This window comes from Macadamia integrifolia, chromosome 5 (genome assembly GCF_013358625.1).
Source record: "Macadamia integrifolia cultivar HAES 741 chromosome 5, SCU_Mint_v3, whole genome shotgun sequence".
In the NCBI taxonomy this organism is placed as follows: Eukaryota; Viridiplantae; Streptophyta; class Magnoliopsida; order Proteales; family Proteaceae; genus Macadamia; species Macadamia integrifolia.
The window spans coordinates 27369759-27441847 of NC_056561.1; the positions used below are offsets into that span (position 1 = coordinate 27369759).

Genomic DNA, 72089 nt, shown 5'->3' on the forward strand with positions numbered 1-72089 from the left:
AAATGTCAAGATTTATTGATCCAGAAAACTTCATTAGCTTAAAAAAAAGGTTGATAAGGATTCCACTTCTTTGATTTTAATTAATGTATACTTATTGGGCTAAAAAGACTTAAAAAGATGAAGTTGGTCAAATAGCGATTGTTTAAAAGTTGGAAGATGACCAAAAACTTCAATGTTCTATTTCTTTTAATAAGAGTTTGAGCCATTGAGTTTATTAATTAAAACTACCATCTGGAAAAACATCACAATGTTTAGAAAATGAAACCCTTATTTTCCTCTTCTTCTTCTATTTTCATTTTCCTCATGTTCTATTGAACCCTTACCCTATGATTCTTCATCTCCTTATTTCACAGTAATGAGAGGACACATGTGCACTACTGCACTCAGCACCAACAACTACCCTAAGCAACCGACCACATTTTGTTATCTACTTGTTATTGGTTTTACTTAGAAATTTTGATGATGGTAAGTATCTGATCCACATCCCATATATCTGCTTATGAATATCATATATTAAAAACTAGTGTTCAAAAAGTGATGTTTTTCTTTATACTATTAGATATTAGAAGGAGTTGTACCTTGGAATATTAGAAGAATGATGTGCCTTTCCATTTTGAATTTTTTTTTATGGCAATAGTGGGAATTATAAATCGGAATATTATAATAATTTGTCTCTTTCTTTTGTCAATTTATATATTGTGTTTTCTGAAATCATACATTTGAATTTTGTAATGGTTTGTACTTTTATGAATCAGCATACTGTGACTATTAAAATCATTAATTTGCATATTGTAGTGATGTCAACCTATGAATCAGTATCTTTTATTATTTTGGAATCCTAAGTCTATATTGTCATGGTTTTGGAATCTTGGATCCATTTGGTTTGAACTTAGAAAAGCTCGATGGGGGTATATAACCAATGAGTATGTTTTGACACCCGAGACATCGATTATAGGAGGAAAACATAGACCCCTCTCATAAAATTTTAAATTTTGATTCCTTTCAAGAGCCGAAATATCATAATGAAGAAAAAAAACTCTTCAAATTCTGATAAATAAATAACTAAAGACATACTATAACAATTAACTAACTCAATCACATAACTACCAAGTATCCTAATGTACTAACATGGGATACGAAAATAGTTCGTCCTAAAGTTTACCTCTCTCTCTCTCACACACATAGTGGATTACTAGGTGGATTAGAACTCCATTTTTGTCAGACCCCAAACTCTTTAAGTACAACATTAGTGTTTTCTTAATTTTTACAAGCATATTCAACAAATTCTATATTTTTCATATTTGTTCAACCTCAAAGGAAGTCACACCGAAGATTTGTAAGATCCAATGCGTGGAAGCATCAAGCCAGACCATGGTTTTAAAAATCGAATCGGATTCCATCAACCCTTAAGTCCGATTTTAATGGAGTCCGATTGATTCTGAAACGATTCAATTTTGACTTCAAGCCCTGGTTCCAAGTTTTTAAACCTTGATACAGGCTAAGATCAAGAATCCTCACTTGTATTACAAGTGAACTTGTGATTTCCCTCCACCACTGACTTGAAACCATATCCATTAAGAGCAACACCACCACCCTCAACTCCCTCAAAAGAAATGAGTCTATTTTCATGATCAACAAGAATAGAATGGTATGGGGGATATAAGAGAGAATTGAGAAGAGGGAGATTGCAACCAACAATTTATCCATAGTCACCAACTCTTCATTAAAAATGAAAATAGAAATACACTACCAGATAATTATCCAATATCCATCTATCAGAGCAAAAAGAAAATCCATTGCATGCACTCAACTAACAAAAAATAAATTCCAACACTTCCTTTGATTTTATTTATGCTGCTAAATGGAATCCCAATAACAGGATTCATTCCCTGCTCTCTCATGCATATATATATATATATATATATATATTCAATATTCAATATTCAGAATTCCTTACAGCAGAGAACCAAATAAACCCTTGGAAGCTTCTCAAACTCACTACCATTCACACCTAGCTACTCCAATAACCAAATGATAAACCAAGTTTGCTCAAGATCTAAAAGATCTGCCAGGTTCCTGTAGAAGTTGAAAAATTGAAAAACAAAGTCATATTATGCATACAGCAAGCCTAATTACTGATTCACAGAAAATAATCTGTAACTACCATGATAAAGCATTGAAAAGCAGGCTTCATCCAAAATACTAATTATCACTTGTCAATCAAATACGGAGTAGCTGGCCCTGACATACAGATGCCAAGTGATAAGATGTTATGAAACAAGAAAGCATAGGTTAAACATTTGATAAATAAATTATTTGCCTCCTATTTAGAGAAGGTAATCCAAATCAAGAAAGCATATAAAGACCCAACTGCCTCAGTTGAAATAATTTCTTTCCCCTTGGTAGAAGCTGAGATGAAGTTTAGCAAATTAACTGCTATTTAGCTTGTACAAGAAACAAGGTTAGACAGACATTGGATGTAACAACTGTATACTCTAGTTTGTATTTAAGAATATAATATGCAGTGTATGCCAAGGGAACCACTGCTTTAATCTTCTTTGTGTCATTTAATAACCAGCAAAATGCTCAATGACGTGTGCACTATATGTTTACAGAGAGTGATTCATTTTCGGAGATCAATTTTCTTCACTGAACAACTCTTTATGGTTTGTGAAAGTTGCAAGATATGTAATTTAAATTTGTAATTTGGGTCAAAGTGAAAGGTTTTAGTCTCAAGTTCAAAATTAGGGAGTGAGTCTTCAATTGGAATTGGTCACTTGATTAATTTTGTTTTTAATTTTTTGCAACTTTAACAATACTAGCCTTCATGCCAAAAGAAAAAATAATATTGCTTACTAGGATTTAGTAAGTGGGGAAAATTAAGTCTCAGAGCATTGTAGGATTATGAGGAGTGGTAGCATATATGAGGGCAGAAGGCAGAGTGCTACCAGTAGGCTGCAGCAACAACCCTACGTGATACAGAAATACAAGTGATATCTCATTGTTTGGGATCCATGGTCTACAAAAACTTCACTTGAGGAATGAACAGAAGTAAAGGTTGATAGGCGTAGTATGTACATCAGAGTGTCTCCTCCAGTAGATTCATGAGCTACTTGTTTTAGCTTCTGGGTTAGGTAGGCAAACTCTTTGATAGAGAATTACCTTCACCCTCCTACCAATAAAATCATGATAAAAAAAAAATTACAGGAACTATTGGTAAATTTACTTGAAATGCATTATTATACGAAATCAAACAAAACAATGTAATCATCAAAAGACTAAAAAAGAATGTGACATCACAAACCAGAAACCTAAAATCCATAGCTCACTCTCAAGGACGTTGTTACCAGTTGATATGTCAATCATACTTTCTTGAATAAAGACCACAGAGTTTGATATTGCATACTGATCTTATATATCATAACCAAGGAGCATATATAACAATATATCAACAGAGATAGACCACATTAGTACATTTGAAGCATCAGTTTCACAGAAAACAAAATCAGAAGGGAAAAAAAGGGTCTTCAGAGTTCATACCGAGGATAGAAAACCAACATGATGCACACACAGATAATATTGACCTGAAACACCCACATTAAGTCATAGAGGTATATACAAAGGGGAGGGGGAAGAAAAAAAGAAAGGCAATATCAAATGAACAGGAATATAATGTTGAATTGATTTGACTTCATATCTATAAGATCGATCAAATGGTAGAAATTTTACTTCTCAAGTTCATACAGTTTATGCTTTTGGTACATTGGTCAGGTATGAAGAGAATGCTCAAAGAAAATTCATACCTAAAAAATCTAATGGAACCCATCTGAAAAAGAAAGCATCAAATCACTCCCTCATGCTGTCGTTGACATCTTCGTCATCATCTAGATCAAGATCAGCAAGCAATTCCTCCAGAGGCACAGAAGGTATATCCTCCCCATCAGTCACCGATGCCATTTCTGAAGGTTGGTACTCCTTATTACGGTACAATGATATATTAAACCTCAACTCTGGGTTCTCCTCCAAATCTTTCAAGAACTCTTCATACTCTTTATTCATCTTATCCTCATCAATTTTACCTCTGGTGGAGGTGTCTACATCCATATTGAGGGAGTTAAGCTTCCAATGACGAGGCTTCCCACGCCGCTTTTGACGCTTCTCTTCATAGCTCTTCTTTATTAGAATAGCTTCTGGGAGAATAAGACCTTTATATTTGTCCAGTTGAATATCATTAGTGTTAGCCCCATAGAGGTCATAGCCAAGAGCATAATCCCCAGGGTTCAAGATATGGCCAAGGTGGGTTCTTATATTGAAAATCTTGTCATTTTTCCCAAAATCAGATACACGTGCCACTTGTGCATCAGCTAAAGCATATCTTGAGCCTCCAACATTGACTTCAGATGCCACAAGCTCCACATCCAATACTATATATTCCACAAACTGCCTACTTGAAAGTAGAGATGCAAAGGAGGCCCTCCAATACTGGTCTGCATCCATGAAACAATGCCTAAGAGTAAATGGATCCAGTAAAGCCAAGCTGTTGCTCACCTTTGCACACAAGACGAGTGGACCCAAATTTCCCAAACTAGTAGCTACTTTTGGTGGAAGACAGATCAGATCCTCCCTACAAATTGGGCAGATTTCAACGGAGAATGTGTATTTATAGTTGTAGTTGTTGCTCTTAGAATCATGGGAAACAAGTTGTTTATCGTTTCGGCTCCTGACAGGGGCAACTTTCCCCAAGAATTCTACGAATTTTACAGCATGGCTCCGATTAGCAAAAAAGAAGTCAATTCCCTGATCCATCTGTGTAATTTTTATGCAAGAAGCAGCAGCATCATGCCGAAGTATAACCTGCTCCAAATAGAAGAAAGTCCTCCTATGAGAAACATGCTGCCTGAGTTGGACAGCAGCTACCCACTGGTCAGGGTTGGCCTGAGCCCTTGAACACGACTCGCACATGTGGTCTTGCTGAACATACTCAACGACATAGGCTTGTTCAAGTATTGCCCCATTAAGGACCTCCTTCTGAACCCTCAGCCTCACCTTGATCCTTTTGGAGTGAGGTTCAGTCCAAACAAATTCTGCATGTACCAACCTAACCTTGTTCAAGTTCTTCAACCTCTTCACACAAAATGTTAAGAGTTCCTTAGACTCCAGCAGGGCCTTTATCCAAGTTCTTGGAGGCTGCAAGTACTTATCACACTCAGGGCAATGCATTATGATCACATGCTTCTGTAGATCCTCTGTAATGTCAACTTCAGAACGCAAACACTTCACACACATATTTGCAGCATTTGGTGACATCGGGATGCCACACTTGCAACAAAGAACACTTCCAATAGTTTGATGTACTCGAAACATACCTGCTTCTTCAGCCATGGCTGATGATCCAAAGATGGGTTTCACAAAATGAATTAGACTAAAAAGTAAATGAATCAATAAACCCGAGAATAATATACAATATGATCATTTTTATTTAGCTGCGCTGTGTTGTGCAACCAAAATGAATAATAAAATAGGACTAAAATGTCCTCCTCATATTAAATAGCTCTGCACCAGGAAGTTAGACATAGATCACATTCCTCCCACCATCCTAAGGCACTGCTTAAAGCGAGTTCACTACCTTTTTGCCAAGAAAAACAAATGTAGAAAATATAACACATCTATATGGGTGTCGTTTTTCAGGACTAAAATTATAAACAGAAACAAGAAATTTAATGCAAGTTGTCATAATAATTAAATTGGAAGAAAAAAGGCCGTGTGCCTTCTTTTTTTGGAGGAGGGGGTGGGGGTTGTTTTACCAAGTGAGAGACCAAAGATAAACATAACAGACAACTGATTGAACTTAGTCATCTATTAGCGAACCACAACAAAAACTAGCACAAAAAGGAAAATGAATTCAGATTTTTCCTGCGAAATAAAAAGTGCAAACAATTAAAAGAGAAAATCTCAGAAATTAACAAAAGCCCAGATTTTATAGTCTCATACAGAAAATAAGGAAACAGTAAACCTATGGACCCCCCCCCCCCCCACCAAAAAAAAAAAAGAGGCTTCAAGAGAATAGCATAAAAGCACAGATTGTCATTTTAAAATTTCAAAGCAAAAAATATATCCAAGAAAAAAATATCTTTGCTTCAATTATTAATACGAGAGAAATAAAAAACACAGACCAAAAAAAAAAACCACGATTCGGGGTGAAGGGGGTGATATATCAGAGTAGGTCATGATGGGCTTTCCAGACGGAATCAGAAAGGACTAATTCTGTATGAATTCAAAGGAAGGACATACTAGGTTTTCTGCCTTGTTGCGCTCTGAGCTCAGATATGTGCCTGTGTGTAGGAAGAAGAGAGAGAGAGAGAGAGAGACTTACTTGGGCGATTACTTGGTTGATTCAGTAGATTTCAAAAGCTTGAATTCTTCTATGCTTCTTCGATTGTAATTTTCGTACTCCTCGTATATCTCAGAGGCGGTGCTCTATTTGAGAGGTGAACTCTCTCCAGGTGTGAAATCGAGGAGAGGGTATGAAAAATGAACTAACAAGAAAAGGGAAAATTACCTGATTACCCAGGTTGGGTTTCTCATTAGTCATACTCGTTATCAAACTATCCGATTACTGTTCGGGTTTACAAAACTTAAGAAATAGAGTCCACGCAATAGGTATGTAAGATTTTGATCAAATAATTATATACATGAAAATTTAATTCCAAGTAGAAGGTTCACTTATTTGTTCAATTGATCCTCCGAAATAGAAGCAGAAATCAGCTAAATTAAGTAGAGCTGAATATAAATATATATATATATATATTTATATTTATATTCAAGGTCAAACCATTTATCCAAAACTTGTTCAGTGAAAAGATATTTCTTTTCCTGTTGAGTGGCAGCTGCAAAACGACTGCCCCCCAACCTCAAATTTCAAATACCAACATCTAGTCCATCTCGCAAGACTTAGATGGCCTAGTTACCCTTCGATTTAACCGACAAATACCACCAAGTGTTTACCAAAGTTCCCGAAGGTCATACTCTAGTGCCTCGACCTCCTCAAACTATTTTCCTAATAGTTCTCCCCCACGGACTCCTCCTCCTAACCTTTTCGGTTTAAACTCCGGACAAAACGTTATTCATAGTACCTACGAGACTTCGTTCTCTTTACCAAATATTTCCCAAACATACCAAAATCGTCCACAATCTCCGACCTTTTCAGAAGTAGCTCCGCCTCCTTTTGATCGTGCTGTCAGTATGCTTCAAATTAACAACGAATTCCAAATTGACAAACCTTTACTTAGAGTAGATTTTGAATCCCCTAAGAATAGCCAAAAACGAAACTAGTTTTTCTCAACGTTTGATTTAAACCAACAAGCACAAATCCGGACAAATTGGTATACTCTTATGACACAACTTAAAACAAATATTTTCTTCTTCACTTATTTTGATATTTATGCCCAGGATAACAACATGGACAACCCTTGGCATAACCAGATCTCCACTCAAACAGCCTCACACAAGACCTAGACCCTTAGCGCTGGTCCAACAACCTCGGCTATCCATCCCCGATTGGATAGTATCAAATATAAATTTAAAAAAATAGAAATCACTACTTCTCCCTTCAAAACTGTTGAACAAACCAACCCAGATAGAAAATTAATTGAACAATCAAATTTTACAAATTTAAGTCTTCAAACTTTAGGCGACCAACTCTCCTGAGTTGAGTGCCTTGTCCAACCAAAACCCTTGTCTTCAGTTGCATCAACTCCTCTTCCTCCTTTAATCCCTCCTTTCAAACCATGCATCATACCACCCAAACAACAAGGCCAAATTAATAAATCATTTTTACTCGATCAAATTAACCATCGTCTCGCGACTTTAGAAGCTCTCGACACATCTATTCCAAATCAATCAATTGCTGGATCTGCTAATCGACAGGTTAGCACTCTTACAAAATATTCTTTGAGTTACTCATCTAGCTCTGACTCGGAGACTCCCCAAGTTAATCAAACTGGATAAAGCTCAACCCAACACCCGGTCTTTCCAGACCTCCAAATCGAAGCTAGAGGAACTGCTCCTCAGGCTTCTTACAAAAGTGGCATCATTTATGAATGGAACATAGATGGTTTATCTGAACATAACCTTATGAATAAACTCTAAGAATTGACTATGGTTAGCAACGCTCACTGTATTAAAAATACGGCTAATAATGCTGTTGCTACTTTGCTCATTTCTGGTTTTACCGGTCAGCTTAAAGGTTGGTGGGATTATGTTCTCACAAATAATCAAAAAACTGAAATCTTAAATGCCATCCAAACTACCCCTGAAGGAACTCCCCTCCTTGACGCCGAAGGCGACCCTATTGAGGATGCTATTAATACCCTTATTTTCAGTATCGCAAATTATTTCTTAGGGAACCCTTCTCGTCTCAAAGACCGAACTGCTAAACAACTTTCGAACCTTAGGTGTAAGAAATTACATGATTTCAAATTGTACAAAGATACTTTCTTTACCAAAGTCCTAACCAGACCCGACGCCAACCTTCCCTGTTGGAAAGAAAAATTTCTCACAGGTCTTCCAACTCTTTTTCAGAAAAAATCAAACAACGCCTTCGCAAAGAAAATGACGGGATTATCCCATATGATCAAATGACCTATGGTCAAATAATTAATCTAATCCATGAAGAAGGATTAGCCTTGTGCACTGACATTAGGTTACGAAAATAAATTAACAAAAAAAATAAATTTTACAAACGAGAATTAGAAGGATTTTGCGAACAATTTGGTTTTGCTCTCCTTAGACCTCCAACAAAACACAAATTCTCTCGAAAATTCTCCAAAAAAATCTACAAATCAAAACATTATGCTTCTCACAAACCATTTACCATTCCTGAATTTTACCAAAAATCCCCTTCCAAACCAAAGCATAACAATTATAAAAAGCCTTTCAAAGCACCTAAAAATCCAAACCAAACTTCCCGAGGATGCTTTAAGTGTGGCAAACCTGGCCACATTGCCAAATACTGCCGTGTCTCTACAAGAATAAACTCTTTACAAATTTCTGAACAAGATAAGTCTCAAATTTTAGCCCTTTTTCCAAGACACCTCTTCTTCCTCATCTTCTTATGAACAAAATTACAATCTAAACCAAGTTAAAGCCTCTGAGCATTATGTCTCTAGCTCTACTGATAATGACAACTTCCAAGCTTGTGCTTGTGATTCTTGCATTATTGGTTTAAGTTGTGAAGATTGTGCTTCCAAATCTGTCCGTATGTTGCAAACATCTCCTCAAACAAATATTTTTGAATATATTGATAATTTAACAGACCCCCGAACCAAAAAAGGACTGTCTTGAACACCTTAAACAAAATATTAAGGCTCAAACCTCTATCCAACCTTATAATTTACAAACTATACTTCACTAATTCGACAAAATACAAACCCCTTCAGTTCCTGACCATTCCACCAGAATCAGAACTCTTGAAACTACTACTGCAACATTGCAGTATGAAATTAAAACCATTAAACATCAACTATCTCTCCTCTAATGCCTCCCAAATTGTTTGAGATTTAAAATGTAACCGCAAGAGTACGGATCAGTATAGCTACGGGTCGAACACAGGGAGAGCAGCCACTTTATTTTTTTATTTCTTTTAATAATACAAAAGTGAACCAATTAATGGTTGTGATATAATTCTAATTACTGTCCTAAACATATGTATCTAAAATAACATCCTAACCATTCGTCATCTAAGAATTTAAAGACACAAGCCATGCAATTAAAATTAAATAAATAAATAACTAAAAATAAACAACCCACGTAATTAAAAATAAAGGAAAAAATGCTAAAATAAAAATAAAATAAAAAAGGGGAGAAAGCTAGAGAGAGACTCACAAGTAGGTTTCTCTACTTAGCTCGAGGGATGCATCATAATATGAGCTTTCCTACTTGACCAGAGAATCACTCTTACAAGGGTTACTCTACTTGGCTTTAGAGAAAGGGAGACAATTAAAATAAAAATAATAAAATGATGGTTCTATGGCTAGGAGGGGCAAAACCAACACATACACCAGCCACGAACCTTGGGGGAAAGGGATAGCAATAATGTAACGACTGAAATTAAAATCCTAAATTAAGAAAGAAAGGGTAGTCAGAAGAGAGAATGAGAGGGGGGAGAGAAGACTACTGAATGAGCCTACTCACTTGAACTTCAACCCTCGAACTGAAAACTTGATCGATTTGAGATACTACCAGTACTAAAAACCAGATTTGGAATAAATCAAATCTGAAATTTCTAGTACTAGAGAAAACAAATCATGAAAAAAAAATTACTCCACGGCTCGTGATCTTGTCACCTAGATCTAAGCCTAGAGCTATAACTTAAAAAATTACAACTCAATTGCATAAATCATAAACATAAAAGGGCTGAATAAAAATAAAAGAGTGCTTGCATTAATTGAAATAAAAAAAAGCTATTACAAAAGTGATTAAAGAAAAGATAAAGAAGAACTAAAACTAAAGAGAGAGCAAGAGAAAGAGAGAGCAACTAAAAAAACTAGAAGAAGAATGAATTGTCTCCCCTCCTCTTACATGAGTTGTATTTATAGGGAATGGGGAGGTAGGGTAACAAATTTCTCTTTCCTAAAAGGGAGAAACCCACAATTGGTTGTGAGATCTTTTGAGACCAAAAGTGCTAAGGTGGAGGAGAGAAAAGAGAGAAATAAACTTTGAGAAATTTCCTATAATTTGTTTGCTTATTTTCTTTCCTTTTTTTTCTAATTTATTTCTCTTCTTTTTCTCCCTCCAAGGGACGATTTTCCTTCTTGCTTTGTGTGATTTGGACAATTTTTTGGTGATGATGTGAAGGAGAGAGAAGATTTGGATAATCTTTTGGTGATGTGGAGGAGAGAGAAGATTTGGATAATCTTTATTTCTCCCTTTTTTTTTTCTTCTCTTCTTGTGCAGGAACCCTTCCACGATTTTCCTTGCTTCTAATTTGATGTGAAAATCCCCTCCATGCCCTTAGTGCTTTAAGTGAGTGAAAAGCAGGAAATCTTCAACAAAATTCTCTAAAAAAAAACAACCATGAGATTCGAACTTGAGACCTCTTGGTGAGCAAGGAAATTTTGCACACCATAGCTCACCAACTACACTAGGTAGTTGTTGTTACCAAAAACGAATCTTCAATCACTTAAGGATGTGGTCCATCGATCCTTGTTGGCATTTGAAATATTCCTTGTACCTCTGGGACAACTGCAAATGGGTTGGTTCTGCATCTTGGTTTAGTTCTAATCCATCATTCTTTTTTTGGCCTGAAAAGAATAATCATTTGTACGGATGACCAAACGAATATGTACTTTTAATTGAACACGTCCATCTTGCTCAAAATTTTGTCCTCTTCGCAACGATGAAAAAAAATAGGACCTCTTTATGTGTAAAATTGAAGATATAGCGTCCGATAGTCCTTAAGGCCTTGAAAATATAAAACCTGCAAAAAAGAGAGTAAAACCCAAGGTAGCTCCATTCTAAATATGTAAAATGCATGTTTTACTATCCTAGATTTCACACATAAATGTGCTCATCAGAATTCCCCCACACTTAGACTTTGTTAGTCTTCGAGCAAAACAAAAAGAAAAAGAATAAAGACAAAAAACCTAACTCACTTTCGTAGGAATTACGGTTGCACTTAGCATGTGTAACAAGCTTTTAAACCCTTAGGTCACCCCTAGTGGACGAGTTGTGTCTCGTGGGTGTTTACAGTGAATATACACCCAAAATTCAGAATAAAAAAATCCCAACCTTAGCTAAAGGTAAGGGTCATATCGATCCGGAGCAAAGATAATTTCTCTCACAAGGGACCCCCACACTTGAACTTTTATTACCCTTTATCAATTTCAGACACTAGCATATTTCTTAATTTGGAACTCACCTCGTCTCTTCCAAAACATCCTTATCTTAAGGCAAAACCACTTGTGAAGAGATAGGGAACCAATGACTAAGGTGTTGGAGTGTTTTTGACCAAACATGTTACCAAGCATTAATGACATTTGCACATTTTTTTCTCTTTTTTTTGTTTTTTGGCTTAATAAACTCTATTCTACTCCACTACTTTTGGCCTGAATGACATGGTGGAGCAAACACTAGACACCCAAGTTACTATATAGCTTCGCTTTTTGCATATGCCCACAAAGACAGTGATGTTAGAATTTCTTCAAAAGTTTCCTCCCAAGGAATTTTGATCAAGACACCACGCTTCCTAAGGCGCAATGCCCTGTCTAGTTCCAAGGGAATCAACTCTTATTCTTCTTTATACCACATTTCACATTTTATTTAAAATTGTGCATTTGTCAACCCATGCTAAATTAAAAAGAAGGTCTCAACTCCAAATCAAAAGTACAAAGAACCCACAGACTTACATATGGTCCATCACCATAAAACAGGGGTCTCTTATTTTTCAAAAGAAAGTCCCATCTCAAGACACATACTTGTTTCTTTCTTCTTAATAGGGGTTTTATACGTTCAAAATGGGTACCTTAATCAAAACTTTTATTTTCATACATCAAGCATCCGAATGGTCTGATCATTAGCTAAAAGCCAAAGTAGGACTTCATCCTTAGCAAACTCAAAAATAAAAAGAAAAACAAACAAAACAAAGTGAAAGAAAAAAAAACAAAAACTGGTTTCCCTCCCCCACACTTAAGTCATGCAATGTCCTCAATGCATGGAAAAAATTAAAAGCAAAGACAATGCAAGGGGGTCATACCTGATTAAAAGTTAGTCATCAGTGTAAAGAGGTTCATGGAGATCCATGACCTCTTCACTACTAGTATTAGGAAACTCGAGGAACGGTTTCAAACGCTGATCATTAACCTTCGAAATTATCCCTGTTCCTGGATTCAAAATCTCCACAGCCCCATGGGGATATACATTATGGATAATAAATGGGCCATCTCATCAGGATCTAAGCTTACTAGGAAAAAGATGCAATCGAGAGTTGTACAATAAGACCTTATCACCAATTGTAAAAGATTTACGCAGAATGTGTTTATCATGGAAAGCTTTGGTCTTTTCCTTGTAAATCCTAGAACTTTCATAGGCTTCTTTCCTAAGTTCCTCCAACTCAGATAGTTGGAGCCTACAGTGAATTTCCGCATCAGAAAAATCAAAGTTGAGCTTCTTGATGGCCCAAAAGGCCTTATGCTCTAACTCAACTGGTAAGTGACAAGCTTTCCCATACACTAAACGGTAGGGTGACTGACCAAGGTCGGTTTTGAATGCAGTCTGATAGGCCCACAAGGCATCAATGAGCCTAAGGGACCAATCCTTACGGTTGGGATTAACAGTTTTTTCTAAGATTTGTTTGATCTGCCTATTAGATACCTCCACTTGGCCACTAGTTTGGGGGTGACAAGGGGTAGATAACTTATGGGTGATCCCATACTTTTTCATTAGGGTCTCAAAAGACCGATTACAAAAATGAGTACCCCTATCACTAATTATTGCATATGGTGCACCAAAGTGGGAAAAAATGTTCTCTTTGAGAAACTGGACCACCACTTTGTGGTCATTAGATTTACAAAGTATGACCTCTATCTATTTAGAAACATAATCAACGGCCAAAAGTATGTACAAATTTCTAAAGGAATTAGGGAATGCTCCCATAAAGTCGATGCCCCAAACATCAAAGATCTCAACTAGCAAAATAGGGTTGAGGGGCATCATGTTCCTCTTATTGATACGGCCAAAAGACTGGTAGGCGGGACAAGCTTTGCAAAAATCAAAAGCATCTCTAAAAAGAGTGGGCCAATAAAATCCGCATTGGAGAACCTTTGCAACAGTTTTCTTAGGTCCAAAGTGTCCACCACATGCATGATCATGACAAAAAGAGATAACAGAATGTTACTCATGATCAGGAACACATCGTCGGATAATTTGATCCGGACATATCTTAAACAAATAAGGATCATCCCAGAAAAAGTGCTTAACTTGGGAATGAAATCTATACTTATCTTGGGTGGACCAGTGATCCGGAGTCACACCTGAAATTAAGAAGTTGACAATGTCAGCAAACCATGGTTCACTGGACACTGCAAATAACTGTTCATCTGGAAAGTTCTCGTTGACTGGAGAATCGACAATTAAGGAATTGGGAAGCCGGGATAAATGGTCTGCAATTAGGTTTTCAACTCCTTTTTTATCCCTAATTTCTAAATCAAACTCTTGCAAAAGTAAAACCCACCAAATCAGACGGGATTTGGCATCCTTCTTCTGAACTAAGTATCTGAGAGTAGAATGATCAGTATACACCACCACATGTGAACCAACTAAGTAAGATCGAAACTTTTCTAATGCAAACACAACCACTAAAAATTCTTTTTCAGTGGTTGTATAATTGAGTTGTGCATCATTTAAGGTCCTACTAGCATAATAAATGACAGTGGGCAACTTATTAATCCTTTGACCCAAAACCGCTCCTATGGCAAAATCCGAAGCATCACACATCAATTCAAAAGGTTCAGTCTAAACAGGTGGTTGAACAATGGGTGCATTGGTCAACTCCTTCTTAAGTTGTTTGAAGGATTCTAGGCACTCTTTAGAAAACTCAAAAGTTTGATCTTTGGCAAGTAATGAAGTGAGAGGTTGGGCTAACTGACTAAAGTTCTTAATAAACCTTTTATAGAAACCTGCATGCCCTAAAAAAGACAGGACATCCTTGACAGATTGAGGAGGTGGTAAATTATCAATTAAATCCACTTTGGCTCTAATTCCCTCATTGGATATTACATGGCCTAAAACAATACCAGATTTAACCATAAAATAACATTTCTCCCAATTCAAAACCAAATTCTTAGATATGCACCTTTTTAAAACTTTGGAAAGATGGTGAAGACATTCAGAATAGGAATTCCCATGAATTGAAAAGTCATCCATAAATACTTCTAAGAATTTTTTGACCATGTCAGAAAAAATGCTCATCATGCATCGTTGGAACGTAGCAGGGGCATTGCAAAGCCCAAAGGGCATACGCCTGTAAGCAAATGTTCCATATGGGCATGTAAAAGTGGTCTTATGTTGGTCCTCTAAAGCAATTGAGATTTGGTTATAGCCAAAATATCCATCAAGAAAACAATAGTATTCATGTCCAGCTAACCTCTCTAACATCTGATCAATGAATGGCAATAGGAAGTGGTCCTTCCAGGTTGCCACATTAAGTTTCCTGTAGTCAATGCACACACTTCATCCTGTTTGGACACGGGTAGGGATCAACTCATTATTAGCATTAGGAACTACAGTCACACCAGACTTCTTAGGCACTACGTGAACTGGGCTTACCCATTGGCTGTCAGAAATAGGATAAATTATTCCATGATCCAAGCACTTTAGGATCTCTTTCTTAATGGCTTCCATCATCACTAGGTTGGCTCTTCTTTGGGATTCCGTGGATGGTTTGGAATCCTCCATAAGATGTATATGATGTTGCACAATGGAAGGGCTTATACCCTTGATATCAGCCATGGTCCAACCTAGGGCTTCCTTATTATCTTTTAACACTTTAAGTAACTCCTCTTCCTGGCTAGAAGTCAAATTTGAAGGAATTATTACAGGAAGAGTCTGGTCAGGCCCTAGGAAAGCATACCTCAAATTAGATGGCAACTCCTTAAGATCTAGCTTAGGGGGCTCAACTATGGAAGGTTTGGGAATGGAATTGGAAAGGGGTCCTAAGGGCTCCACAAGTGTGTGAAGACTCAAGACTTCAGAAAAGAAATTTTCACTATCATCATCCAACTCATCCATACACTCTTGGAATTCTGAATCAAAATCAATATCAAAGTTGGTAACTAAATCATTAGAAAAATACAGAAAATCCTCAAGCATATTGATCTCTTCTTCCATATGTGGTTGCTTACCAATCCTAAACATGTTGAACTCAACAGTTTGGTACTCTACCACTCCTAAGGGCATAAACAACATTATATTGGTTAGAGGGCCCTTGTTGGGTTTGACCTTGTACTATATTCAGTGGTGCATTAGTTGATGTTTGTGAACTAACAAGCTGATGATGCCTAGGGTTAGGCTCTGGTTGATTGGGTAAAGTTTCCTTCTCCCTCTCACGCATAATTGAGACAACTTGGGTAAGTTCTCTCGTAAGATTTTGATGGCTTGTCATGAGGAGGGCCATATTTTTTTTCAAGTCACTTATTCTACTTGCCTCTCCAGTGTTGGTAAACCCAGGGGATTACTGATAAGATGATAGGAGAGGGGCCCTAGGAAAACTAGCCTGAGGTCCTACATTTGACCTAGGAAAAGTATTTTGAGAAAAAGATTATTGTGCAAAGGGAGGCCTTTGGAGTCCAGGTTGACCTTGATTATGAAAATTGGAAGGCACTGCTTGGTTACTCTGATTCCAAGAGAAATTTAGGTGATTTCTCCATCCTAGATTGTAGGTGTTACTATATGGATTATTCTGGTATAAGGCATTAATACTATCATTAGAAGTGCCCCCAGAGGTGTTGGGGCATTTTTCTATGACATGTTCAGGGGACTGGCACCAAGCACAAATCTTAACTAAATTGACTGATGATGGCTCTCTAGGAACAATAGCCTCAATCCTCTTGATTAGGCTATCCAAATGGGCTTCCTTCGCTACCATCCCATCCACAAAATATCCTTTCCCTCCTATGGTTCTTTCACTCTCTTGGGTGGATTCCCACTCATGGGTTTTGTCAGCTAAGTCAAGTAAGAATTCCCATGCCTTTCCTTCATCTGTAAATGATGTGAATCCCTCAGGGCACATAGACTCTATCATTTGTTTAGTTGGGTAATCAATACCCTCATAAATTATTTGACATAAATGCCATAGGTCTAGGCCATCGTGAGGGCATTCTTGGAGTCGATCCTTGAATCTCTCCATAAGTTTGGAAAATGACTCACTAGGCTTTTGCCTAAACTGAAGGATATCACTTCTGAGCTTATTGGTCTTATGAGTTGGGAAAAACTTCTTAAGGAAGACAACTGTGAACTGTTCCCATGAGGTTATGGAATTTGTGGGTAACCCATACAACCACTTCTTAGCTTGGTCTTTCAATGCAAAAGTGATAAACCTAAGCTTAACAGTATCATCAGAAAGCTATTGGATCTTAATTAGAACACATACCTCTTCAAATTCCCTTAGAAATAGGTATGCATCCTCAGAGGTCAACCCATGGAAGTGGGGCAACATAGTGATGTATTGAGATTTGAGTTCAAAATTATTGCCCTAGGCTTGTGGTAGAACTATGCAGGAAGGTTGGGTTGTTCTAGCAGGGTAGAACCTATATTTCAAAGATTTAGGTGAAGGGTTTTGCTATTGGTCTCCCATATTGAAGGGTTTTAAAGAAAGCAAACGTATAGGGTCACTACTTGTTGGATCTCTTCTTTCTAACCGATTCTTAGTATTACGTACCAACTTAACACTCATGCAATAGAAAACTACCCACAACTAAAGTAAGACAAGCATAAAAGAATGGATAGCAAAATTTTATTTTTTAATGATTTTTTGATTTTTTTGATTTTTTTTTGGCTTTTTGGAAGCTTACCGACAGGGATTCGAGGTTGCTCAGGTCAATTCCTGAGGTACTGCTACAGGGCGAAACCTGTCTTTATCATACTGTGAGGCATGACGACCTCCACCGATTTAACTATTATTGCAAGTTGTTCTTCTCAGGAATTCAATAAAATAAAAGGAAAAACAAAACATAGCAAATAAAACACTCCAATTTACCAAAAGAAAGCAAAAAATAACATGGAACTATCTCCCCGCAACGACGCCAAAAACTTGTTTGAGATTTAAAATGTAACCGCAAGCGTACGGATCAGTGTAGCTACGGGTCGAACACAGGGAGAGCAGCCACTTTATTTTTTTTATTTCTTTTAATAATACGAAAGTGAACCAATTAATGGTTGTGATCTAATTCTAATTATTGTCCTAAGCATATGTATCTAAAATAACATCCTAACCATTCGTCATCTAAGAATTTAAAGACACAAGCCATGCAATTAAAAATAAATAAATAAATAACTGAAAATAAACAACCCACGCAATTAAAAATAAAGAAAAAAATGCTGAAATAAAAATAAAATAAAAAAAGGGGAGAAAGCAAGAGAGAGACTCACAAGTAGGTTTCTCTACTTAGCCCGAGGGATGCATCATAATATGAGCTTCCCTACTTGACCAGAGAGTCACTCTTATAAGGGTTACTCTACTTGGCTTTAGAGAAAGGGAGGCAATTAAAATAAAAACAATAAACTGATGGTTCTATGGCTAGGAGGGGCAAAGCCAACACATACACCAGCCACGAACTTGGGGGAAAGGGATAGCAATAATGTAACGACTGAAATTAAAATCCTAAATTAAGAAAGAAAGGGTAGTCAGAAGAGAGAATGAGAGGGGGGAGAGAAGACTACTGAATGAGCCTACTCACTTGAACTTCAACCCTCGAACTGAAAACTTGATCGATTTGAGATACTACCAGTACTAAAAACCAGATTTGGAATAAACCAAATCTGAAATTTCTAGTACTATAGAAAAAAAATCATGAAAAAAAAATTGCTCCACGGCTCGTGATCTTGTCACCTAGATCTAAGCCTAGAGCTATAACTTAAAAAATTACAACTCAATTGCATAAATCATAAACATAAAATGGCTGAATAAAAATAAAAGAGTGCTTGCATTAATTGAAATAAAAAAAAACTATTACAAAAGTGATTAAAGAAAAGATAAAGAAGAACTAAAACTAAAGAGAGAGCAAGAGAAAGAGAGAGCAACTGAAAAAAAACTAGAAGAAAAATGAATTGTCTCCCCTCCTCTTACATGAGTTGTATTTATAGGGAATTGGGAGGTAGGGTAACAAATTTCTCTTTCCTAAAAGGGAGAAACCCACAATTGGTTGTAAGATTTTTTGAGACCAAAAGTGCTAAGGTGGAGGAGAGAGAAGAGAGAAATAAACTTTGAGAAATTTCCTATAATTTGTTTGCTTATTTTCTTTCATTTTTTTTTTCTAATTGATTTCTTTTCTTTTTCTCCCTCCAAGGGAGGATTTTCCTTCTTGCTTTGTGTGATTTGGACAATCTTTTGGTGATGATGTGGAGGAGAGAGAAGATTTGGACAATCTTTATTTGTCCTTTTTTTTTTCTTTCCTTTTTTTTTCTTCTCTTCTTACACAGGAATCCTTCCACGATTTTCGTTGCTTCTAATTTGATGTGGAAATTCCCTCCATGCCCTTAGTGCTTTAAGTGAGTGAAAAGCAGGAAATCTTCAACAAAATTTTGTAAAAAAAAAACAACCATGAGATTCGAACTTGAGACCTCTTGGTGAGCAAGAAAATTTTGCACACCATCGCTCACCAACTACACTAGGTGGTTGTTGTTACAAAAAATGAATCTTCAATCACTTAAGTATGTGGTCCATCGATCCTTGTTGGCATTTGAAATATTCCTTGTACCTCTGGGACAACTGCAAATGGGCTGGTTCTGCATCTCGGTTTAGTTCTAATCCATTATTCTTTTTCTGGCTCAAAAAGAATAACCATTTGTATGGGTGACCAAACGAATGTGTGATTTTAATTGAACACGCCCATCTTGCTCATAATTTTATCCTCTTCGCAACCATAAAAAAAAATAGAACCTCTTTATGTGTAAAATTGAAGATATAGCGGTCGATAGTCCTTAAGGCCTTGAAAATATAAAACCTGCAAAAAAGAGAGTAAAACCCAAGGTAGCTCAATTCTAAATATGTAAAATGCATGTTTTACTACTCTAGATTTCACACATAAATGTGCTCATCACAAATCAACAAGTCTCTTCCTCAAACATGGAGCCTCTTCTAACAGAACCATTCACAAATCCATTTTCAAATCAGGAACCATCTTCTGGTTTTGTTAATACCATTTTCAGTCAAAATTGGTACATTCACATTACTTTTGTGGTCAATGCCTCCTTCAAACTTTCTATCATTGCCCTTGTTGACTCAGGTGCCCAACTCAACTGTATTAACGAAGGTGTCATTCCAACCCAGTACTATGAACGTACCAACCAATGGCTTACTACTGCAAATGGGTCAGGATTGAATGTCCAATACAAATTATCAAATATCCACATTTGTCACAAAGGTTTTTGTCTTCCACAAACCTTTCTCCTTGCCAAAGATCTTGGCCAAACTATCATCCTAGTTCAACCATTCCTTGGAATGATAAAACCTTTCAAGATCACCCAAGACTTTATAACTACAAAATTTCAAGGATAAAAAATTATTTTTCCATTTTTACCTGCCCAAACTCCTATTTTCCAAACGACAGCAAAAAATAAGCAACTAAATTTTCTTCAAACTGAACTCGTCCACCAACGAATTCTTGATCAATTATCTCGTCCCAAAACTATTCAAAAAATAAACCAATTTCTTTCTAAATTCGAGCTTAATCTCTGCTTTGAGGTTCCTGATGCCTTCTGGCATCGCAAAAAGCACATAGTCTCCCTGCCATACGTCAAAGACTTCACTGACCTTCAAATCCCTACCAAGGCACGACCCTCTCAAATGAACCAAACTATCTTAGAAACCTGCAAATCTGAGATTAATGACCTTCTGGCCAAAAATCTTATTCACCATAGTACTTCTCCTTGGAGTTGTACTGCTTTTTATGTTAACAAGGCCTCTGAAATTGAAAGTGGCACTCCTAGATTGGTCGTTAATTATAAACCTCTCAACGATGCCCTTTAATAGGTTCATTATCCCATTCCTAATCAAAAGGACCTTTTACAAAGAATTTACCAAGCAAAAATCTTCTCCAAATTTGACATGAAATCAGGATTTTGGCAGATCCAGATTCATGAAAAAGACCATTACAAAACTGCCTTCACTACCCCCTTTGGCCTCTATGAATGGAATGTCATGCCATTCGACCTAAAAAATGCTCCTAGTGAATTTCAAAAAATTATGAATGACATTTTCAATCCATATGGGCAATTTACAATTGTCTATATCGATGACGTTCTAGTTTTTTTAGATTCAATTGAACAACACTTCAAACATCTTCGCCTATTTTATCAAACCATTAAAACAAATGACCTCGTCCTTTTAAAATGAAAAATATAATTTTTTCTTACCAAAGTCCGTTTTCTTGAACACTTGATCGAAAAGGGCACCTTAATCCCTATCGATCGTGCCCTTTCTTTTGGTGACAAATTCCCTGACCAAATTATAGACAATACCCAACTACAACGATTCTTGGGAAGTTTAAATTATGTTCGTGATTTTCTTCTCCAAATAAGCAAAATTTCCGAACCATTATATCTCCGGCTTAAGAAAAACCCAGCTCCTTGGTCTTCCACCCAAACTAATGCTGTCCAAACCATCAGGAATTTGGTCAAAGAAATTCCTTGTCTATTTATCCTTAATACTGAGGCATTTAAAGTAGTTGAAATTGATGCCTCTGATATTGGATATGACGGAATTCTCAAACAAAGACTCCCTAACAATAACAAAGAACAATTAGTTCAATTTACCTCTGGTCTCTGGAACTCTGCCCAAAAGAATTATAGTACTATTAAAAAAGAAGTTCTATCCATAGTCCTTTGCATTCAAAAATTTCAAAATGCAATATTAAATGAACCATTCTTAGTTCGCGTTGATTGTAGCACTGCAAAGTTTGTTTTACAAAATGATGTTTCCAACCTTGCTTCCAAACAAATTTTTTCTCAATGGCAAGCTTTACTTTCTATTTTTGAATTTCAAATTGAATATATTAAAGGAGAATCAAATTCCGTCCTTGACTTCCTTACTTGTGAATTCCTACATGGCCAAAATTTCAAAATCAACCTTCTTAAAATGGCTCCTCCCAAAGAATCCATTGCCACAAATTCCCTGGTTCGATCAAAAAATAGCTACGGAACCTCTGTCCCCTCAAATCAATCTATTATCTAAATGCCTCACCTGGATTCCTCAAACCTCCCTTATTCCAATGCCGTCATTCTCTTAACGGCTCCAATAAACAAAGCTGGCTCTAGTCTCCAAACCACCCCAGCAAAGCCACTTCAAACTGCCCACAGAATGGTTAAAATCCAATATTTTGAAAAACCCCTCAAAGAAGGCCTCTTCACCATTGAAGATGCCCTCCAGAATTATGTTGAGTCTCCCCTCAACATTGTCTAAAGAATCTTCTTCCAAGGGTGGTATTTTTATTCCCCCTCAGCTGTAAAAACCCAAGAATTCTATGAGTACATCCTTGTAGATACTGACTCTGTCAGACTCAACCCAATTTTGATAAAAATGACCCTTTATTGGTTACACACACAACTATAACCATCTGCAAAATTCTTTCCCTCAAAGATTGGAATAACCACCCCCTTACATCAAAGAACTTCTCAAATACTTATACTTCTGCAGGTTATACTTATTATAACTACCAGGAGGCTTGGTATAAAGCTTTCCTATTTCAAAATAAGACTAACCGACACTCCTGGTTTTTTGGTTTTAATTACAAATTTAACAACCAAACTCCCCTCTGGTTCGCATGATGGTGGGATCAATGTGACCCTATGGCGGATATCTTCCCCTCTCAATTGCACGAACCACTCCAAATTTTCTCCCAACACTCCCAATCACAAACTCACCAACCTGATCTCTTATGATTCTTTCTCCATTGCGGCTTAGCCTGGATCCTCTTCTGGGATTATGTGATTACAAATTTCCAAACTGAAGATTGGGTCGCCCCAGTTCTCTCCCGCGTCTTTCATGTTAAGTGGTGGGATAACTCTGATACCTCAAAATGTGACAAAGCAACCCTCATCCAAAGCCTTACTGGCCTCAAACCTGTCCCGACCCTTCTGGCCTCATCAAAGTCAAGCATCAAAAGTGAGAAAGAGGCACTTCTAGCTCGCCTTGCCAAACTCGGCTCCGATTCAGATGATGAATCCAGCAACAGGGCCTACAGCCTCAGCTCTATCAAAGGTTCTATGACAGCCCATTACCATACTCAACAAATGGCTCAAGATCCTTCTGATGATGAACCTCACAACTCTAAGGCTTCATCATCTACCAAATTCAAACCTGTGGTTCGACGCTCCCGAAGGACCGCCTCAAGAACTTCGACCAAGAAATAATTTGGTCCTTAACATCTGTCAAGACGATTTAAACTGGCCAACCGATGGAGTCGTTAACCCATTTAGTCAACTAACCACGGACAACTCTATAAGGAAAGGTGGTACTGTTACTATTCCAGGTTAAAGAATAGTCAAGCCAAAACCAGGCCCATCCAAATATGGTTTTTCCACTAAGATCAAACTAATGCGAAAAACAGTGTCCTTGACACATGGAATGCTGTGGCACGATCTTAGAAGATTCCAAGCAAACGACCAAGATCAAGTCCAACTTTCGACGCCTACAGTTCCCCCAAATGCAAATTCATGTGCACAGTATCACATAAATTGTAATTTAGAATAGTGACAAATGACATTCAAATGCGCCGCAAATGTAAATGGAGCTCAAATGTAAAAGGACCCCCTTAGTCTATAAAAGGGTACTCCTTCTCTTTTCAAGTCACTTGGAAAAACATGTGCAAAAAATTCACCCAAATCTAGAATTAGAGAGAGCATCCTTCAAGAGAATCGCCCCTCTCAAAGTCTCCAAGCTCCAAGCCCAGCTAGACTTCCTCAAAGCTCTGTCGGTCTTCAACAACTCAAGGCTCCGATCGTCTCCTGCAAGTCCGATCGCCCTCAAAGGTTGCATCACCAGTCCCCAAAGTCTCTTCAAAGCTCCAATTACCCTTCTTCTTCTCAAATCCTCAAACCCATACCTGTAACCCAAAAATCTCCAAATAATATCAAAGTTTATTTTCAAATTATTATTCTGCATCATATTTTCCTTGCATCTGCATCTACATCTACAGCTTGCTTCTAGTTCTATCTTCACTGAGAAGCCTACAGTAGCACCTCTCGACTGTGAAACATAGATCCGATTAAGCAGCTTTTATTTTGAGTTCGTGGTCTTGCCTCATTAATTTGTTAAGTTTAATTTTGCACAAATTAGATCTAAGTACGGTATTGCACCTATCCTGATTTTCGTCTCCTTGTCGGATCGGAGTACGGTATTGCACCTATCTCGTTCTTCTCACCATACAGAACCAGGAGAACCCTATTTCCCTAGATTTTGGTATAGATTGATCATGTTATATATATATATCCTCTTCTTAAGGTATTTGAATGCCCTCTAAATTAATATATAATCGGGTTGATCGTACGTCCTCACCTTCAAGAGAAAGCAACTCTCAAATCGATTAAAGTGCACTCCAATAATCAATTCCAACAGGTATGTCCGAAGGTATTGCTCATAAATTCAAAGTAAATAGTGGATAGAAGTAAAAACCAGAAACAAAGTACTTATAGAAAATAGAGAACTTAAAACAATCCCACAATATATTAGTATGTATTCCGTACAAAGCCCATATACATTCGGATTTTGTGTAACCCATAAACAGAACTAGTGTTTTCTATTTATAGAGGGTATGCCTCTGTATATGGATGGGTATACTTATATAGATACCCATAAGTATACAGAGGAATACCCAGACTAGGGGTGTCAAAAGGTGCGGTTTTGGTTATTTGGTTCGGTTTCAGTTCGGTTTACATTTTGATAAGGTGAAACCAAAACAACACTGGGTAGGAATAAAATGAAATCAAAATCGTTTTCATCCGGTTTTGATTTTAACAGTGTCTAATTGGTTTTTGTTATTCGATACAACCGGTTTGCATATGGTTAATAGTGTCGTTTTAGAAAATGGTTTGCATCCTACAGCTAGTGTGAATCCTACATATACTAAACTTCCTAAAAAGTCAAGACAATATACATTTATTTTGCTAAGGACAATATACTTTCCATGTAAAAGACTACACATATGATAACTAATTAACTATGATCCTAGAAATTAGGAAATCAATAAGTGTGATTATGTGAAAGTGGAACTCCCTTCTTGGTTAGTACTTTGTTTTTTTCCTCCCCTATTTTTTCGTAGAGATCCATCGAAATTCAAAACACTTTAAGTCTTTAATACTAGGAGCCGGTTAACCATCAGTTTTTTCCAATTCTGAACTGAACCAGAATTATGGCCTATAAAACCAAAATCGGATACATTTACTACGGTGTGATTCGGTTTGATTATAACCAATAGGTTTTGATTTTGATAAACCGTTTTGGTTATATTTTGACACCCTTGACCAGACATGACTCTATGCACGGGAAGGTACATGTATAGATACATACATGTGCATGTACAAATACGTATATATTGATAGTTGAGTTTATATAGGTACATAAACCAATGTGTCCCTTAGGACAAAGTGTGTAAGGGTGTATCTATTTGAATTCAAAATTCAAATTCAAAACATGAACTTTTGGAGCCAAAAGTTTTAACTAATAAAAAATGGGTTCTTTGAACCAACCCACACCCATACCCAACCCCGGCCACAACATGGCTCAGCTTGATGAGCAACCGATTCAAAAGCACCCCAGGAAACCCCCACACACATGACAAAGGGAGAGTTCCTCTCCAAAGGGCTTGCATCTTTAATTTACAATCATATATATATGCTCATGTTTTCTTTCCTCCCAAACCAATGTGACACTAAACTTTGTGAGTTATCTTAGCTCATTTTACAACTCCACAAGTGCTAAAGACAATAAAAAAGACACTTTTGAGAGAGAAAGCTAAATTCAAAAAGACACTTTTGAAAATACTATTTTTTTGACCATCTTTTGAGACTTAATTTCCAACAAAAACTACCAAAATAGTAACTTCTTTGAAGATGTCGCTGATTCAAAGAAGGGTGGGGTTGCATAGTATGGGGCAAGGGCATGAGCGAGAATGGGATCTGCAGGAGATAAGAGCAGAGGTGGGTTGCAAGGTATGTGATTAGGATTACCATCATTTAAGTTGAACTTGAATCTGAAGTGAAGGAAATGCTTTGCTCGTCAGCGTGCAACCTGAGTAGCTTTCATAACCTATCTTTGTACAATGATTTCAACCATCAAATGAAGATTGTGCAAAATCCATGACCAGTAGCAGTTAAATGCTTTTAAGTTTCTGCAGAATCTTGCTTTGATGGTGGTAGAGGGACTAAGGGTGCAAAAATGTCAATAAATATAAGAAGGTGGAGGGGTATCACAATTTTGGATAGTTTTGTAAACCCAAATCTGATTTTGGATATTTTTTATTAATTAAAGTATATGATGGGTAAATAAATAAATAAATGAATAACCATATAGTTTCCCCCCCAAAAAAAATGTATTGTGCCTTATTGCCGCCAAGAATCTTCTGGATATTAAACCTTCGTCCTGCAATAGCATGGAAGGCACTCATGCAGAGGCTCAGAGATGACTCTGAGATTAGCCCTCCGAAGCCCAAGTTAGAGACTAGTGCAACAATAACAAGAGAGCAATACTGAGCGGGATGGTGAACTTACCTCTTCTAGGCTCCTAGGTTCTCTTTTATAGGATCAGATCCTGTAAAGTCCTACTAGGAGACGTCCTTCTGTTTTTGATAAACTTGGGGGTGATTTTGGGGATCCTATCTCGTGAGTTTCCTCTTTCTATGGGGAATATTCTCGTCCCTTGGGGATTGTCTTGCCTCTCTCCTTCAGGTGGCTAGTGTCATGCCCCGTTCACACCGAACCGGGCTATTGACCGGGTTAACACCGGTTAACCTAAACCTGCCAGGATCATCTGATACTATATTCCACCACAACATACACACAACTAATAAAAGCTTATCAGATCAGCGGAAGACTTGGTTTACCTGTGAATATTCCCCTAATATTTGATACCCGAATTGTGATACAATAGTTATATACATGTGGGCCCGAAGGCATGATAATTACACAATAAAAGTACAATTCACATATCAAGTACAATTCACATATCAAGTACAAAAAGAAAACCATAAAAAATCAGAGTACACAGCTCGGCTCGATATCAAGCCTAGAGCTCAGCTCGGTATCAAAGGTTGAGCCCAGCTCGGCATCACATGGTAGAGCTCAGATCGGCCTCAAAAGTGGAGCTCAGCTCGACATCAGAATTGCGGTCCCGTAGCACAACTCTCGCACGAGCAATCAGTGTTGTGCTCTAACTCCTCAGGGGGCCACCAGTCCTCTTTAGGGAACTCAACCGTGGGACCCGACTCATGCTCTTTAGATGGATGACCTGCAAAATCATCTAAAAAGAGGTGCACACGTGGGATGAGCTCACTAGCTCAGTAAGTGGAAAGATGGACCACACAACAGTCCACACAACAAAACACAATCATATACACTACATACTATGCAATACATTTTAAATCACATCCACCTAAGCAACATTACTAAGTCTTTGGTTTAGTGCTACTACAGCCACAATGCGCGTATACTCCGGGTAAGAGTTGCGAACTCCATCCCGTGATACACCCATAGGGCTGTCGGAGAAGGCCCACCATGAGTACTCGGAAAAGTAAAAACATGCCGACCACCGGCTCTCAACAGAAAAGTAAATGACTGAAATTAAAGGTGCTGACTCTAGCAATTTAAAAGCAGTATGATTGGCCCTCTTGAATATACCATCGGCGTTGCCGACTGTCCTAATGACTCGTCGAGCATTATGTCTAACCGCCACTGTGACCCGATAACCGCGACCACTGCTTCCCCCCAAATGGTAACCCAACACCTTAACCCTGTTGGGAAGGGTCATAGCACGGGAAGGTGAAAATCCTAACCGCATGCTCCTATATGACAATAATACAATTAGATAGTGCCACCATGTCCCATACCACGGGCCACCAATGCACTCGTTTCCAAGCCAACTACGGCATCTAGTCTATTTATGCATCATGCATAATGATGTCAACATTCATCACATAAGCATATCATCACTTGGCATTTAAAAGGTAAACATAACACCCATGCGTAAAAATGTGAGGATGACTAATCTACATAGCATTTTCATGATGGCATAGCTAGACTAGATATGATTAAATGAATGCCAAACAATGCCTTGAAACAAGGCCAAACGTCCTCTCCCCACTTACCTGTAGTGTACAAGGATTCCCGTTCGGTAAGGGTGAGATCCGGTGCGAGAAGCGTAGGATTTGGTGAACCTAACATGAGTGAGCGGGGTTAGTATTTCACCATCTTAGGATCAAAATTAATGAGATCCGATGACAAAATCATGTTTAGAACGTTAAAAGAAGGTCACACGTCCGATTTGGGTCCAATCGGCGTAAGAATCACATTTGGAGCATCTCAGGTGGGTCGGACAGCCCACCTATCTGACCCACCAGTCAGACCCACTGGTCTGGACCGACGGGTACGGTGGCCCACCGGTTGGCCCGTCGGTCTGGCCAGCCGGTTGGGCCAGGGGGTTTGCTAAGATCGACGGGCCACCCTACCCGCCGGTCTGGCCCATCGGTTGTGCCCGAGGGCCTTGCCCTCTCACGCGGGTGCCCACAGGAGGGCCAGATGGCCCACCGGTCTTGGCGAGAAACCTGCTGTTTCTTCACAACTTTCTCCATTCTTTGGGGATTCAAATGGGGCTTTTCTAAACCCATTCTTCACACCTTCAAGGTCTTATAGGATGGTTCCAACCTAGATCTAGGTTAGATTTAAGGGATGGGAAGCCATCTTACCTTCTTTGCTCAAAAACACCTTCAAAACCTCAAAATCACTTCAAATCCACAATGCTTCTCCAACCTTGTCAATACTTCTTCAAATCCTTCAAGATCAACACATATGTCATCTATTAAACCTTAGATTCATCATTTGAAAGTGGATTTACAAGATCTCAAGAAACCCTACCCAAATCAAGGGTTTTACTTGGGTATGGTGAAGGTTTAAGGAACCCAAACTTTTCTTACCTCTAAATGTAGATCTAGTGTTGAAGATCACTCTTCCGGTGGCGGAATGGGGAGATCAAGCCTCGGCGCCGCTGAAATCCATCCCTTCTTCCTCTTCCTTCTCTTCTCTTCTTCTTTCCTTTCTTTTCTCTCTCCTCTTTACTCTTCTCACCAACGTACGAGTGTCATAAATGAGAAAAGAAAAGAAAAGTATAAATGTTATATATACTTCTTTAAAATACTAAGTAATTCACATGGGTGGGTCACTCAGGTGGGTGGATGCGCCCACCTGTCCGCCCACCTGAGGGTCAAAACTTGGGATTTTGACAGAATTCGGCCCTCGACGCTAATCTCACTCTTGGCATACGATATAATATACGTATGCACCTTAATATACGGCTACATACCTGCTTTATCCATACATGGCTTTATGATTGGTGCATGTACACGGCTTGGGTATTCCCGTCTCTTCTGGCACTGGCTCGGACTTATCGGGCCAGCTGGTGTTTAAGGTCACCCTTGCCATCATAGTCCATAAGGAACCCGCTCTAATTCTCTCCAGTTCGGGTCCTGCATGCTTAAATCGGGTCAACCATGTAATCGGACCGGGTTTAAGAAGTAAGGTATTACAGCTAGAGTCCTGTTACGACTCTATTATAGAAGGAGGGCTTAAGTCTCCCCGCGACTTTGGTATCTAAAGTTGTTGGATTTTTATAGTGTATTCAAATTTCTTCTAAATTTTGGCATGTGTTGAGAGCCATGTGTTGGCATCTTGCTGGGTGATCAATTTGTGTGTATCAGAAGCCCCCTTACTTCCTCTGGGAAGCCTTTCAGAGGGAGTAACAGTGTAATATTTGAGACCGATCAGGATTTTTCCTTCGGACCTGTTTGATCAACTTCGGCCTTGGTCCTTCGATTTTGTCTTGTTCGGCTTCTATCTTGGTTTGAGCTCCCATCTAAGGGAGGACCTTCGATCAGGTTTGCTCGGCCTTGGCCTGAGCCCCCAACCGAGGGAGGACCCATCGGTTAGGCAAGCCTCCATCTGAGGGAGGATCCTTCGGTCAGGTTTGCTCAGGCTTGGCCTGAGCCCCCAACTAAGGGGGACCTTCAGTTAGGTTTGCTCAGCCTTAGCTTGAGCCCCCAATCGAGGGAGGACCCTTCAGTCAAGTCTGCTTGGCCTTGGCCTGAGCCCCCAATCGAGGGAGACTTTCAGTTAGATCTGCTCAGCCTTGGCTTGAGCCCCCAATCGAGGGAGGACCCTTCGGTCAGGTCTGCTCAACCTTGACTTGAGCCCCAATCAGAAGGAAGACCCTTCGATCAGGTCTTCTTGGCCTTGGCCTGAGCCCCCAACTGAGGGAGAATCCTTTGATCGGGTCTACTCGGCCTTGGCCTGAGGCCATTTTCTGTCGAGTACATTGTACCGAAGTTCCCTATCATTGCCGCTGCCCTAAGTGTGTGATCGCCTCGAGATCCGTAACTCCTCGAAAAATCCCCCTCATCCGACGTGGCATCATCATTAATACGGGAGTGGGGAGTCGGATCGTCTCTGCTTACTTTATAAGTGGTGGGTTCCACCTCATTTTCCTTGCACCTCCATTCAAGTTTTCTCAGAGCCTTCCTCTGTCCTTCACTTTTTTTACCAGTTCTCCTTTGGTTCAGAAATAAGTGCCCCTTGAGTTCTATGTATGGTCATCCTAGTAGTGAATTGTCGTCCTTCGAGCGGACGGTGTCGAACCTTGGGAGTCACATCCCTAGGGAAGTATGAGGGATGCCTTCGGATTCTTCTTACAAGTCCCCATCTTCCTGCGATACTTCCTCTCTTGCTACCCCTTGAGGGTTCGAAGATGGCTCGAATGGCGAGGCCTTTAGGGACGGTATCTTCAAAGCTCCGACCCAAAATGATGATGCCTTGGACATAAAGGGTAGGGAAATTGTGTCAACAATGACCGAGTCTGAGCTTGAGGACCTGAGATCTACTATAGGGTCCTAGACTTTCTCACTCTTCGGCTTGCCTCTCCCACTGACAGTACTAGTTATAGGAAACACGGGGAGCTGTGCCTCTACAAGGAGGCTTTCAAGGCTGGGCTTCGGCTTTCTCTTCATGATTTCTTTACCCTGGTGTTTCGACACTATGGGACTGGTCCTGTCGAGCTTATGCCTAATGGGTATCGGCAAATTCTGAGTTTCATCTTATTTTTTTCTTTGCATCGGAGGCCCCTTTCTTTGCCTCTATTTGTCAACTGCTTCCTTCTTCATGCAAGTAAGGGAGATTCGGTTGGTATTACTTTAGCCCTTGTAAGGAAGTTAGGTTGCTGAATGGGTACCCTTCGTCAATCCATAGTTGAAAGTTTAAGTACTTCATGAATTCGTAGGAGGGATTTCCCTTCAGCACTATCTAGGACCTTCCTGACTTGAAGACGGTAAACTCAGTGCCTACTCTATTTGGGATAGATGCGGAGTCGGTGGAGATGGCTAAGCATAAAATGCAATATCCCTTGGTCAAGTCCGACGGTCTCAAGGCAGATGTTGTCCTGTTCATATTCGGGCTTAGCATGGGTGAGTCTTGGGTCTCTTGAGTTTTTGCTTGATTCAGTCTCCTTATATCTTAGCTGAATATTTGCTTATATTTTCAATGCAACCTTCTAGGGCAAACTTAAAGGCGACCGTCACTCAAAGGTAGGCCCAGGCGTGGAGGAACAACTCTAGGAGCAACGAGAGAGAAAGTAAGAGAAGAGGAAGGCCTCCACCTCTAACCCTTCCAAGGAGAAGAAGAAGAAGAAAGCTAGGGCGAGCGACCCCACTTCAGATACCATCCAGGTCCTTGCGGCGCCTAGCCATGGTCTATTGGCCCCTTCTGAGGTTCCTATTAAGGCTCGCTTCCAGAGTCCTGCTGGGGTCTGGGGCCGAACCGAGGTCAGATTTAACCCAGTTGGTTTATTAAAGACAACAAATCCTACACTATTAGACGGGTGGCCCGTGAGCTCGTTCAGAAAGGCCAGTTTCGAGGGACATTGCAGATGTACAAGATTAGGGGGACCTCGGCTATGGTTATTAACACTAGTATTTTCATGGCAGGGGTAACTTTTGCTCCCTTTCCTCAATTCTGCCTTTTTTTTTTTTTTCAAATGACCAAGTGTTGATACAACTTGTAGGAAAACAACCATGTCTCCCAACTCATAATTCACACCGAGGTGCTGGCCAGGGACCTTGAAAGGTCCGAGCATGAGCAGTATGCTCTTGACAACGAGTGCACGCTTCTTTTGGAGAAGGTGGAATATCTAGAGGCCTGCCTTAACCGAACTCACTAGGGGTACGAGCAGACGTTCTCGAAGTTGAAGTCGAAGGTGGCTGAGAAGCTTTCGAGGGGTCGAGAAGAAGGCCATCAAGAAGTACAAGAGCTCAGATGAGTTCAAGAAGGAGGTGGCTGACAGAGCTATCCCTGGATATATAGCGGGAGCTACTAGGGTTCCGGACTGAATCCGCGAGCACCACCCAGAGATCTCCTTCGAGGGGAGTGGTATCATCTTCCAGGATGATGCGGCTCCCACTCTCATCGAGGTGGCTGAGGGTGAGGAGGACAGTGACGAGGATGGGGTTGAGTAATCCCGAGAGCTGCCCGATACCTCGGACCATAGCGGATCTAATCTTGAGGCCCCTCCCCGTGTCAACGACGAAGCGACCTTTCCAACCGAGGGCCAGTGTTGGATTTTCCCTTCTTTTCTTGCTTCTATATTTCTTGTAACTACCCTATCAGGTCTTATTTTGTGATCATGGCCTTTTGGCCCCTTTTTGGCTGTACTCGCCCACTTGGGCTTTACTTTTGATGAAGTGCATTTCTTTATTTTGTGCCCAAAGTGTTATGAATCCTTGTTTTTTTGGCTAAGCATTCACTCAACGTTGGGTTCTTTAGCCGAACCCGAGGGAGGACCCATCATCCGTTGCCCTCGGTCTTGGTCTGAGTTACCTCGTAAGGAAGGATCTTTCTCCGTTTTGGTGTGATATGACTTCAGCTTAAACGCAATGTGATTTCAGATTAAATGCCTTGGTCAAGGATAGGCCCTCATCTCGGTCGGCTGCCTTAGCTACCGTGGGTGTGCCCTCGGCTATGTTGGTTCAGTCTTAACCTGAACCTTCCTTGGTCAGAGGAGACTCTTCGATCGTCATCCTCGATTGATTCTTTAGCTACTTCGGCCAAATCCCCTTGGATCTTTTAGCCGAGCCTTGACCTATAGGTGCCTTACTATCATACATACTCAAACTCTGTCGAAAACTAGCTTTTAATTTTGTTGAAATCATCCAAGACGTTCAGGGAAAAGGAACTACGAACTTACGAATTGAAAAGGTCCTAAAGTACTGAAAATGGAAAAGTGCTGAAAACTTGAAAACTAGGAGCTATGTTACTACTGCTCGCTACTGGTAGAACTTCTCGGATTTTGGTTTTGAGGTCCAATATCAACTGTCTCAAGCCGGTCATCTTCCTCCCGTGTGGTTCCTCTTGTCACGCCCCCGTGGCGTGTCACACCTTCTCCTTCACTCCACGGCTATGAGGATTCCATCCAGACCTGATTGACCCTAAACTACTATGGTATTCATCCTGGGCTCGCTCTGACCGGACGCTGAGGTCTCTTGCCATCCTGTTACTCATTTGGGTCACAACTTTTAAGACCTCCCACATTGTTTCAGCCAACCGATCATACTTCTGTTGGAGCGTGTCAAACTGAGCCCTCGTGACAAGCGCTTGTTCTCCGGTTAGGACGAAGGTGGGTCGATTGCTATATATTCTTGGCCCTCGCCTTGGCATTGACCGTCTCGGTGGTCTTGCACTTGCCACGCTCCTCCTTGATTGCCATTTGGTTGCCTTCGCCCATGACAGCCTGAGTTAACTGGGTGCAAGGGGCTCTCCTGCATTCATGTCGCGCGTTTGAGTTGTCTTCCTCTTTTGGTATGTTCGCTTCACCATGCCCACGTCTCTATTACTCTCACATTCCCATGGACAGTGCCAATCTATTGTTGTCGAGAATCCTTCATTGATCGGAGATCTATCTTGCAACGACAATGAGGCTAATAGGGCCCCTAGCTCACTCTGAGGTTAGTGCTTCGACGCCCAAATTAGGAACCCTGAGCAACAGTAATATGAGAATAATAGTGATTGAGATAGTGAGCTTACCTCTGCTTGGTCCCTTCCCTCTTCTTTATAGGATCGGATCCTGTAGAGTCCTACTAGGAAACGTCATCTTATTTTGATAAACTTAGGACATTTTAGAGGATTATATCCCATAAGTTTCCTTCTTTTGTGTGAAATATTCCTCTTCTCTGAGGAATTGTCTTGCCCCTCTTCCTTGGGTGGGATAGAGTCCTATTATGATTCTGCCATGGGAGGAGGTTTAGACCTTCTTCCGATCTCAGTATCCGAGGTCACTAGCTTCTCATGGATGGTTATAGTTTCTTTTTTAATTTGGTGAGTAATCAGTTGCCACGTGTCAGCATCTGGTTGGGTGATTAGTTTTATGCGTATCACTGAGGAAAGATATTGAGAACAATTAGTGGGAGTTTAGGGCATAGATTATGAGAGCTACGCCCAAAGGTTTCAAATCATGGAAACATAGCCTTGGTCTTTTGGTGTACATTTTAATAATTAGACAATTTTTTCCATATCTAAGTGTTGGATGTGTATGTGCCCATCAAATCCAATTTAATTATTCAATGTTAATTAAATTATGATAATGGTTGTCTCAAGATTATACTTGAAAGTATTCACAACTAGGGACATAATTGAGTAGTTTTTTCATATGAGTGTCATATTCTATATCTTTCGGAATGTGATTCCAAAATATAAATACATGAGTATTCTTTATATTGTATGTGTAGGTTCCCCAGATGGTTAGGGCGAACTGGGGATTGTGTGGATTCGGCGCACAGTCTTAGGTTCGATTCTCCATCTGTGCATCTGCGATTTAAGTGGAGATCATGGCGGTGGGTTACTGTGCTAGTCTCCCCGAGGATTAATCGAGGTGCGCGTAAGCTGGCCCGGACACCTTGGTTAACAAAAATATATATATATATATATATATATCTATTGTATGTGTATTGAATTGGACCATCTAAGAATTTGACTAGGACTACCATCAGTTAACTTAAGTAACAACATTTTCTGTGATAGTTGTTGCTTCCTAGAATTGAGGTCTTTATTGTTGCAATGGGATATTGTATTTTCTTGGTGTATTAAAGATTGATGCATGTTTTTACTATATATCAGTGCGTTGGACATGCAATGTTCATTTTCTGAATGGAAAAAGATGTTTGACAGAGAATCCGCTCCCTAACAAGGGTAATATCTTGAAAGGGTTATCCAACCGTGATTGGATGAAATTCCACACTCGGTGTCATTTTTGTAAATATTTTATGATTTACTGAAATATTATTATTTATTTAGTAATTATACTTGTAAATGTTTTCCAAAAGTTTTATAACCAATCAATAGTCGATACTCTTTAATAAAGTTGTTTTGATGGGCTAGCATTTATTACTATGCTCATATTCTATGTGTAAGCACATTATATGATATTGTTGGGTGGAGAAACTTTAACATAATTGCCTCTTTCAATTTAAATGAGTTTATTTATTGCAATTTATGGGTGTAATTATTACTAAATAATATTGTAGCTGCTTAAAATAAGCTTTTAATTAATTGCATTTATTTACACAAACTGAGTCTAACTCAAATAAGTAAACCCCACTGGATCACTTAATTGAATCCTACCACTTGGCATGTGATCCCTTTGTAAATTAGAGTTCTCAATCAATAAATAAATAACTATGGATAGGGAAAGCTACTAGCAGCCTCTTCCTCTCCTCTTCCACTCTTTATCTTCCTTTTGAGTGCTGCTAGGGAAAAATCCACTAGCAATCATAAAATCTTGTTCCATTACACAAAAAATTTCACTTTTGGTAGACTCTTTTTTATTACACTCATTTGTTCTGAGTGAGAAGGCCACATTCAAAAGAAGCATGATAGCTTTCAAATCTAACATGAAAATACAAGGAATACTTTGGGCGCTGAGCAATTTAATAGAATCAACAAATTTCATTTTAATAAAAAATAAATCTTAACTTGGTTGACCATGGAGATCCCAATTTAAATAAACTTTAAGAGGCTTTCCCAGTTGTCTAGCAACAAATCTAATTCATTTGTCTCTTTTAAATTAATATATATATATATATTCTTTTTTATAAATAGAAACATTTTCTCAGTATTTTCTTAATGAGCTAAAGTAAGAAATAATTACACTATATGACCAATTACATCCAAAGTAAAAGGACCCTACATATCATTCAAACATACCTTATACCCAATAGATTAAGAACACTAAGAACAAATGACAAAGAAAACTATAAACAATAAAACGTACTTTGTTTGGGATCCATAACAAAGCGAAGTGCATTGGAAAACCTTTTGATCCACGTCGCAAGGTACTTCTCCTCTATTCTCCTATGTTCACTGGCTAGATGAGGAACCTAAACATAAAAGGGAGGAAGCCACAAGAAACCCTGCCGCTTTCTCTATGTCCCTCTTTTTTCCAGAATATACGTTGTGAATAAGATTAGGATTAGAGAAGAATGTAACTCTTATTTATAGAGTTTCCCAATGAATCCACTCATCACAAGTCCAATAGTTAACTAAATTCCACACTAGCTAGCCCTTACTAAACTAACTAACTAATTAAAGCCTGAATGTCTCACTTAATTAGACCAAATAAATTAGCTCGATTTTATTAAAGCACAAAAACCCAATTAGTACAAGTCCACATAAAAATATTCTAATAAAAAATAGTTAAGCTATGAGAGTTATTTAGCAAAACATCAATAAGATCCTAAGGCCATCAATTATCTTATTGATTCTCCGTGCATTAAACCAACAACAAAAAGTGCCAATATCGGTCCATACGTGTTATACCCATCCCCTCATTTTTCTCATTTTGTGATTTTGCAAATGAGACACAGGAGGACATTAGTACCAATGAGTATTGGGTAGCAGTTGTTTTGTGTCAAGAACGAAAGGAAGATGCCACCTGCACTTGTTATTCATGTTCCAAGTATTAGAAGGGTTTCAAACCATAGAAGAGGAGGTTAGTATAAGTCCTCAGACCTTGAAGGAGAATCACCCGAACCCTAGAAGTGAGATGCACCGAGAAAAGGCCTACACACTTGCAAGCACCTAGGGGAACCTCCACACGGCCAACGGGCTCTATTCCACAAAAAAATGGACCAAAACATCCCACTCCGATTGATTGTCACCAGCCAATGAACACCCTCCGACAAGGGTATTGGTCGTTATCAGGTTATTTGGCCGTGGGGCCCGAGCCCTAGCACCTGTGCACCTCAAACCACCTCCAATAGCTAGTACAACCTACCAAGGAGTGGATTAATGTATTGGATCATGTCGATTGGGCCTAGTAGTGACAAATGAAGGATTAATCTGGTAATGAGTGAAAACTCATTATTTCCCCAAACAACCCTTATGTGACTTAAGTTGCTATAAATAGAACCTCTTGCTCATTCATTTCATTCCTACTAACTCAAGAGCAAGGGAAGGAAGAAAGGAGAAGAAGAAGGAGAAGGAGAGCAAGGGAGGAGGAAGAAGAGGGAAGTAAGAGGATCACCTACCCAATTAAGGTGAGTTCTCTCTCTCTCTCTCTCTCTCTCTCTCTCTCTCTCCCTCTCTACTTGTTATGTAGTAGTCTCTCTCTCCTACTTCCCCATTCTAAGGCCTAAGCTAAGGTAGGTAAACCTTAACCGATTTTCCCTCTACTCACCTACCTAACTTACAAATTGGATGAAAAAAATGGTATACAAGACCTAACCTACCATGTTGGTTTCTCACATGGGGTGTATAGACCTTCCCTATAAAGAACCCCATCTCAAATCCCAATTCGGAGAACCAAATCCTAGAATGGTGACCATTGCCCAATTTCCCTAAAATTAACCCTCCCAACCTAACATTATGTTGGGGAAATGGAATTATACATAAATGGAGAGGGTTTAATGTGATCATAGGAGGAATTGATGGCTATAGTATGTGCCCCAACCGAAATCCCCAATTTTTGGATAAACCCAGACCTCTAAAATGAGAAATTGAGTAAACCTTATATTCCTATACCATCTAAACTACCAATTGTACTAACCCTAGACTAAAAGAGGTGTATGAATGCCCTTTACTTGTAAACTAAACCTAGAACCCTAAACCCTAGTTGTAAGCAATGCAAAAAAGGAAAAAAATGGGAACTTTAGTTGGAAAGAACCCCCTTGTGGAATCAACCAAGCACTAAGACACTCAAGGGGACCCCATGACTTAGGGAGCAAATCCGGGCTGAGAAGTCTCGATTGACTCCACCGGATGATGCCCACTAGTGGATCACCATCACTGGGTGAGCATCCACCGGTGGACATCCTGTAGGTTTTGTAACCTCTCAGATCCACCCCCAGTGAGATCACCAATGAAGCCCTACAAATAATTTGACCCCTTCTTGTAACTTTCGGATCCATCCCCCGGTGAGCTCACCAATGGGTCACCACCAGCCGGTGTGAATCCACTAGTGAACCATCTGATACCTAAAATCCCTATGTCTCATAGGAATAGAATAGGCTAATGGTGGGGCAATGCAACATGAGGCCATCTACTTTTTGTAACTAGTAGAAACTCGAGGTGAGTGAGTGTTGTATATGTTTTATGAGTCTTTATAACATGTGTATTCATGCATGTGTTCATAAACATTCTGCATAGTGAATCTCTTATTGGTCAATTCTGATTGTGCATAATGATGTATTTGTGTGTGTATGTGCGTGTTATGGGTGAATGGGATGCAGTATAGTTGAAGGTCGGGTTCGGCACTACATGTGTGTGAGTGTATGTGATGATTAGGATGCAGGGTACCTAAAGGTTGGGTTCTGGCATTGCATGCCCATGGTGTGTGAGTGTGGGGTAGAGGGTAGCCAAAGGTTTGGTTTTGACACTTTATCCCACAGGGTATGTGAGTTTGATTGTGATGTGACATGTGTCATGATAGATTGCATCGGGTTAGGAGAACAACCCTGATGCTACAACCTTGCCAATAGGGATTTACGTATGGCTAATCCTACTGTTTGATGGATCGAGGTGTGGGGAATTTTTGGTAACCAAGGTGGGGGAGTACCGGCATTGTGACAAAACCTTACCCCGAAGGTTGGATTCCGGTGTAGTGGTATACTTTTCATATGATATTAGATTCAATGTTGTGGTATTATGGGGATTATTAATAGGGTTTGTCGGGTAACGATATTTGTACTAGAACTGGCACACTCTTGTCTTGTAACTAGCTTGCATCCTTGGGGACCAATAATGTACATTCGTGATTGGGGATATCACATATGTTATAGTAGCACTAAAACCCCCTATGGACTTAGAATCTGTTAATTAGGCTTGTGTGCTAATATACCAGATTATGATATTGCATCAATCTAAATGCATTCACATTGGTGTGGTTAAGCATTGATATTTTGTTGCATTTTGATGAGTACATTTATATGTGAAATCTAGTATAGTAAAACATGCATTTTACATATTTAGAATAGAGCTTCCTTGGGTTTTACTCTCTTTTTGTAAGTTTTATATTTTCATGACCTTAAGGACTATCGGGTGTTATATCTTCAATTTTACACATAAAGAGGTCCTATTTCTTTTCATGGTTGCGAAGAGGACGAAATTCTGAGCAAGATGGACGTGTTCAATTGCAAGTACACATTCGTTTGGTTAACCGTACAAGTGATTATTCTTTTCGAGCTAGAAAAAGAATAATGGATCAAAACTGAACCGAGATGCAGAACCAGCCCATCTGCAGTTGTCCCAAGCATATAAGGAATATTCCAAATGCCAACAAGGATTGATGGACCACATCCTTAAGTGATTGAAGATTCTTTTTTGGTAACAACAACTACCTTGCGTAGTTGGTGAGTTGTGGTGTGCAAAATCCCTTGTTTATTAGGAGGTCTCAAGAAAATAGGAAAAAAAAAGCAAGAAAAATCATGGGCGATCTCTCTCCACACGTTTTCTCTGTTCTCTCTCCTCCACTTCATCAACAAGATAAAAAACAATATTTTTTTTAAAAGCTAAAATCGTTAGCTTCCCTCTCCCATTCTCTATATAATAGAATTAACATAAGGGGAGGAGGCACTTCATTCTTCTTCTAGGGTTTATTCTTAGTTGCTCTATCTCTTTCTCTAGCTCTAGTTCTAGGTTTATGCTATAAACACTTTTATAAGTTCTTTTTATTCAATTAATGCAAGCACTTTTGTTTTTTATTCAATCTTTTATTTTTATTGTTTAAACAATTGAAGTTGTAATTTTCAAATTCTTGTTCTAGGCTTAGTTCTAGGTGATAAGAACAAGCTATGAAGCATGTCTTTCAAGTTCAATTTTTTTCTTTAGATTTTTTTTCTCTAGTACTAGAAATTTCAGATTTGGTTTATTTCAAATCTGGTTTTTAGTACTGGTAGTATCTCAAATCGATCAAGTTTTCAGTTCAAGGGTTGAAGTTCAAGTAAGTAGGCTCCTTCAGTAGTCTTCTCTTCCCCCTCTCATTCCCTCTTCTGACTACCCTTTCTTTCTTAATTTAAGATTTTAATTTTAGTCGTTATATTATTGCTATCCCTTTCCCCCAAGGTTCATGGCTAGTGTATGTGTTGGCTTTGCCCCTCCTAGCTATAGAACCATCATTTTATTGTTTTTATTTTAATTGTCTCCATTTCCCTAAAGCCAAGTAGAGTAACCATTGTAAGAGTGACTCTCTGGTCAAGTAGGGAAACTCATATTATGATGCATCCCTCGGGCTAAATAGAGAAACCTACTTGTGAGTCTCTCTCTAGCTTTATCCCCTTTCTTTTATTTTATTTTTATTTCAGCATTTTTTTCCTTCATTATTTTTTAATTACGTGGGGTGTTTATTTTCAACTATTTATTTATTTAATTTTAATTGTGTGGCTTGTGTATTTAAATTCTTAGATGATGAATGGTTAGGACGTTATTTTAGATACATATGTTTAAGATGGTAATTAGAATTAGATCACAACCATCAATCGGTTTACTTTCGCATTATTAAAAGAAGCAAAAAAATAAAGTGGCTGCTCTCCCTGTGTTCAACCCATAACTACACTAATCCGTACGCTTGCGGTTACATTTTAAAAGCTCAAACACATTTCATATATCGTTGTGATTTCTTGTGTGTCTACCCATCACTGGGCTTCATGGAAGCTCACCCTATTTGTTGCCCCCTTTTTAAATGATGATTCAGGGAACCATCCCTAATTGTGGTTGAGGAGCTGTCCCTATATTAAGATGATCTTTGGGTCAAGGAGTTGGGCTACGCACAAGGTTGACTGTGCGTATGATGACTGTGCTTTTGGAGCACCTTGAAGATGATAATATTTGTCTTCCCTTTTGAGTCCTTTGCGTACATATCTGATGTAGCCCTAGGGATATAATTATAATTACGGTAAGTATCAATAGAATTCTCCAGCTGTGTATATTACTGAGTATTATTATCTATGTGGATTTTAGAATTATTTTATAAATTTGTGAACTTAAAGTATTACATCGGAGATCCTGGATAGAGTGCAGACACAGTGGTGTGTCCTAGTCACCAGCTTTCAAGTAAGTGGAGGCAGAGCGTGAATACACTTCTTGGTTCTCTGAATCCTTGCTCCGAAGCTTCTTGCAATCCTTGTAGTAGCCCGGTAGCTTTTGCTTCTTGCAATCCTTAAAACCCTTTCTCAGTTTGATGAGCACATTTATGTGTGAAATCTTAGGTAGCAAAGTATGCATTTTACATATTTAGAATGGGGCTACCTTGGGTTTTACTCTCTTTTTGCAGGTTTTATATTTTCAAGGCCTTAAGGAATATCGGGCACCGTATCTCCAATTTTACACGTAAAGAGGTCCAGTTTTTTTTTTTTATGGCTGGGATGAGGACAAAATTTTGAGCAAGATAGAAATGTTGCATTAAAAGTACACCTTCATTTGGACAACTGTGCACGCGATTATTCTTTTAGGGCAAAAAAAAAGAATAATAGATCAGAATTGAACCGAGATGCAGAACCAGCCCGTATGCAGTTATTGCAGGGGTATAAGGAATATTCCAAGACGCCAACAAGGATGGAATGACCCACATGGGACATTGCATTCTCTCTCCTTACCCCTTGTGCGATTTACACTCTCTCTCTTATCTTTTAGGAGATTTTGTTGAAGATTCTTTCCACTCACTTAAAGACAAGAGGAACGGATGGAATTTCCTCATAAATTAAAATATTATCCAAATCTTTCAAGCAAGGAATAGAAAATCGTCCAAGGTTGTGCACAAGTTTGAAAAAGAGAGAGAAAAAAGGAAAAAAAAAAAAGAGGAAAAAATGAAAGAAATTGTTGGAGGCCTCTTCTTTCCTACTTTCTCTCCTTTTCTCTCCATTCTCCCCCTTCCACCTCATCAAAATCATCCAAGAGGATCTCCCTTGGGTGTCCTCCTCTACCCCCTCCCCATTCCCTATATAAGAGGGTCAACCAAGCTTGAAAAATCGTCCCTCTCTTGCTCTCTTTTTCTCTAATTTTTAGTTGTGCTCTCCTTCTAGTTCTAGTTCTAGTTCTAGTTCTAGTTCTTCTTAGTTTTTTCTTACTTTAAACACTTTTATAATTGGTTTTATTTCATTAATACAATGTCTTTTATTTGTCTGGTTCATGTTATTCAAGTTATTTAAGTTGTAATAATTTTAATTTACTAGTTCACGGCTTCGATTTAGGTGACAAGAACCAAGCTTTAAAGCATCTTTGTTCAAGTGCAAAGTTTTCTTTAAGATTAGTTTTCTCCAGGCCTAACAATTTTAGATTTGGTTTGTTCTAGATCTGGTTTTTAGGGCTGATAGTATTTCAAATCTCAACCAAATTTTCAATTCAAGGATTGAAGTTCAGTAAGTAGGCTTTTTCATAAGTCTTTTCACCCCCTCTCATTCCCTCTTCTTGCTGCCCATTCATTCCTAATTTAGGATTTAAATTTCAATTTTTACTTTGATGCTTTCCCTTTCCCCCAAGGTCCTTGGATAGATGCATGTGTTGGCTTTGCCCCTCTCTAGCCATGGAACCATCATTTTACTTTGATTATTTATATTGCATCCTTTCCCTTAAAGCCAAGTAGAAAAGCCCTTGTAAGAGTACTCTTTGGTCAAGTAGGGAAGCCTGTACTGTTTATGGTGCATCCCTCGGGCTAAGTAGAGATACCTACTTGTGTGCCTCTCTCTAGCTTTATTATCCTTTTATTTTATTTATTTTAATTCAGCCATTTTCTTTTACTCTTTATTTATTGGTTTTTATTTATGTGATTTGAGTATTTAAATTCCTAAATAACGAATGGTTAGGTATTTAATTTCAATTCCAATTTCCAATTTCCCTAGTTGTGCAAGTGTTCTATTAGATGTATTTGTTTTAGGTCGGTAGTTAGAATTAGATCACAATCAATCAATCCGTACACTTTCGCGTTACTAAAAGAAGCTAAAAATAAAGTGGTTGCTCTCCTTGTGTTCGACCCGTTAGCTACACTGATTCGTACGCTTGTAGTTACTTTTAAATCTCAATCAAGTTTTTGGATTCTTGGAAGAAATGTTCCTATATTGACTTGATTAATAAAAGGTTGTAGTACTTATTGGAGGCATATCTCAAGCAGGAAGAACAACCAAAACCTCGTTTAGTGCTATAGCTATTCCAATTTGCAATGTAGTCAATCTAGTAATAAATCCATTTGGATTTCTGCATCTCATATCTCGGATCTACAATTCAGGATATTCCAACAGTTCCACTCAGGACTCAGGACCAGCATGCATGAAGAAACCTTGACGTAAGCATTTTGGCAAAATGGAGATCTTATTGGCAAAGGATCTTTTAAGGGAAAAAAGATTGTTGTACAGTTGCATGCACCCTGTACCAGCATGGAAGCCAATTAGAGGAGGAGCCAAGGGATCGATTGGGGGATGGGGTAGTAATTTTGCCCTCCATGTGAGAGGGTGTAGGCTGTATGCAGCCTGATAGCGATCCTATAGATAGATGAGATCTCGAGTCACTCCACATTTATAAACAAATGAAAAAATGAAGTATATGTTTTTTGAGTGTGTATTTCCTCTCACAATGTGTAGTTACTCTCTTTCCAACATAAATTATGAATTCACATAAATATAAAAAAAAAAAAATTCCGAAGTCTTGTTGAATAATGTGGCTTGGCTATGATGTTGTTAATTGTTGTCAATGTAGTTGGCACACTATCGGAGTGATGCATGTTCAATTGGAGTTGAGAGTTATCAATTAGAAACACATTTCAATAGATGCATCAGTTTGTAGCTCAGTTGCCGGATCCATGCATTGAACTTGAGTTGAAGGTGAAATCATAAGAATTGTAATCCTTTAAGTCAGCTTTATGTTGACAAAAGAACTAGGTTGATCGAAGTGTGTGTGTGTGTGTGTGAGAGAGAGAGAGAGAGAGAGAGAGAGAGTCAATTAAGTCATTGTGTTCAACAAGTCTGAAGTACGTTTAACATGGAAACGATTGCCGTTTGCCCAGTTTCCCTATATCTTTGGGAAACAAACGGCAAAACGCATTTAGAAAGGTAAAAAATGGGAACACGTTTTGGCTAACTAGCGTTTCACTGTCTTCTTTTGATTTGACGTGTAAGATGCCAATATAAATAGATAATAAATCAATCCCTCTCCCTAAGGAAATACCTTTATTATGTTAGGTGGTAGAATATTCCCTAGAACCTCTCCAATTTTGAACATGTTCATGTGATAAAAGGACCCAACTTGGAAGGGGTACTTTTAGGGGCCACTATGCCTAGTGAAGAATATGCTTCACCCCACTTGGCAGTACATGGGTTAGTTCATGTGATAGAGGATCAAAATTTTAGTCCAAAGTGAGGAAAGTTGCTCAAAAGCTGATTCAAAGCTTTAGTAAATTACCAAAATACCATCAAATGGAGATGCATATAAAATGCAAGATGGCATCTTCAGGTTAGCTACTTCCTCTACTCATTTTAAGCTGAAATTGTGTGAATAAGATACTTGTTTGGTCCTCTATCACATGGACCAGCCCAAGTATGATCAAATGGCAAATAGTGAAGCATCATACTTCGCTAGGCATAGTGATAGGACAAAAACCTGTAAAAAATAGTGCACATGGGCCGGGCTCACGCTGTGAACCCTGCTTGGCCATTTCTATGTTGTCTCCCAATCTAAGCATCAATCCTGCCCAAAAGTGCAAGACCGGAAACTGTATTGGACCATTTTATATGGTGGATTGCAATGACAAATGAGGACTCTGTATGAATTAAACTTAGGATCGTAAATCCTACCTTGGCTGTCCAATGCTTCTGGGCCTGTCTTCATCCACAAGACCATGGAGTGTTGCCAGAGAGATGGAAAGAAACCATGGAGTGTTGCCAGAGAGATGGACAGAAACCATGAAGTGTTCAGTAATACTAAGAGCAGACCCCAAGACCTGATTTTCAAGATCTACAGTGATATTAATGGGCAGCTAACAGGTATGCATCTATCCATTAAAGACTCAGTTAGAGCAAGATCTTTTTGCTCTTCTTGGGGGCATCACTCCTCTTTTCCAATAACCCGTGAACGGATCAGGTTCACGTACGAGAACACCCTAATCCATGGGTTTAGAATCTATTAAATGAAGAGAGAAAATTGATTCTAAATCCATGGACCAGGGTTGTTTTCGTATGTTCTCGTACGCAAGCCTGATCCTCTCCCAACAACCCTCCATTGGCTGGTGTTCTTCGTCTCCTCCCCAGATGGAGATATGGTTGTATTGGTTGAAATAGTGGGGGTGAAGTTCTTTTTGTTGTAGCAGCTGTTGGTCCTCTTAACATCTGTTATTCACTATGAGCTTCAAGTTATCTTAGATGGCTTACAAATGGCTGTCTCAAAGGAATTCTACCAAGTTACAATCAGAATCGAAGAATGCTATTGATTTTTAGTTGGGCAGATTCAAGCCACCATGGTCTACTTTGTGGCTTATATGTTAAATCCGAAGTTTGGTTTTCTTAACTCCATCAATGATTGCTGAAGTTTGTTTTTTTTTAAAGTTCAATCAACCAGCGGGTGCTTTATCTAAGTTGGTTCGTACCTAGGACAGATTGGAATTAACTGTCACTGACTTGCCCTGTGAGATTCAAATGGCTATTACAAGCATGGTTTGAGGAATTGGATCAGATCAGCATTAGCCTTGACCGATCTCAATTCTTGGCCGATACTATATCAATGGATTGGTCAGCCAAAGGGTAAAATGGCAAAAAAAATTGGTTTTTAAATTAAAACCAGGGGCATTTCTGTCCTATCCAAGCCAATCCAAATTGGTTTCTCCACTTATCTGTTATTTGGTTTCCATACTTCTCTCTCAAGCCGGTAGATGTTGGTTGATGGTGACTCTACCTACATGTATGAAACCAGGACCCCTTGTTGCCACCTCAGATAACCAGCACCCCGCCTCCTACCATCAGGTATGAGGGTGGCTATAAACTGCTTAAGTAACCACAGTAGTCCTGCACTGAAAGTACAACATTATGCTGATAGATGTAGTAATTTTGGCCACATCAGCTGACATACTCATCCAACGGTGACGAATTCAAACATTGGAGAAGCATGCGGCAAAACTGGTTAGGTTGAAACCCGGCTGCAACTGCATGACCAGCTAACAAACCAGTCCAGCCCAGCCCAGCCCAGCCCATCCCAGCCCAGCCCAGCCAGAAATCAACTGGAGGTTACTCATGAACTATGAGACCTATTCCAGTTTGGGCTGGCTAAGATTGACCAAATTTGATACGCATTACAATGGTTAAAAATATACAAAAACTGAGAACTGTTATGGAGCAAGGGAAAGCATTAATAATGAATCACTCAGCTACCGACACAAAGCACATAATTAATTGGTTAATGTCATAGGCATTGTAATGCATGTTATAATAGCAATGAACTATACAAGCAAATATTATTGGCAATAAAGTCGGTGGAAAAATCCACAGGATCTCCATTTCCAAAAACCTAACTTCAAAATGAGGTTGGAAAAAAAAAAAAAAAAATCCATTGCAAATATAACACAGCAAAAAACATTACCTACTTGAATTGTCAGGATATAATACATCACAGTAACAGCTAGGTTTGACAATTAAGATGTATAAATGTGATTCAAACACAAGAGAATCTGCACAAATTGGTTAAGGACTTGGCATTACTGTCATCCAAAGCAGGCTCCACTTACTTGCATAAGGAAGAGAAAAGTGGACCTCTAGTAGTTTTATGCTATAACTCTCAATTGTCAACTTTTTTTCTTTCATCTTCATCTTGTAGAAAATTTTCCTCACATTTCCCCTTCATCAAGTAGAGATTGTTTTAATGAAAAATCGAAAAATCAATAAGGATTTGGATCACACCTGAAGTACGTTTATGTAAAGTGTTACAATCTAGATATAACCTTGAATTCTCAGATGCATGGATGGAGCAGAAAAACCAACCTGAGCATTTCTTGTTTTAAATTTCTGAAGTTCATCTTGAACACATATGAGCCTGCAGGCAAGAAAAAAATGTCTCAGGCTTATTCAAAATACTTGGTAACAAAATGTGTCACTATTGAATACCTGCGCTGCAACTCTGTAACTTCTTGAAGTAACTCCTTCTCCCTATCATGTGCTGCCTCTAGCTGCAGCCAAAAGCAAAAGTGTACTGGTCGGCTTCAACCTCCAAAAGGGGATCAAAATGAACAATGGAATTATGATATTGTGGCTCTAGGTATTGTCAAATCCTTGGACTAGATAATTATAGAGACATCAAGCAAAGTACTTGGTCCCTTCTGAGTTGATATATATTAAAAATTTCTTAAAGAAAATCGATGGAACCATTTTTATCTTTCATTATCCTCCATAAAAATTGCACCCATGAATTTCAAATGAGTAAAATGTTATACATGGTGCAATTGAGATTACACCAATGAGAGTGAAAGAGATTCTTTATGAATTACACCAATCAGAGTGAACGGGAAATACCATCTTTCATTAAAATTTCTTAAGTTCTTAAGAAGTCTGGAATGTTGGATTAATAATACCAAGTATTTGAAAAGTTAATAATACCAAGTCTTTGAAAAGGCAACTAAAATGAGCAAGAGCCGTCCATTAGCATTATGCAGCAGTTGGGGATATAAAAGTCACCACCAATTATTATTCTCTCTTTCTAAATGGTAAAATATATTTGCTTGGGAAAACATTGCCCTCTTTATCAGCAAATATGTGGTAACCATCATTACAAATGGGTTCATGATTACTTTTACGACTGTTGCTACAATTACTTTATGGTTGTTTCTATCTTACAATCACCCATAAAACAGTAGCTTTACAATTTCATGGGCACCACCAGCACTAGCCCAAACCTAGCTATATGCATTGGCAATTACAATAATTACAATGCCATACTTTTACTGACATCCGTAAGCACTAGTTATTGCAATGATGGAAAAGGTCCTCATCTAATGTTAAGGCTCATCAGAATAACAAAATATTGAGGGTTGAGGGAAAAGATGTCCTAGTTTGGACACTTGGTTTGGGTTTTACATATTGGACCCTAATGCACCACTAATATAATACTGCAATAGTGCCCCACTGCCCCACTCCCAACCACCAATATTTTAAGAAAATTGAACATGTAGAAACTTGTGAGCACTTCCTCAATTCCGAAATAGATGAGCAAACAGAGGTCTCAAAAGAAAGCTGGTGGACTACAGAGACACCCTAGAAAATCTGCAATTACATACCAAGGATTTCTCTGTCAGGGTAGTTGTTGGCATAAGACCTCCATCACAATTAACTGAAGAAATGGAAACCGATCAAGCAAATAATATATAAAATATCAAAAGTAATAAACATCTGAAAGATATCGATTGCCAGAACCTGTGGAATCACCAAAGGAGATTTGCTTCATCAAATTTAAAATATTCTCCTGTCAAGGGTAAAGTGACAAATAAAAAACTTCCTAAACAAATTCAGATTGCAAGAAGATCTAATAAAATAAGGCAATCTCATACCCTCTGATGAATATTTGTCTGCAAAATATAATGCAACTGGGGGTAAAGTGAATATCCAGGAGGGTTTGATGATCTAGCAGCAGATGACGGTTGTTGACTAAGTACAGGAAGTTGGGTAATCACCTACATAACCAATGAGTTAACATAAGAAATCCAAAAAAAATGTTGGATATTAAACATTTCTAATGCCGTATACTGACAAATTCATTAAAGTGATTATCAATTTAAGTTAAATAAATTTGGCCTATAATCTATTTTTTGATAAGTTTGGCCTAGAATCTTCCAACAATTGAATTCCCATTCCAGAATCATGAAGTTTCTACAGGTACTGGGAAAAATCCCGATAGCACCTTCACCAAAACTGCAAGAAGTCATGTTTGTCTTGGTTTACTCAGCAACATCAAGTTCAAATGGAAAAATAAGCAATCCTATACAGAGCAGGGACTTTCTGCGTAAACATCAAGCTATCTTTTGGTGCAAGGTCATTTCTAGAGTAGAGAGATTATAAGCTCTCCACCCATATCTGGTGTCGTAAAATTAAGTTGACAGAAAAACTGCAACTTATACATGTTTTTCTCCATTTATACACATAATCAAATGGCTTGAGCTTGGCAACTCTAATACCTCCTACTTTCACCGTTCCTTGAAAGCTAGAACGAACACCAACTCCATCTCCAAGCTCATTTCCTGCAAAGGTCCACCATCCTCAACCTTGAGGATATCAAATCTGAGGCAGCTTCCTTCTTTCAAGATCTCCTCCTCCCCTCCATCCTCCATCCTAGCCCTTCCATCCTCAGTGGCCTCCTCAATAAATTTGACCCTCCCCACCTTCTTCCCTCCCTCTAGGCCATCCCATCTGAGGAAGAGATCCTGTCGGCTGTCCTTGCCCATAAGGCTAACAAAGCCTCAGGTCTTGATACATCATCAAACTGGACCTCATCATTGCTATCAGGAGCTTCTTCCCAAACCCCAGTCAAATCAAAGGGATCAACCATACCTTCCTTTGTTTCATTCCTAAGAAAGATAGTGCTGATTCCATGGCTGACTTCAGGCCAATCTCTCAGTGTAATCTCATCTACAAATTCATGCCAACAGGATCCAGTTGGTCATTGACTCCCTCGTCAGTCCAAACTAATATGCCTTCATTGCTGGTAGAAACATTGCTGACAAAATCATCCTTTGTCATGAGATCATCTGTTGTTTTGATAGGAAATCCCATTCCCCCTCTGCTCTATTTAAAACTGACATTCACAAAGCCTTTGACTCTACTTGATGGAATTTCATCTCCTCAGTCTTGATTCAGATGTCTTTCCCTTACTCCTTCGTCCATTGGATCTATTCCTGAATCTCCTCCCCTTCCTTCTCTACCCTCGTCAATGGCAACCTTGCTGGATTCTTCCCCTCCACCATTGGTATTAGGTAAGGCTACCCCTCTTTCCCCTTTCCACTTCCCTCTTGGCCTTGAGATCCTTTCTCGATCGATTCAATCCCTCCACTAATCTCCATCTTGTCTCCCCTATCCCCAAATGCCACTCCTTGAAGCTCACCCACCTTGCCTTTGTGGACGATCTCATGATCTTCGTTAAGGCTAACCCCTCCTCTCTTTCCTCCATCATGTCTTCCCTCCACCTTTTCAAGAATCTCTCTGGCCTCCATATTAACCTCCTTAAATCCAATCTCTTTCCTCTCCGGTGTCTCTGCTCTCTGCCACGCAAACCTCCTTTGCATCACTGGCTTCTCCTTGGGATCTCTCCCTGTCAAATATCTTGGGCTGCCCCTCATCTCCTCCAGGCTCTCTGCTTATCATTGCCTTCCCTTATTGGACCTTATTAAGAGAAAGCTTCAGCTATAGAAGGGCAAGCTTCTCTCCTATGTGGGTCGCCTCGTTCTCATCCGCTCTGTCCTTCTATCCATGTATCTCTACTGGTCCGGCACTTCCCCCCTCCCTCTTCTATCTCCAAATCCTTTGAGCATTTCCTTTGCTCCTTTCTCTAGAAGGGCTCTAACACTGCCAAATTTCTCCACCCTCTTTCTTAGAGAAAATTTTGTCATTCTAAAGCTAAAGGAGGGTTTAGCCTTCGAAGCATCAAAGAGGTCAACCATGTTGGTACCCTTAAGCTCATCTAGAAAATCGCTTCCAAGCACAATAGTATATTGTTATCCTGGGTTTACTCCCACCTCCTAAAGAATGACTCTCCGTGGGCTGCTTCCATCCCTTCTGATCCTTCCTGGATATGGAGGAACATTCTCTCCCTTAGGCCCATTGCTTTTGGAGCGATTTCTCATTCCATTAGAGATGGATCGTCTACTTCCTTCTAGCTTAATCTATGGCATCCTTCTGTTATTCTCCTTCCTCAATTCCCTCCTAGGATTGTCTACTCCTCTGGCATTTCTAGATATGCCAACTTTGCTTCTATCATTTTTTATGGTCTTTGGACTCCCCCATTGATGCAGATGCCTTGGCTTGGTGGACCAATCGACACACTATAGAGGCCTCAACCAAGACACAACCAACCGAAGCCGGATTTTTGGACTGGCAAGGGTTGGTAGTTGACAAGAAGAACTCTTAGTATATTTGATTCTCTTTATGTTTAAGACGTATTTTCTGTTGCAATTAGTTAGTTTCTATCTTTTAATTTCTTTCCAATTTTATGTAATGAGTTCTTTAAATTGCTGAAAAAACATTATAGAGAGGAGTTTTAGAATTGAAGAATTGAATGACTGAATTAATGGTTGAGACCATGGCTGCCGTGAGGCTTGCATATCCCTCCCTCCCTCTTTGATCTTCTTCTTCTTCCTTACTTTTTATGCTGTACTTTTCTTTTTTCTGGAACTACTCTGTTTCTGGCGATATTTACGGCCATAATCAAGCTCTCAGATCTCATTAGTGTTTGATCTATTTGGGCTGAGATCTTAAGCTAAGGTAGCCTTCTCCTAGATGACAAAAACCCCTGAATATCAAACTTAGTGATGGGGACATCCATGTATACCAGCGGCGTAGGTGTAAGACCCAGCCACATGTGCATTCTATTTGGCTAGAGGAAAGCTAGAAGAAAGAAGAAGGAAGAAAGAAGAAAGAAGAAAGAAGGAAAAAAAGAAGAAAGAAGAATGAAAGAGAGGGAGTCGAACCAGCCTTCCCAGCGCTTGGTTCGACCACCCTTTTTCTCCCAATCGGCAAATCCTTGTGGACCCCACCAGATTCTGTTTTATTTTAGTAATTTATTTTAGTTCATATTATTATTTAACTGTTTTGAATAATTAGGAAACTAGGTATTTCTTTCTATTGGTCTATTAGGTAATTTCTTATTTCAGAGATTGAGTTCCTAAATGACTCTTTTTATTTTTGGTAATTATATTCTTTATATGTGTAAGGCCATTGGCCATCTCTTTTCTAATTAATGAAAAATTATTGAATGAAGAAAAATCATCGTCCCTCTCTCTCTCTCTCTCTTTTCTCGCTCTCGTTCTCTCCATTTCTTGACTTTCTCTCTCTTTTCTCAACTTTCATCTCTCTTTTGCTCTTTCTGTTCTCTCTGTTGTTGCTGCACTGTTGCAGCCATTGTTCACAGTAACTGGAGATCACCTCCATCGAATAGACGCCACCTGGGTTGCTACTGAGTTCCTCATCAACAAGCTGGGCTGTTGCTGAGCACTACATCATCAAGCTAGACCTTCTCCCTCGTCAAATAAGGTGGACTGCACTTCTATTTTGGAGGACTTCGGCTTCTCCTTTTCTCTTCAGATCGGGACAGCAAGAAGGTAAGTAAAACCCCCTGTTCCACACAAGGATTAAAGTATCGATATTGGTCACCGTATCGGTTGGCCAAAATTAAGATACGTATCGGAGGGTATCGTATCGTATCGGAGATACGCTAAAATATGCTAAAGATACGCGCATAAATAGATAGGAAACACTTTTTTAAACACTTTTGCATAAAAAAATTTGTTAAAAAAAGCTATTGATAACATGTATTATGCATAAACATTAAATTGAGGGTATCGCACTAAGAACTCAAGGTTTGTAGTTATCCCATAAATGTAAAATCCTTGTTCCCAAATTTGATTTCCACTTTAGTATGGCTGGGATCAACTTTGGAACAATAACCCCTAAAAAAATCGTGTTTTTTTCCTGAAAAATTACCCATCTTGGCCCTTATATGACCGTAGCGCACTATATCAATACATACTGATACGTACCGATCGATACGTACTGATACTCACTGATACGTATAGGTATACCGATTGATACATATCGAAACGTATATTTTACCTCGATTTTATATTTTCCATAGAGTATTGGTACGTAACGTATCGTATCAGTGCATATTGGTATGTATCGTAGGATATATATTGATACAAAAGGATTTTAAAAATTTCATGAATCGTATCGATGTATATTGTATCAGTCGGCTAAATTTAAGATACGTATCGGAGCGTATCGTATCGGTATCAGAGATACTTTAAACCCTGGACTTCCACATCCATTGATTGCCTATTATCCCAATTATCTCCCCCACTGAAACCTAAAATTAATCTCTATTTTTCAAGCCATCCATTTTCTGTTATCCTAAAAAAAATAAAAATTCCCTGCTGTTTTACCTTATTAGTTGGCTGATTTTAGAGAACTGCGTGGGTTGCTTATTATGCTTAGTGTCTTAATTGATTTGTGCTAAACCTAACACATATTTCCTGCCATGTTCCCTTCCCCATATCCCCATTTTACACTTGGGTAGTTTAAGTGTTATTTCATGCTTAGATTATTATTGACTGTTGTTGCCCTGTTAATTAGTCTATTATCTTGCATGTTAAATCTGTACTTTGCTGAGCAACTTTGAACCCAACCCAATTCAAGACCTATTGAGTATTCCTTATTCTAGTGGATTGACCCCTCATAGGAAACCTAGTTGTCTAGGCATCCTCCCTACATCACTTAGATATGCCATCATCTGTCCCAACCGAATCCTGCAACTAAAGAGCTGCAAGTCTACCGCCAGTTCTTGAATCAGAACTTCCCTGTTGACTTCTGGGTTATTGTTTCAAGTCTTGGGCTATGAGAAACAAGGGATCCTTGTGCTGCGACTCTCCTCCAGAAATCCCAGACCAAGCAAAGGTGAACTGAAGGAGTTCTCTCCATTAAAGCTTTGTTCAAATTCCCCCTTGCCTCCACCTTTGTAAGGTTGAAGACTCTTAGTTTATTAGTGAGGTCATTCTAAACCCTTATTTCAGTACCCTCACCTTTTTTACTTTAACCCCCATTATCCTTTCTTTCTATTTTGTTTCCTAATTTACCCCAACCCAATAATTACTAATCACCTTTAGGTCCCATCTCCCAAATAGCTTATTACGTAGCCTGGTTATTTACAAGTTTTGCCACCCCCTAATAACTTCAGATTATTTACAAGACTGCCATATTTTCAATATCTGAATATTATTGTGACACTAAGCCCTTGTGAGAATTGAGATATTCACAAAACTATCATTGCATTCTGATTATTGAGTTCTCTGATTCGAGTGGGCCCATAAGCAAACCAAATAGAGCCTTTTGACCCCGGTTCTACATCACCCATCCTCCATTTCCCCATTGATAATTTATGGTCCTCTATACCTCCTATTCCCCCTGGTCATCAAGGTAGGCATGACCGGATCATCTGGTCCCGTCCCCCTGGGACTCTTCTCTTCTGCCTCTGCTTGGGATCTCATTCCTTAGAGGAAAATCATTTAAAGGTCATATCCCTAGCCACAACTTCATTGTGTGGAGATCTCTCTCGTATTGTCTTCCCATGCAATCCTTCCTTATTTACTGTCACACACGGTCCCCCATTCCTACTGCCTTTGGTGGAATGGCACCAGAGATGTCATCCATCTCTTCTTCTCTTGCCTCTTCTCCTCCATCTAGAAAAGAGCCCTCTTTACCTGCTGGCCTTCCAGTATGACTATCCTTCCCTTGAGTAGAGGATGGATCTTAGTAAAAATGACCTATGGCGGTTCTTCTATTCATGATACTATTGGGAAACTGGTTTTCTGTGCCTCTATAAACCATATCTAAATGGAGTGAAATCTGCGTAGATGGACTTCCAATTCCCATTCATGTGACATGATTTGCAAAACCATCTATTTTGATGTTAGTTCTAAGCTTGGTTTCATTAGACATCGTTCTATCAAAGACTCCCCAAGGAACAAGCTCATTGTTGTCTCTTGGGGTTTTCCTTCCTCCCTTCTTCTCCCCCCCAATTGATGTATCATGGCTTGTGCTACTAGTGTTGTAGGTTCTCAAGCCCTTTTTGTTGGTTCCTGTGTTTGTCTCGATCTTGTTGATTGGCCTTGTTAGGCCAATCTTGGGATCCCCCTTCTCTTCTCCCCCCTTTGTATATTCTTTCCTCCCTTGGTAATGAATTTATTTATTCATCCAAAAAAAAAAAAAAATCGGACATTTGCACGTGCACAAACACAAGGGAGTGAGAGAAGGTAATTAGTAGCTTTCTAGAAATTCCTTATCATTTATGATGCATTGATGAGAGAAAGGATTTACACCTAACTAATAGAATGAAAACCATTACCTTCTCTATTGGTAATGGCCAATCGACCTCCCTCTGGTTTGATCCGTGGTACCCTTCTAGCATTCTCTCCACTCTGATCATGGCCAGAATCATCTATTCCTCGGGTCTCCCCTTGTCTCCCCGTCTCCTCTAGTCTCTCCTCTCTTGGCTGGTCTCCCCACTTTCCTCACCCCTTGCTGACCTCTGGTCCTCCCTTCCCCCCATCTCCCTAGGCACTGGGGAAGAGAAGATAAATGCATTTGGCTCCCTTCTTCCTCGTCTGGCTCAAAGGCCATATTCCCCGACACAACTTCACAGTTTGGAGATGTCTCTCTAACTGCCTTCCCACCCAAGCTTTTCTCATCTCTCGTCACATCCCTGTCAACCCCTCTTGCTGCCTCTGCTCCCATGTCCTTGAGGACTCCCCTCACCTCTTCTTTTCTTGCCCCTTCTCTTCCTCTGTCTGGAAGAAAGTCCTCTCCAGATGTTGGCCTTCTCGTAGACCCATTCTCCCTATGGATAGGGAATCTATTTGGGTTGATATGACCTTCACGGGCACTTCTATTTGTGATACTATCGGTAAGCTTGCCTCAACCATTAATCACCTCTAGATGGAATGCAATATCTAAAGATGGTCATCCCAATCCCGCCCCCGGACAAGATTTGGGCTGCCATCTTCTTTGATGTTTCCTCCAAAATCCGGTCCTTCTATCATAGGCCTATCTCCAATTCCCTTAGGAATAGACACATCATTGCCTCCTCGAACCTCCCTACTGGCACCATCCCCACTTCTTGATTCCCCCCTCCTTTTTTGATGTATCCCTTTGTCCTTTTGGCTTGAGTGTTGGCTTTGTGCCTGGCTTTTTGTTGTTGTTCTTCTTTGCCCCTTGTGGCTGGATTCTCCTTTTTGGTTGAAGTCTGTCCCCCCTCCCCCACCCCTTTTTTCCTCCCCTTGTATGTTCTTTCTCCTCTTTGGTTATTAATTTATTTAATTATCCAAAAAAAAAAAAAATAAACCATTGAAAGACTTAAACAAGTTAGTAGCTGACACAGGGATGAACTTGGACTCCAAAATGGGGGGGGGGGGGGGGAGGGCATGTGATATTTTAGTAGGTGCCACTAGTAGAATAATAGGTGCCACCAGTGACACCAAAGCCTATATCCCTCTAGAGGGGAATATAAGAAGTAGCAAACCAAAACAGCTCCTTGATTTGGTGAACTTCAGATTACATAGCTACCAAGCCACTGAGGTATTTGGAGTGTCAACAATTTTAATTTGGTTAGGCAGAAAATTTTATATATCCTTGGATTTTAGTTTTGCAATAGTAGTGTTTGGGCCTTTGGGATGTATCTATGCTAGGCACAGTGCAGTTTGAAGTAGTTACTCACAGCTTTACTTAAATTTGATGCAGTGGCTGATATGGCCATTAATTGGCTGAACCAAAATTGCAGGGATACAGAGGCCTAAATCTAAAGGTTTTAGCTCAAGGCCCAAGCTCATGGGTTCAGTTTTATGTCCAAACAAAAGTCCACGCTAGTAGTATTAGGACCTTTTTCTTTTTTTTCTCACTTGGGTCTTGGGCCAAGTATTTAATTTTGGTAATTTAAATTACTGATTTATGATAGAATCATGAGGTAACAGAAACAGGTGTTAATTAGGTAATTCTAGTATCCAGAAGCTTGGTTTCAGTTTTAGACTGTTAATCTGAAGTTTCATAACTTTATTTTGTTAAGATTTCCCTATAGTTCTGATCGTTAGTCCTAGCATTATCATTTATACCCTCTACCCTGTTCTTCATATAATGCTACACCAGCCCAATTGCACCCCTTATATTTTACTAAGAAATCAGATTCACCGCCATAACTTGATATGTCTAATTTCTAAGTTACCAGGTTTTCTCTTAACCCTTAAAATTAGATATCTCTTAAATTCACATCTGATTTTTGTTATTTTTCAATTTTAACCCCTGATTACTTCCCAAAATCCCCATATCAGCTCCCTCACTGACATCTGGTTGTTTTCAAAATTCTGGATCTGGTTTTCTGGAAATTCTAATTCCCCCAATTTCTCAAATTATTGATTGAATTTGCACCTATTTACTTGAATTAAAGTAAGTTATTTCTGGATATAATCATATAGGCATGGTTTTAAGTATCGACGTATCGTACCATATCGGCCGATAAGTATTTGTATCGGCCCTTACAGATATGATACATGGAAATTTTCAAATCCTTTTGTATCGATATGTATCCTATGATACATACCGATACACCACCGATACGTACTGATACTCTATGAAAAATTAAAAATCAAGGTAAAATGTACGTTTTGGTATGTATTGGTATGTATCAACCGATACATACCAATACGTTATGATACGTTCCGATACTATGCAGTACGATCATATAATGGCCAAGATAGGTCATTTTTCAAAAAAAAAAATTTTTTTTGAGGGGTTTTTGTTCTAAAGTTGCTGCCAGCCATTTTTCTTTCTAACTAAAGTGGAAATCAAGATTGGGAATAAGGATTTTACATTGATGGGACAACTACAAACCTTAGATTTTTAGTGCGATACTCTCAATTTAGTGTTTATGCATAATACATGTTGTCTATAGCTTTTTTTTTAATAATTATTTTATACAAAAGTGTAAAAAAAACGTTTCTTATCCATTTATGCGTGTATCTTTAGCATATCTTAGCGTATCTCTGATACGATACGATACGATACCCTCCGTTACATATCTTAATTTTGGCCAACCGATACGGCGACCGATACCGATATTTTAATCCTTGCAGCTATCCATTTGTGCATATCTTTAGCGTATCTTAACATATCTCCGATACAATACAATACCCTCCGATACGTATCTTAATTTTGGCCGATCGATATGGCAATCGATACCGATACTTTAATTCTTGCATATACGTATCATTTTGAATTTAAAAGTCATATAGGCCTGGCTATCAAAGTATATTGGCCTACATATAAAAACATGGAGTAATTATGTGGATATAATTAAGGGCGTGAATGAGGGCGTTGGTGACTAGTGTGAGATTTGTAGGAGGTCAAGGCAAGGAATTCCCAATTATAATTGGCTTACATCAAGGATCGGCCTTAAACCCCTATTTATTTGCACTTCTCATGGATGAGTTAACAAAAAACATTCTAGATGAGGTTCAAAAGTGTATGCTCTTCATGCATGACATTGTTTTAGTGGATGAGACTAAAGCAGTGGTTAACACTAAGTTGGAGCTATGGAGATTTACCTTGGAAAGAAAAGGCTTTAAAATTAGTAGATCGAAGACGGACTATATAATGTATAACTTTAGCCACTTTATAATGGTCAATGAAACGGTAAAAATTGAGGAGAGAGAGATTCCTCAAAGTGACTATTTTAGATATCTGGGGTCAACCATAAATAAAGAATGTAACATAGAGGATGATGTTTCACAGAAAAATAAAGTGGGATGGATGAAGTGGAGAGGTGCTTCTGGAGTGTTGTGTGGTCAACTTATCCCTTCGAAGCTTAAGGGAAAATTTTATAGGACTGCTGTGCGACCAGCTATAATGTATGGGGTAGAGTGCTAGGCAGTTAAGAAATATCATTTAGAGAAGCTATGTGTAGTAGATATTAGGATATTAAGATGGGTGTGTGGCAAAACTAGGAAGGATAAAGTAAGGAATGAGTATATTACAGCTGATTCGGGAGTTGCACCGATCAACAACAAGCTCCGCGAATATCGTTTGAGGTGGTATGGCCATGTTCAAAGGAGGCCTGAGGATGCCCCAATAAGGAGGAGTGATCTGATTCAGATTGAGGAAGCTAAAAGAGCTAGGGGCAGGCCTAAAATGACCATAGACGAAGGGGTGAGGAAGGACATGTAGAGTCTTGGTCTTGTCCCAAGTATGACCTTGGATAAAGCCTATTGAAGGGCAAGGATCCATGTAGGCCGTCCCCATGTAGCTAAGATTCTCTTGACTTGTTGGGCTGTGCTTCTTTCCTCTTACTCTCATCTGTATACTCTCACCCTTATTCTCTCCTCTTATCATGCATCTCTGTTGTTTGGACTTCTTTTTTTTTTCCTGTTGTGTTTTGTCCTTGTTATAAAAGCGCAAACAGTGCTTTTGAGAGTGAATAATGAAAATGAGACTTTGCTGCCTATGTTGTGTAGAGAGATTCCTAAAGACTCCAGAGAGAAACAATGGTAATATTTCTTCCTTTGTATTTCGATGTTTTTGTATATTTCTTGGTTCTCCACAAATTTTTTTTTTATTTCCTTTCTTTTTTTAGTAATTAAGTATTGAAATTCATATTTACCAAAAAAAAAGTACTGAAATTCAGCAAACCCATATGACTGGACCTACCAAATCCTACAGTTGGGAATTCCACAAACCCCAACCTGAACTAATATATGAAACAAATGGACCACGTTCAGTAATATACAGTGTTGTCACGGAGACCCAAGGGGTTGGAGGGTTACCTGGACGTTGCCTAGGTGCCCTAGGCATGTGGTATAATGACTATATGTAATGCAGTAATGATAATTTTATAAAATTATGCTTTTATGCAACATAGAAGCCATATTAGTGCAATATATATTATTACGGTATTAAAGACCTAATATGAGAAATCAACATATAATATACAAAGTATAGAATATTATATAATTCATTAAAAAAAAAAACTCGTGAAATGGAAAAAATGGCTTCTGTCACCACCCAGGTGATGCCTAGACAACTATGTAGTACATCTCCATACTTCAAGCCCTACTCTTTTTTTTGGTAGAAACTCCAAGCCCCTACTAATACTTAAAGCAACCAGAATTCAGGGAAAAAAACTACCTTGGAATCAGTCCCACATCATAAATTGTTGAAAAGAAAATGCAATAAGAAATAACCTTCACAGTAATAACTATTAACAGTCTGCATGAAAACAACTAACCTGCATGCTGTGACTCTTTTGCAGCATAGGGGATGGAAGTGCCTGATGAAATGACAATAGTCAAATATAGTCCAAATTGCAGAAAAATATTGGGACCAATACCATGTCAGCAAGTAGTCAATTCACCTTTTCTAAGTCAACATTCTCAGATGTCACCTTGAAACGTCCCCTTTGTTGCACAACTGGTGCCCTTGCTTTTTCATCAAGATCATCACGCACTGCTGTAAGAACCAATTTTAGTTAAAGCGAGAAAAACAGGGACTACCTTTTCTACTGGCCAATAATTCATTTGTGGCAAGATTACAAAGATACCAGAAGTTGGGAAATAATTTTAACATGGAGAGCAGTTGTAAGGGAATAAATTATCTGTTACATGCCTGATGCCCTGGATGATCTAGCAAGAGTTTCAGAAGGTGCATCATCCACTACATGTGGAACCATTACTCCATCAGAACTGACCATATTCTGATGCTGACTTTGCTGCTTCTCACTGAGGAATAGAAAAAGAACTAGGGAAATTTATGATGGAAATGTGAACAGTTAAATGAATGGGGTACAAACCAATAGCAGTATCAGAAAATCAACAATGGGAAGCATCAGACTGCAGATATGCATGACCGCAAAAGCAAAAGGAAAAAAGAAAAAGTCAACTCATTCAGCATATGTAGTGCTACAAAGTTCTTCAGATGCATGGATTTTTCACTGCCAAATATTACATAAAGACCAAGGATACTAATGCTGAACTCTAAACAGAAAAAAATAAGAACAAATGGCAAATAGTAGAAAAGAAAAGAACTAAATGACTGCAACAAGCCGACAACGTAAGAGAAACAGTTGGCAGTCTTTCAGGACTGCCAAAGTTTTGAAATGTGTTGGTCAAAGAATCTTCTTAATTACTATTGTTAAGAGTCTAGATTAGAAGACTCCTTAGACTAGTTATTTTTTACTTTGAGTCAATACAGATGTTCACCCTCTGAAATAGTGGATTCAATGGATAAGATTTGAATTGAGTCTTCTTGATTACTATTGGTAAGAGTCTAGATTAGAAGACTCCTTAGACTAGTTATTTTTTACTTTTGAGTCAATACAGATGTACACCCTCTGAAATAGTGGATTCGATGGATAAGATTTGAATTGCTTTTGGCTGTCGCTTTGCGTAGTTAATCTCTCCCCCACCCCTCTCATATCGACTATTATATTCAGATCTTATTTTCCAGTTATCTCCTTTCTCTTCCCTTTTTTCTCTCTTCAATTCCCTCTTTTTATCTCCTAATTTTTGGCTCTATATTTCTTTCCTTTTTACATTTTTTCAATTCTGTTTTCCTAGTTTGAAATCCTTTTTTTTTTTTTTTCATATTAATATACATATCCTCTCTCTCTTTTTATACCCATCAAATTCCTGGCTTTAGATTTAACCTTTTTAATCTAATTTTGTTTTTGGGTGTTGTTTTTGGCATTCTGTCATCAAATAAATTTGAAACTTTGCATTGTATCTTGCTCAAATTCAATATCTATCCAATTCCATCCTCCAGTTCACTAGTTTTCTTCTAATTTTGGGCGTACCCACAGGCTAATTGGATCTGTTGATCCATGCCTGAACCAAATATATAAGGCATTAGCTTAAATGAGCATGCTGTTAAAAGTGTATGTAGTAGAGGCACCATGGGAACTAGCTTATTATCTTGTTGTCTTATATTGTATTTTTCCTTTTTTACCTTCACCACCCTAGGGAGGTGTATGTGATTCCTCATATCATATTTGTGAATCAATACAGGTGTGGGAGAGTCTATTCTCTCACACACGACATTCTACCACCATTTATCTTCTTCTTCTCCTTCAACCTTGTACTCTCATATCATATTAGCTTCTAAGTGAAGTCTCATGTAACAATGTCCATCCCATAACCAAATCACAAAATCTAGACTCAAAAAAGGGGAGGCTACAAATTTGAGGTCTAGAATATTCCATATCCACACCCAGGTTATATCATGTCAAGAATTGGTCCGTTAAATGAAGGGTCCAATTAGTACACTCAAAAAGGAACAATAACATTTAAGGTGCAATAACAATCATCAAGAAAATCATTGAGAAGAAAAGGAAGAAATTCAAATAGGGAGAGTATAAGTAATATACACTGCCAGCCAAGTAATGTAATGGATCAGATGAAACTCACAAATCAAGCAAATAAAAAGAATATGCCTTGTCATGGGATCAATGATTATATAGTTCAGTAGTGAACCTCTCTTCTTTGATAAAGGGAAGATCACGTACGTTGGTCCCTGATGAAGCTCCATACTGGAGATCAGAATGACCATTTATACCTTTTGACAACCCGCCATTAATCTCCAATTCATGCTTTTCAATGGCAACATTTTCAATGTGATCATCATGATGCTTCAAACCATTCTGTGCAATATTCTGTTTGCAACTTGAGCCAGCAACATCGCAAACACTTAATTCATCATCTGATTCATCACTCCTTGTTCTGGAAAATTGAAAGACAATAATTGTGTGATTAACAAGAATTCTAATAGTTAATGCCGAAAGCAATGGACAAGTAAGACTTACACTACTGAGTAGTAGTTAGAGATTAGTTTTAGGAAACACAAAGGGAACAAGCTTAATTGTATAGTAGGGTTTATTTCATATGAAAAAATCTTAAGTGGGTTTATAATTACAATAATGACCACATAATAACATGGTTGTAACAGAAAAAAAAAATATTCATGCATGGTGGAGTAATATATACTTGGAATTCTGAACTGTTAAGTCAGCTAATGGAGGATGTGCCGGTTGTTTCTGTATCACATCATTATCTTCCTGTAAACTCCAATGTCATTAGGAAACCTTAAGACCAAAAAGTTTCATCCAAATGGACCAATCAGCAAGGAGGCCTCAGACTTACAATATCTGAAATATCCTTCAGAAAGTGAACAGAAGGTTGATATTGTGGTAGTGATTGTGCATCTAGCATGTCAAAACCAAAAGAAGAATATGAGCTCCCTGGACCAAACGAGGAACACGAGCTCCCCCCTTGTTCCTTATCTGTCAGAGTTTCCTCAGGATCTTGAATCTAATGAGATAAAATGAAGTCAGTAAAATCAGTTAACTTGTAACTTGTAACTTAGAGAAATCTATTCAATGACTAATAACAATCAGAAAACTTAATAGTAAATACAATAATGGAACAAGAAGGATCATCGACATACCAGGGAAGCTTGTGCTTTCAAATCTTCAATATCAAAATTCCAACCACTAAGCCCTCGTTTATATTCATTCTACAAAAAGTGATTAAGAAAGGCATTAAAAGCCCACTATTGATGACATAACCAAAATATAGTTGGGTAAAAGAGAAGGCTCTAGTAAAATGTCAATGGCCTCCATGTAGATGAAAGGAAGAATACTTTCCATCATAAAATAGGAACTCATGAATCAAAATGAGATATATTTTACATCTCCCAAACCAGTAAGGAGCATTGCACATGAAGGGAAAAGAAAAAAGTATCAACTACTAACTACAGCACCTTATAGTTCAGGTAACAAGCGGATGAACACCAGTATTAGTGTCCAACATTGCACTTGCTGTAAAAATATTATAAAAGTAATTGTCTCCGCTGTATATCTTACCACATAGCTTTACAGTCAGAACCAGAAGTCAGATATAACAAATTCAATGTGACTTAAATATGCATTTGAATTCATTAAGCTCGACATGTAATATCAAGATCTCCTGATTATTCTATTTCAGAGAATGGGATAATGCTGCAACCTTGCTTTTCTTTTTATAGATAACAATAATTTATTAATAATGGATAGCTGAAGTACAACAATAAAGAGACCAAAGCGGCGAAGCTGACCCTAGGAAAGGGGCTACATCAAATGATAAGGACCCAAATGCAAAGACTTTCTGATGCAGCAGCAAGTCAGGCTATCGGATAGGTAAGAACTGGACTACTATTGGATCAAAATTGGACTTAGAAACTGGTCCAATCGATTGGACCACAACAGTGTCCTAATCATAGCTAGTTAAAACAGGAAAGTAAGAAAAACTTTGTTCGGTACGGCATGTTCAAAAGGGAAAAGAAATGGAACAGGATGGTAAAACAAAAGGAAAAAGGAAAAACAGAAAATATGGGTTTTAAACATTTAGAATAGAAAAATACAGACCAAAATGGCAATACACTCACATAGACCAACCATAACATCCAAGAAAAATACATATAATATCAACAGCCCACTCCAAATGAACAGGACATAAATAATGTTTTATTTGACAAAGGACCTTTGAAACCATCTTTTTTATTTGGGTGAATAATAAATCCATTACCAAGAAGAAGAAACAATGCGGAACATACAGCCTGAAGGCAAAAAAGGAAAAAACACAAAACAAGGAAACCCAAAAGGGGGCAACAGGCCCCAAGGGGGGAGAGAAGAGAGGGGGAGACCCCAGCAGACAACAATGGGCTTGTTCCTAGGGGAGTCGCGAACAGGTCTAAGAGGGAGAAATGGAGCTTTGTAACATCAAAGAAGATGGCAACAAGAAAGGACTCGTTTCCAAACCTAGGAGGAAAAGGGGAAAGAGAAGAAAAGGTGATCAAAGTCTTCACAGCCATTCCAAGAGAGGCAACAAGAGGAAGAAGGCACAAGAATGTGGTGGAAGCAGAGGAAGGAGAGGGTTGGAAGGTAATTGGAGAAATCTCTCCAAGTAGTAAAGCTATTCCAGGGGATGTGGCCTTTAAACCAAACAACTTTGTGCCAGAAGACAAGGAGATGAGGGGAGTAGATGAAGTTCCTGGCAGTGGAAGAGGAGAAGGCACCCAAAGGAGAGGGGGACCAAGGATCTTATTAGAAGGCCTAGGCTGGGAGGAGGGGAGGGAGGGAGGGAGGGAGAGAGTTCCATAACGAAAGAAGAAGAGGAGAAGAAGAGGGAGGGGACCAGGAACCAAAGGAGATGATGGAAGCAACAAGAGAGGATTTAGGGAGACCCGAAGAGTAGATTGCTCTGGCGCCAATGATAGAAAGGATACCAAAAGAGTGCCAGTTTTCCAGCTAGAGGGAAGTAGAGAGGCCATCAGAGATGGAAGTCTTAATAGCTCTAAGGGCAGAAGGCTTGAGGTTAAGGATGAGTTTAAGGGTAGCAGCCGAGTTAATATCTGAGATTCCTTTGAGGCCAAGGCACCCCTCAATCTTAGACCGGTATATGGATTCCCAACTAAGGGGATGGAGGAAACAGGATGAGTCAGTCCCTTTCCAGAGGAAGGAGCACATGAGGGATTCCACCTTGTTGATGATAGAAGCGGGAAGCTTAAAGACACCAGCCCAATAGATGTAGCACGATTGAAGGACGGATCTGATAAGCTCAAGGCAACCGACATAGGATAGGAGCTTACCTTTCCAAAGCTGAAGCCTTCGACAAATGAGATCAAGCATAGGGGTGCAATGGTGGGAAGATAGGAGGGAGGAAATGAGTGGCAGCCCACGGTATTTGATTGGGAGAGAACTCAGCGAGAACCCCAAGGAATTAAGGAGAGAGCTTTGAGGTCATTAGACACTCCAGAGAGAAAGAGATGGCATTTAAGGAGGTTGGTACGAAGACGCGAGAGGGATTCGAAGAGTTGGAGAGAGGAGAGGATAGATTAGATGGAACAGGGATCGGCTTTGGAGAAGATCATGAGATCGTCAGCAAAGGCAAGGTGGGTGAGGCTTAGAGCTTTGCAGAAATAATGAGAATAATGGGTGAGGTTTTGAGCTTTGAAACCATCTTATTGAAGAAATAATGAGAATAATGAATTTTACTGAAATTGACATCATTTTTTTCATATTTGAACCCCACAATATCTACAAAGTCCAAAAGGAAAAAAAAAAAAGGATTTTTGGAAGTGGGGGCTCCTTGCACATTATCATTTCTTTATAAAAAACTATTAGACATTATGCTAACACGTGAGTAAGGGTTCCCTGCTAATTTTAATTGGTACTAGGACTGGGTTATCATTTCTTAATGGAATGTAGAATGTGGACTTTAATCCCACAATGAAAGCGTGGATGAGGATGAAAGAAAGTGGTGGCTAGAAAAGGAAAATGAACAAGCTGAAAAAACACAACCCAAGCTGCAGGATTTGTCAGATCTTGCCCATGTGTGCAGCATGCATGGGACTGATGCACTCGAAAATAATATTTTCTAAACTCAATAAATCATTTTTTTTAATTTAAAAAAGGGGGGGGGGGGGAATAAGTTTAAAACAAATATAAAAAAATGCCCCCTTTTTTGCCATATCTTTTGGAGTAAAATGGAAAACGGCATTTTATTCGGCCAAAACAGGAAAACACATTTTAACTATGGTGCAGATTCAATGAATATGTCCAATTTCAGATCTCAGTTTACTGATCATATCAGAAACCTTATCAGTCCAAAAAGTGGAAGCAATTTAACAGCTTATATATTTTTTTTAATTGGTTGGCCGGAATAGGAATAATTAATTCCCAGAACTTGATTGTATCTGTTTTCTTTATTGTTTATAGTGTTGAGTCAGGATAGAACTCTCCATTACAGCCTATGATTGTAGAGAGTTAGATAGTCTAGCCTTTATACTTTTTGTTTCTTTTAGCTTTCTTAGTCAATTTTAGATATGCACGTAAGAAGGTCAGTCCCCCACCCATGATTGGATGCATAACGAAAAGCTTTGCTGCTACTTTGGTCTCTGGTTTTCTAGTTAGATGACTGTGTTCAGATGATAACTCGGTGGATTCTGAGTGTAAATTCTGTGGATTCAGTAAGCTGTAATCTGGTGGATCCCTGATTATCTACCATTCTTCCATCTATCCCTCTATCTTCTCATCGATTTCAGTTTCTTGTTCCAGTACAAAACCTACATCAATTGATATCTGGCCGTTGGATCTAAATCATATTTTGCAGTTTTACTCTCCACGCTGAACTAAGGACTCAATCTAAATTTCCTTTTGATCACATCTGGTTTGACTGAGCTATTTGATTTCTCCCTTGCATAAGAAAAGGGAGCAAGAGAGAAGAAGGAAGAGGAAGGTTAAAGAAGAGAATAGACTCTCCCACACCTATATTGCATCACTAATATGATATGAGAAATTACATATACCTTCCTACGGAGGTAAAAGGTAAAAAAAGAAAAAATAAAAATACAATATAAGAATACAAGATAATAAACCACTTCCTAAAGTACCCCAATTACATAAACTCTGACACTCCAACTCAAGCTAGATAATAAATATCATAGATTCCTAACTTGCACAAAAGGGTACTGAACTAGTGAGAGATGAGCTTTTGGTGAAAATGTCTGCCAATTGATCACCTATCTTCACAATAGGGGTGCAAATGTAGCCAAAGTCTATCTTCTCCTTGATAAAATGTCATTCTACTTCAATGTGCTTTGTTCTGTCATAGTGCATAGGATTGTGAACAATACTTATAGCTGCCTTGTTATCACAATAGAGCCGCATAAGTCCTCCAATGTCAAACCCCAACTCTAGGAGCAACTGTTTCAACCATAGGAGTTCACAAAATCCTTGAGCCGTTGCCTTAATTCTATCACTGCACTTGATCTAGCCACAACAAGCTGTTTTTTTCCTTCTACATGGGACCAAAGTACCACCCACAAATGTGCAATAGCTCAATGTAGACCATTTTTTTGAGATGCATTCAGCCCAATTAGCATTCGTGTACCTTCTATCCTCAAGTGGTTGTGCCTGGCATACAATAGTCCTTTCCAAGGAGAGGACTTTAAGGATATGAGAATGTAGTATACAATATCCACTCTTGTGGGGCATGCATAAACTGGCCCACCACTCCCACTGCATCAGTGACGTTTAGGAAAGTCAAAGACAGATAGATAAGCTTCCTCACTAGCCTCTGGTATTTCCCCACATCAATAAGAAAAGGACCGTAGATTTCTCCTGGCTTGTGATTCTGCTCAATAGGAGAATTTATAGGTTTGCAACCCAATATCCTTATTTCTTTCAACATGTCCAGCACAAGTTTTCTTTGACATATTTTTATTCCCTTCTTAGACTTTGATACTACAATTCCTAAGAAATACTTCAAGGGCCCCAAATCTTTGATTTCAAATTGTTAGGCCAAGTAGGTCTTCAGCTTAGCTATCTCAGCTTTTTCATCTCCAGTCACCACATTGTCATCAATATAGACAATTAGGGCTGTAATGGTGTAATTACCTTGCCGGGTAAATAAGATGTGATCAACTTGACTATAGTATTACTCATTCTTCAGAATGGCCTACTTAAACCTCTCAAACCAAGCCTTTGGGGACTGTTTAAGACTATATAGTGTCATTTTGAGGAGACACACTTTCCCTTCAGCTGAAGGCAGCTTCAAATTGGATGGAGTTTGTATATACTCCTCCTCTTATAAGTCACCATAAAGGAAGACATTCACCATAAAGGAAGGCATTCTTCACATTAAACTGATACAATGGCCAAAATCTATTTGCCGCCAATGATAAGAGAACTCTTATTGAAATTATGTTGGCCACAAGAGAAAATGCCTCATGATAATCAATCCTATATACCAGACCATACCTTTTGACCACTAACCTTACCTTATACCTCTCAACAACATTATCTATCGGTTCTTATTTGTGTAGAACCACCTGCATCCAACTGGAACTCTCTCTAAAGAAGATCAGCTAGTTTCAAAGGACAATTCTACTCTAGTGCCATCATTTCCTCAGACATAGCTTGCTTCCACTTTGGGTCAGACATGACCCTAATGATATTCTAGGGAGTGGAAATAGAGGAAAGGGCAGCAGTAAAAGCAAACACCTATAGGAGAAAGAGAGAGCATTATAGAAAACAAACTGGGTGATAGGATTAATGCAAACTCTCTTTTCCATTCTAATAGCAATAGGAAGGTCTCACTCTGGAGGAAGAGAAGGAATATTACCTGAATGATGAAGGACATCGTAATGTGGATCCAAAGAGGAATCTTGGAAGGTCTTCTTTCCCTTTCTTTTGTACATAAGTAATTTCTCATTACCAGAATCACCACCTAAATTATCACCAATATCAACAACATCCACCTCTTTGTGTTTTTTCCAATGTCAAGCATAAATGGAGGAATAGGTAACGAAGGAAGAAAGGGTATGACATCAGAAACCTTTTCACTTCATCTATTCTCCCCGTGAAGAGGATGTTAATGAGAAGCAAAGAATCACACTTAATCAAAGAAAATAACATCTTTGGAGAGAATGCACCTTTAGGAAGAAGGATGGTAGCACTTGTAGCCTTTTGTTAATACTTAATAGAGGAATATCCAAGAAAGAGGCATTTGAGGGCCTTAGGGTCAAGTTTAGTCCAAGAGGATTTAGCATGGACATAACAAATACATTCAAACACCTTAGGGGAAGAGAGAAAGAAGAAACCTGTGGAGACAAGGTTTCCAACTTCCAAGGGAGTTTTAAAACTAAGAAGTGTAGGCATGTGATTGATTAAGAATGCAATAGTATGAAGAGAATTAGACAAAAAACTTTTAGGAACACGAATGCCAAATAGAAGGCTTCTATTAACTTCTATAAAATGGTGATTTTTCCTCTCAGCTAGCCATTTTTTTGGGGTATATTAACACAATCCAAATAATGGATAATGCAATTATCAGTAAAAAAGTTTTGGAGCCCACCATACATGTACTCCCCACATTTATTAGAATGGACAAATTTAATTCTAGTATCAAATTGAGCACTGATCATTTAATAAATTTTGAATGCATCATGTACATCACTCATATGTTTTATCAGAATAGTCCAAGTGGTAATGGAATAATCATTAACAAATGAAATAAAGCAGCAATAAACAAACAAAGAGGTAGTAAGAGAGGGTCCCCAAACATCTGTATGCACACTATCAAAAGGAATAGTAGATCTATTACTATGATAGGGATAAAGAGAACAAAAATGTTATATAAACATTCATGGTTCACATTGAAAGACATGGGAAGAAGAAAAAGAAAAAAATAAATGAGGTAACTGTTTTCTCATAACAACAAAAGAGGGATGTGTTAGAGATATTAGTTATGTTGCTCTAAGGGTAGTTTAGGAACTTGTCATGTTATGTTTTATTTTTTTTCCATTTTTCCCTCCTTAGGGATGTGTGTGTAGCTACTTGTAGATATATTAGTGAAGTAATATATTGGTGTTAGTGAGATTTTACCCACTACACACCATTCCACCATTCCGTCGCCTCTTCTCCTTCTCCCTCTTCTACTTCTTCTTCTTCTCCAACTCTCATCTCATTGTTCTTTCCCATCCACATATTTTAACTTAGTATCAAAGCTGTAAGGTTGGTTTGAGTGTCGAGCTACTAGTCTCCTCCCTTCTTTTATTCCCTTTGGAACCCTAAGTTACAAAGGGGTTCCAAGTAAAGGGACTTCTATGTGAGAAAATTGAAGAAACCTTGAGAGAGGCATGCAAGGAGACCATGAAGACACGAAGGGGAGTTTTCCTTTGAAGAAAGAGACACTTGAAGGTTGCAATAAGAAAAATCAGGTCTAGGTAAGCTCACTGCCAGTCCTGGACCATTTTTTCTCTTTCTCTCATCTGGTCAGCTTTGGAGCTGAAACAAGCTTCATTCGGGTCACCTTAGGGTGTATTATCACCCCTCTTGGACTCACTACAAGCCTCAATGAGTTGTGGCTACACAGCTCAATTCTTCACTGAACATGCCAGCCCTTTTTTTGGCTATTTTGTTAAGAAATGTGACTTATGATGCTTCCAATTGCTATGTGTTTGTAATGTTTAGTGCTATTGAGCTCCTATGTTATGATCCTACACCTTGAATAAGGTAGATGGTGTGAATTTCTTTAAAGTATATACTTGGTTTGGTTGCTGGAATTTTTTCTGGCTCAGGGAAAGAAAATTTGGGTAGAATGTGTACTCCCCACCTTGTGTGTGACCTTTTCTCTACAATATGTCTGATGATAGTGGACTTGGGGCTCTCTTTGGGGATATTTCAGCTAGTGCATCGAGTGGTTCTACTCATCCTACCTATATGGATTTTGATGATCCAAATACTCAAATTTTTATTGTGAAGTTGACAACATAAATTACGTAGATTGAGCTCATTCTGTGAAGCTTTCTTTATGGAGTAGGGGAAATCTCAGGTATGTTATAGGTACCATTAAAGCTCCTAACCCAAATGATCCTTCATATGCAAAATGGGAGATTGAAAACTCCACTGTTATGACATGGCTGATTTTTTCTATTAAACCTGAGATTGGAAGAAGGTTTATGAGGAAAGAGACTACCAAGGATATTTGAGATGGTGTTACTAAAACTTTTGGCCATGTGGGTGACTCGGCTAAAGTTTATCAATTACTCCAAAAGGTTACTGACATGAAGTAAGGGGATAGGACCATTTCTGAGTACTACAATATTGTCATTAGTCTCTGGGAAGAGTATGATCACTATAGGAACCTCCAACTGTCTAATCTTGAAGATGAAGCTAAGGTTTATCGAACACTTGGAAGGAACGTGTTCTTATCTTGCTTGGTGGTTTGAATCTCGAGTATAAGCCAATTCGGATACAAATCTTAGGCCTGTCTCCTCCTCCATCCCTCGATG

The 72089-nt window shown here is 38.8% G+C and overlaps 2 protein-coding genes and 1 non-coding gene across 9 annotated transcripts in view; 1 reads left to right on the top strand and 2 right to left on the bottom strand.

The window, feature by feature from the left end:
• Positions 1-1811: 1811 nt before the first annotated feature.
• Positions 1812-6580, bottom strand: LOC122078295 (60S ribosomal export protein NMD3-like). 4 transcript variants are annotated; one of them, XR_006140026.1, is made up of 5 exons: positions 6374-6579; positions 3804-5384; positions 3541-3584; positions 2165-2241; positions 1812-2076 (listed from the first exon to the last, which is right to left on the bottom strand). XR_006140026.1 is itself a non-coding variant. In XM_042644228.1 (3 exons), exon 2 carries the CDS (start codon positions 5380-5382, stop codon positions 3847-3849), a length of 1536 nt encoding a protein of 511 aa, XP_042500162.1. In that variant the 5' UTR covers positions 5383-5384; positions 6374-6580; the 3' UTR covers positions 1812-2076; positions 3804-3846. The 4 variants fall into 4 exon arrangements, 2 of the variants coding, with proteins under 2 accessions (XP_042500162.1, XP_042500161.1); XR_006140025.1 differs by lacking the exon at positions 2165-2241 and having other exon boundaries at positions 6374-6578; XM_042644228.1 differs by lacking the exons at positions 2165-2241; positions 3541-3584 and having other exon boundaries at positions 6374-6580.
• Positions 6581-16853: 10273 nt separating this feature from the next.
• On the top strand, positions 16854-16960 carry LOC122080437. The gene has a single exon (XR_006140732.1). It is a non-coding gene; the product is annotated as a small nucleolar RNA R71 (small nucleolar RNA).
• Positions 16961-46905: 29945 nt separating this feature from the next.
• Positions 46906-72089, bottom strand: part of LOC122078843 (serine/threonine-protein kinase nak1) — a 50218-nt gene continuing 25034 nt past the window's right edge. For 2 of the 4 annotated variants that reach the window (XM_042645007.1, XM_042645004.1), the window contains exons 9-21: positions 63702-63770; positions 63398-63565; positions 63242-63312; positions 62732-62977; positions 60870-60982; positions 60619-60713; positions 60493-60534; positions 49013-49135; positions 48879-48927; positions 48743-48795; positions 47577-47638; positions 47454-47505; positions 46906-47310 (exon numbers count right to left, since the gene is read on the bottom strand). In XM_042645007.1, coding sequence (XP_042500941.1) covers positions 47251-47310; positions 47454-47505; positions 47577-47638; positions 48743-48795; positions 48879-48927; positions 49013-49135; positions 60493-60534; positions 60619-60713; positions 60870-60982; positions 62732-62977; positions 63242-63312; positions 63398-63565; positions 63702-63770 — 1203 coding nt within the window. In that variant the 3' untranslated portion in view covers positions 46906-47250. Of the gene's footprint in view, positions 47373-47453; positions 47506-47576; positions 47639-48742; positions 48796-48878; positions 48928-49012; positions 49136-60492; positions 60535-60618; positions 60714-60869; positions 60983-62731; positions 62978-63241; positions 63313-63397; positions 63566-63701; positions 63771-72089 lie in introns of all 4 variants that reach the window. The other 2 variants (XM_042645005.1, XM_042645006.1) reach the window with 2 other exon arrangements.

Bases quoted from the DNA above. Each gene is read 5' to 3' on its own strand.
- LOC122078295 (XM_042644228.1), bottom strand. From the start codon at position 5,382: ATGGCTGAAGAAGCAGGTATGTTTCGAGTACATCAAACTATTGGAAGT.